Source organism: Stegodyphus dumicola, chromosome 2 (genome assembly GCF_044657685.1).
Source record: "Stegodyphus dumicola isolate Sdum_Otavi_A_Nest chromosome 2, ASM4465768v1".
NCBI classification, from domain to species: domain Eukaryota; kingdom Metazoa; phylum Arthropoda; class Arachnida; order Araneae; family Eresidae; genus Stegodyphus; species Stegodyphus dumicola.
The window spans coordinates 213,168,904-213,240,992 of NC_140769.1; the positions used below are offsets into that span (position 1 = coordinate 213,168,904).

The 72,089-nt window shown below is 36.2% G+C and overlaps 1 protein-coding gene across 1 annotated transcript; it reads left to right on the forward strand.

Moving 5' to 3' along the window:
- The first annotated feature begins 19,583 nt into the window (after positions 1–19,583).
- Positions 19,584–34,973, forward strand: LOC146998839 (uncharacterized). The gene is made up of 2 exons (XM_085811718.1): positions 19,584–24,006; positions 34,324–34,973. Exon 1 carries the CDS (start codon positions 20,593–20,595, stop codon positions 23,053–23,055), a length of 2,463 nt encoding a protein of 820 aa, XP_085667844.1. The 5' UTR covers positions 19,584–20,592; the 3' UTR covers positions 23,056–24,006; positions 34,324–34,973.
- Positions 34,974–72,089: the final 37,116 nt, after the last annotated feature.

A 72,089-nucleotide genomic window follows, 5' to 3' on the forward strand; every position in this document is an offset into this window, starting at 1 on the left:
ACCTTTCCCGGAGAGGCCGTAGAGATAGTTATTGGAGGCTTCTGGGGGAGGTTCAGGGTCCTTTTAATGGCAGGCTTGAGGAGATCGTCTATCTTTTTCCAGTCAGTTTTGGAGAACTGAGACGTCCTCATGTGAAACAGGAGCGACGGGAAGAAGAAGGTCTTAAGAGCATCAATCCGTTGCCAGGGTGCCAGCTTAGATTCAGAAATACACTTGGCCAGTGACAAGAAGTCGCGGAGTTGGGCACGTGCAGGCGGGAGGTTGAAGCCAATGGGCTTACCAAGAAACTTGAAGAATTCACCCTCTTTAAGTGCAGGAATTGGAACTTCAGAGATGTAGAAGGCAGTCGGAAGAACACGGGAGGAGCGAACAGCAGAGAAGTGGAAGGAGCGGCACTTCTTGGGGTTCAGCAAGAGATTGAGCCTGGAACATGCATCTTGGACCCGGAGGAGGTCATGCTGGAGTGCTTCAGGAGAAGGCGCCAACAGGAGGAGGTCATCAGCATAGGCCAGAATCTTTGGAACCGGAGACATCGATTCAACACAGCGAAGGACGGGGTCGATGACAAGGTTGAATAGGAGTCCGCTAAGTGGGCAGCCTTGGCGAACCCCAGCGTGGATGTCGACAGGACAGGACGTGCCATCACTTGACAAGAAGGAGGTGGTAGAGCCACTGTAGAAGGACCTGATGAGGGAAGAGAAGTCGTCACCAACACCGGAGTCAGAGAGAGCAGCATAGATGGCTGAGTGTGGCACGGATCCAAAGGCATTAGAAATGTCTAAGGATGCTAAGCACAATTCAGACCTGGATCGACGAGCTAATTGGAGTTGACTGTGGAGGATGAAATTGTGTTCAAAGACACCATCATGAGCAAGGAAACCTTTCTGGCAGGGGCTGAGAACGTCGTGTGTAGAAAGCCAGCTGGAGAAACGACGTGCCATGCAACCAGCAAAGAGCCTTGATATGCACGAGCTAAGGGCGATGGGTCGCCAGTTGTCAATAACGGAGGGGTCCCCATCCTTGAAGATAAGAAACGTGCGAGAGGACTTCCAAGAGGCCGGAATGCGTCGCAGCTTCAAGCAGATGTTAAAAATAGCACAAAGTGCCTTGCATTCGGGGTCGACATCTCTCCAGTGTCTGTAAGAAAGCCGATCAGGGCCAGGCGCGGAATTTTCACAAGCCATCAGCTTGGAACGCACTTCAGAAGGGGAGAACGGCGACATGTCAACAGGAGGACGATCAGAAGCATGCTGGCAGAAGATGGAAGTGTCTGCATCCCGTGGAGAGTACTTTTCAGAGAAGTGGGCAGCAAGATCTTCCGCAGGAATCGCACAGAAAGAGGAGTCACGTTGGGTGATGAGTCGGAGGGCTCTCCGACGATTCATCCGGTAGATCCTCTGTATGACACGGGGATTGGAGGCGTCCGGTGTGCGGCGAAACCCAGACTCTTCAGGAGGCACAGGTGGAGGGAGCTTGACAGTATCAGAGGCAGAGGAGATGATGGCATCAAGGCAGGTCTCGAATTCGGACCAGGTGTTATTGTCATCTGGAGCAGAGGAGAGGCGCTGGAGGGTCTCGCTGAACTGCAGCAGTGGGGAATCATCCGGAAGCAGGGTGTCAATGGAGGGAACAGTCGCGGAGTCACGAAGGCTACCGGAAGGAACGGAGAATCCATCATCAAGGAAGCTTGAATTGAGAAAGTCGTCCGCTGGAGCAGAGAGCGAGAGAGCCGGCGAGGAAAGTGCAGGAGAGACTGGAGAAGCAGAAGGAGATGATCTTCTGGCAGGAGAAGCAGGAGTACCAGGTGAAGAAGTAGGAGATGAGTGAGGACGCTCTGGAGAGACTGCAGCAGAAGGAACAGGAGGCGAGGGTGCGGCAGTCGAGGCAAGAGCATCATTCATAGGAACGGCGGGTACAGCAGGCGGAGGAGCAGGCACCGTGGAAGCAGCAGCAGGAGAAACCTGGGTAGGTTGCTGGCGTGGTCTTCTCGGTCTTTGAGGGACAGGAAGAGGGAGAGCAATATTATCAGAGGTAGCATTACGTTCAGCTCGCTGATGGAAGGCAGAGTGGTTGAAGAGACCTTTTCTGGAAGGACAGGAGAAGGGACACACTGAACATTTCCACCGGAACGAAGCACCAGACGAGAGGACAGTAGGAGAAGAACGGAAGCAGGAATGGGAAGACACCTTGTTCACCAAGAGCATGCAACAGTGACTGCACCATTTCATGCAGGAAGAGATGGGAAGCTGATGCTCCTGGAGAAGGTGGCGTGTGAGAGACTTCTTCATCCTTGACCAGGAGTTGGACCTAAATAGAAGGCTGCAGTTTACTTCCGTGCAGGAGAAGACGTCGTTGACAGGAAAGACGAGATGCAGCGTAGAGTCGACCCGACAAGTGGAATCAGGACCCTGAGGGCCGATGTAGGTGGTGTCAAGGCCAGGAGAACTGGGAGGAGGCGAAGTTCTGGGGGCGGCAGTCGGAGAATCAGAAGCAGGAAGCCGGAAATCACGAGGAGAGTCAGAGCTGGGAGAGGATCTGTGACGTCGGTACCAGTGGAAGCGCAGCTGTTTCTTGTTGATACAGGACATTCCACAGTCACCACAGATGATCAAGGCAGGCGGAGGAGGAGAAGGGGAAACGGAGGTGCTGGCATCCGGCAGACAGGAGGACACGGCAGTCGGATCACTGGCGCAAGATGAGGAACCTGGGGCAGACGTCACAGGGCAGACAGGAGGCAAGATGTCGCCGCTAGGTGCAGGGACAACTGTGCAATCAGGAGACATCGTGGAAGGAGATCCAGGAGGAGGCGGTCCAGAGCAGGTATGTTTGACAGCAGCACGCGAACGAGTGTGGTGGCACACTGGCGAGTCAGAGGAAACATCAAAGAGAGAAGAGGCAGGCGAGTCAGACGAAGATCCAGTGGGATGAAGATCCAAGGTGGGAGACTGTGAAGAGCGGGGTCCAGGAGGTGAGCCACAAGAGCGACGGTAAACTGAGTCAGGCGACCTTTCGTAGATCTTTGCTAGGAGTTGCCTGAGATTACCACCTCGTAGCAGTGGAGGACCGGAAGGCGTGGCAGCCGCAGCAACATGTCGGACAGGAGGTCTTGAGCTGGAACGCATAGCAGAAGCATGGTTTTCAACAGGCAGACAGGTGACAGAGCAGGGCTGAGGTGACGACACAGCAAGAGAGGAGCGCATATCCACAGCAGGTATCGTAGAAGCCGTAGGCAACATCCGAGGTAGGCCAGGAGTTGTTGGCGACGGGATTCTGGGCGGACGAACCGGAACTGGAATGTAGTCACTCGAGGAGCCGGCATCATTCGGTGGTCCAGGCATAGCTGAAAAAAAATGGAGAGAAACACAGCAGCACAAAAAGCAAGAACAAAGCACTTTTGGCAAGATCAAACATAAAACAGTCAGAGGGCAAGAGCAACTGTCGAAGCTTTGGGTGGATCTGGTAGGGAAAAAAAAAAAAAAAAAACATAACCAGGGTAGGCGGAGAAACTAGCGCGTGCAACTAGCCGATTTGGATGGAAATTGGTGTCGAGCTAAGGATTCACTCAGCCGAGTGGCCTGTCTGTTAAGACACCAATGGAGGTAAGTCCCTGGACCCACGACGAACTGGGGGTCGAGGCACCTATCGAGACTAAATACTCGAAAGGAAAAACCATTGACAGGAGAGCAAAGACGATGACCAGGACTTGGAAGATTACGCCCCACTAAAGGCCGTACCCAGCCGGGTGTCCTTTTCACATGGATGGGTAATCGGAAGCTTACTCGATCCCTAACCTGTGGCAGAACACAGGCTAAGGGCTCACGGCTACTCCGGGACACTAATCCGAGTAAGCATAAAAACCAACCAGTTAGATCGAAACTAACCTGGACATGGGAAAAATAAATAAAACGAAACAAACGATAGCGGAAGGAGCAAAGAGATAGGGATGAAATAAAGGAAAGACCACGCCCACCATAATAGTGAGTTTGTGCAAAGGAAAAAATAAGGGCTCAACGAAAGCATTTTAACACTAAATAGCGAAAAAATACTAAAGAAGAGCAAGAATAGACAGGAAAGAGGTAGAAAAAGTTAGACCCCACCCATCACATGGATTAACCGAAAACGGCTAGTTCGGTGATAGCGGGAAAAGACACCTGCACGCTCACAGGGAAAGGAAAGGTTCCTACTGACGCAAGTAAAGGTCACCAACCCATCAAGCATCAGTAGGAGAAAAAGAGACAAAATAAAGCAAAACTTACCAAAGATCCACCTTGGCTCCGCCCTCCGGACGAGGCAACTACTCTATCAGCATATCCACCGGTGAACCTATAAAAATAAATCAAACCGGCAAATTAAGCTGATAAGAACAGATGTTTTTTATTGAACAATATTTTTGGCCACTTTACAGAAGAATGATATTTGCGTGGCAGAAATATCATTTTACAATTCTATTATACATTAATTTTCTATTTACAATTATTTACAGAGCGAAGCAGATATGTACAACAACTATTTTCAGAACCAAGCACTTATGTACAACATACTAGGTTTTTCTTTCTACTTACATATTTCGGGGGTTTGTACTTTGTGAACACTTAATCGGATAGTTCAGTGAGTCCATGTTAAATTTACCAGTTCTCCTGTCTGACGTCCGTGAGATGCTCCACATAGATATCCCTTGATTTACTTATTGTTTCACTTACGATGAGCTTTCGCATAAGTGATGCGTACTTCCTGCTGCAGATCCTGCTGAGAACTTTATCGTTGTTTGGATCCCATGATCCTAGTGCTCCGATTACAATTGCTTCTACGCGCACATCGTTGTATGTAGATTTCAGTGCTTCGATTAGCGGACGGTACTTGTTCATCTTCTCTCGGCGAGCAGCATCAAATGAAGACCGACGGTTGTCAAAAGCAACTGTTATGTCTAGGATGAGGCATGCGTTGTCTCTTGTTAGGATGATGTCCGGGCGTAGCGGGAGTCCTCTGACTGGCCGGTTCTCGGAGAGGAGCTGCCACCTTCCACTGGCTGCCTTTTTAATCCTCTCTACCACTGCATTGTGCCTCGCTTGGTAGAGACGGCTGTATCTCATGCAGTGGCAGAGGACATGCGGGAGGGTCTCGAGCTCAAAGTTGCATCTTCTGCAGCCACGGGAGCCATTCACATTGCGACGAACACCGTTCAGGGGGACGAGGTTTAGCCTTGCACGATGTATAAATCGCCAGTCGGCGAATCGTGTAAATGCCCCGTTCCGGAAAAAGTGAGAGCTTGCTTTGGCAGCCGCTGCGCATTCCATCGCCTTGCCCTGGTTGGGATAAGTGATGAGTTTCTCTGCGCGGGATTTCTTGATGGCATTCCGCAGGGTGCGGAATACAAGGCGTCGCTTGCCGGCTGTTATGGTGGTACCGTCATGAGAGATCTCCACAGTGTGGTCGTCAGAAATTGTCCACGTGACTTTTAGGCGACGGGCTGCGCTTCTGGCCGCGGACCAAACTGATGAAATTGGGTTGGAGGTGCTCCTGGGAAAGTCTTCGTCACATCCCGAAAGGAAAGCTGCAATCTCAGAGAAGGAAGGAACCCTTTTCAGTCGTCCACTTACAAGTCGCGTAAGGTCCTCCCAAGCGAGCTGTTGTATCCCAGGGTCCAATGAAGTGAGCAACTTGAAAGCGCTGTCAATCCTTGCTATATCTGAGCTTTCGGCAGCCAGCGGGATACCAAAGCATGCAGATTCCTTCGCGCCGTAAAGATATTCATTTGCCGCCTCGGGAGGTAGGTTGAGAGTCCTCTTTAGTAGCGGGCGCACATGTGAGTCAATCTTTGCCCAGTCGGTTTTCTTCAACCGGGCCGTCCTCATATCAAAATCCATTGATGGAAACACAAAGGATTTGAGCGCGTCAATGCGCTGCCAGGGAGCAAGTGGCGAATTCAGGATCATCTCGCATTTCTGTAGGTAAGTATTGAGTGCCTCGATGTCCGGTGGTTGGTTGAATCCAATTGGTTTCCCCAAAAATTCCTCACCTTCACCCTCACGAAGACACCTGATGGCAGTGCCGTCGATCGAGAACTGAGAGTGGCGGACACCCGTTGGGCGAGCTCCGGAGATATGTAGGGAGAAGCATTTTCTGGGGTTGATGTAGAGGCCAAGCTTTCCAACCAGGTTGTGCGTCAGATTGAGTTGAGTTTGCAGCTCCGCAGGGGAGGGCGCGAGTAGCAGTAGGTCGTCGGCATACGCCAGTATGCGGTGTAGAGGACTTTGCCCTTGGACTGCGACAAGTATCGGGTTGATGGTCAAGTTGAACAACAGCCCACTTAGGGGGCAACCCTGACGTACTCCGATGTCAATTGGAATTGGATCCGTGGGGCCTTCCTCTGTGAAGACGCGTGTGGACGCATCCGTGTACAGCTCCTGTATCAGCTCGGTGAAATGATTCCCAACTCCAGAGGCTCGAAGCGCAGCAAAAATTGCATCGTGGGGCACGGATCCGAAGGCATTGGATAGGTCCAATGACGCCAGGCAGGTGTCAGATTGGCTGGTCCGTGCTAGCTGGATTCTCTGCTGAACAACGAAGTTATTTTCAAACACCCCGTCGAAGGGTAGAAATCCCTTCTGTGACGGGGAGAGGATGCAGTTGTCGATGAGCCAAGAAGTGAACCGTCGTGCCAGGCAACCACAGAACAGCTTGGCAATCGTAACACTCAGCGAGATAGGACGCCAGTTTTTGATGTTATGCGGGTCACCCCCTTTGGGTAACAGGATAGTACGAGAGTCTTTCCAAGCTGCAGGGACTTTCCTAGCTTTCAAGCAGATGTTGAAGATGGCTGCGAGTACTGTACAGTCCGGATCTACTACACTTTGATCTTAGCCAAAAGGCCGAGAAGCGATAACATGCGAAAACAGAAAATTTTTTATTAGAAACTTTTTCTAAAAATTTTAGTCCTGATTATAAGATTTAAATATAATATTTTTACAGTGAACGCTAACACATAAATTAAGACTTCAGTCGCTGCCTCAAAGAGCTCGTGCCCTTTTGGTTTGACCACTCAGGCATAGAGTTAACAAAGATTAGTTCCCCGGTTCGACCCGGTATCGATAAATTTGACATTTCGAATAGAGCAAGAAATTTGTCTCCATAGATGGCGCTACAACCGCAGACCTTAGCTTACATATCTTCAGACTCCAGATATAATAAACAGTAACGCGACATCCCAGCATATCGGATCACTTCCAAGATTTGTCAGCTATATGAGAACATTTATGTAATATCCACATCCAACTTTTTTTTAATAAAGAATAATTTTATACATATTTTTAATGCAAACACATTTTTACACATCCGTACACAGCGGGTGTAGTTAATTATTATTAGTTATCCTTATTAAAGGGGGAAAATACATAAATCACAAGAGGGGATCAAAAGATAAATAAATGCAACTGAACTACCAGAAAATAATTTGCGAAGCTATTCATACGTAACATTTATTAATATCATAAGCTAAAATCATTAAATATAATTTATAGAGGAGGGACGACCAACTCCACCCAAGGTTAACAAATAACGATCAGGCTTTCATTCATATCACGAAAATATCAACGCCAGAATTCAAAACCGACACTGTTTATAATAGCCATCACGTAGAAAGTACATAGTTACTATAATTGAAGTTTTAAAACATTTTCAAAATTCCTCTTTTATAGTCTGTCTTTCTGTTACTTCGGTAGGTGGAGCTATATAGCCACGCCTCTAATGAAGAGTCAGAAAATGGTGCAGAATAGTTCTTAAAAAATGCTGTTGAGTTATAAATTATAAATTACATATCTTCAGCGTCTTCATGAGAATTTTGACTGTGATTGTGATTGTTAACCACGTGAAAAAAATTCTTAAATGCATGAGATTTGATACTTCAATATTTCCTTTCTTTCTAAGAACTCTTTAAAAAAATGACCAGTTATGTTCAATGTAGTAATTTCAAATTCTATATAGAAATTTTAATTTTTTGTAAGATGGAATAAAGTTCCTTTCGCATAAAAACAGTAGAACAAAACCGAATTATAAAATCAAACCCTTGAATTCTGAAATAATACGTAAAAGATGTTTCAATTTTGATTATAAATTAAGGATTTTGATGCGTATTAAGCAAAATAATTTAGGTGACTTTTGTGATATATTTGATGTTTTATTTCGTATTTTTTAAAGATTTATTCATTCATGTTATATATTTTTGTTATTGCTGCTTGAAAAATTGCATTTACATTTTTATATTCTTGACATTTTACAGCGCGCGATAAAAAATTCTGTTTTATCATTTTAAGGCGTTCGAATGTTCTTTATTTTGAAATTTTACGCGGAGTTGAAACTTATTAATGGACATTAAACCGAGCGATGCCGCGTGTAAAGCTAGTTATAAATAATTTGACATCAGTAGAGTTATATTTGATGTACATAAGAGGTCAAGGCTATTGATGAGGCCACAGCCATCCCCAAAATATTCAAAAGGATACAAGCTAAAATGAAAGTAAGACTTCCTTCATCGTTCGTTCTATATGCATTGTGCTTCTCATTCCCTCATTTTGGCAATTTCTGATGCATGCCACATATTCGCAATTTATAGAAATGATAGAAAAATTATATATTCTTTTATGAACACTTCGAAAAAAATTCTAATTTGCAAACAACTCTATTGGAAGAATATCAAATTTGTGCCTGTGTTCAAGAGAAACTCTGAAAAAACTTGGTTCCACTCGTTGGATAGAGAGACATTAATCTGTTATATTTGTGGTTGAATTACTAAGATATTTGGTTCATGCGCTAGAAATAATACAGAATCGGCATGATAGGGAGTTATCTTCCGAAGCCGATACACTTTTGAATTTATTGAAATGCTATTTGTAATTGCATCATTTTTAATAGCAAATATATTCCCATATATGTTGGCATTAAGGAGTTTTCAGTTGAAATAAGAGATTTTGCTGCAGCAATTCAGTTATGTGATGACAGAGAACAAGAAATGAGTGGCAAATCAGAAAAAAAATTCAGTGCGGGTTACTCAAAGTCGATCATAGTTCTGAAGCAAATAAATGAAGAATAACCTGAATTTTATCTTATGCTACTGGGAGGTAAGCAAGCATGCTGTTTTGATATATTATGACTGTATCTAGCGAATTCTATTTCCGAATATCAATATTTAATCACTTCTTGGGAGATATGAACTTTCATTTAAAAAAATATTTTGTAAGGCTATTATTATTTTGCATTAATCAGACATTTCATATTTTGGACTCCCTTCCGTTATTTCTTCATTAGAATGCAAATTAGATTGAGTAGTTAAGTTGAGGTTTTTGGACTTTAAGACACAGCATGTTTCTGTCTTTGACTTCTAGCTATTTAAATTTAAATTTGCTGTTACTTTAAGTTATCTCGCCACAAGTGTCGGCTGAGTGTGTGAACATCAGGTGTGAATTGCGCTCCAATTAAGTCATAAAAAAGGGTTCTTTATTCCCTTCTCATGTCTCTGCTGTTAATTTTAGATTTCCGAGTAATTAATTCACTCTCAGTCTACCTAGAATTTAGTCGCCGTACAGCAAAGAAGATCAAACTCTATAGTTTTATTAACCGTTAACAAATAACCGTTAAATCTTTTAATATTTTTCTTCCCTAAAAGAAAAAATTCCCTTTCCAATCAGAATATGAAGGAAAACTCGATTTTATATATATATATATTTACCTAAAATGGTAAACATGTTAAAACTATTCTACTATTTACTATAAGATTTATTAATATTTATCTAGAAAAGAAAATTAATATAAACTGCACTACAAATTAATATTGGTATCTTCTCTCAAATTCAATATCTGATAGTTGATATGTATGTGAGATGATTTGAGAATGTCGCGCAGACATGACATACTGAAGCATGACGCAGTAACTTGAAGACAAAACATTTAATAAAAAGCCGTTCTGGCAAATTTAAAGAATATTCTTTTAATTATAATTAAACATTTTGCAACCATAAGTAATTTGGCACATTAACCGTGCCCATTCCTTAATTTTTACATTTTTTATATTCAATGCCTGAATATCTTCAGACCACAATCCTGTGTTGGCAGAATTCAGTCCTGTAACTATGGTATAACACACAAAAGAGCCCTTATCACTAAATGGGCAGGTTATGCCAAACCTCTAAGCAAGACCCAATACACATTCCTCACAATACACACAAAGAACGAGTTTAACCAGTAGTCCCAAACTCAAATTGTATGCATGCACGACTCAAAAATAGCTGGCGGGCCACATGCACGACCGAAAAGCACCCGAGAGGCAGATTTTTTTTTTTAACAAAACTTCAAATAATTAAGCAAATTTTAACTTAATATCTTAGTATTTCGAAGTGCACTTTGAACTGAAAAACTGAGAACTCTTCCTCTGAAGGAGCATACACTTTACTCCGGCCGCCAAGAAATCTCTAGAGCCTTCCATTTCTCAAAATCGCTGGAAGGCTTATACGGACAGACAAAAGTAAACGGAGGTTTTGTTTTGCACTTGCTAGGCCTTTCTTCCCGCAGTCTTTCACCTGCTAAGTCTTTCTGCTAGCTTAGGTGTGAAGGAAAGGTATAGAGAGAGAGGCCAATTTCATACTTCAGAAAAAAGTAAAATTTTGAAAGACCAGGAAGAAAAGATGGGACAAAATAAAACTAAATAAAGGGCTCAAAATTAATAAGAAAATAATTAAATAAACGTACAGATGAAAAAATTGAAAAGGACCTATAGAGAGAGAAAGGAAAAAGAAATTGAAAATTTTCTATCAAGGATTGTGCCCATGAGTGTAGTGAAAAGGGAAGGAACTGTGTTCACATACAGTAAATTGTGTCTCCCAGGGTAAGTGTGTTTGATAATGAGAGGAGTGATAATGATGATGAAAAAGATAAAAATGAACAGAGTTGAAAACAGATGCTTCGTTTGAAAGTTATAAAAATGTTATATCTGAACATTTGTTACTTATCAAAAGAGAAACGAGGCTGAAAATCCTAATCAGGAGTATGGCGCTACGGAGAGAATTTGTGTATTTGAGCTAGTTATAAGCGCTGGCAATAACAGAATTTGTGTATTTGAGCTAGTTATAAGCGCTGGCAATGACAAAGATAGAATGCAGTAAGCTACAAAGATAATGTTCCACAAACAAAAACAAAAGCATGCAGGTGACACCTCCAAAATATGCTCCTAGTTACAAAAATGTGGGTGCATGTAGAAGAGGAATAGAGAAATTTAGAACGGCAGATATAGTAGCAGGAAATTTAAATTAGATATAGTAACATTAAATTTAAATTAGAAACTAATAGACGGCAGATACGATAAGCAAGCAGATACACTCAATTACACATATGCACATGTTTACACAAATATATCAAATGCACAAAGGCACACATGTGCGTACATTTGTACATAATATTAAGAATACAAAAACTGTATCATGTAGTTGCACACAAGTACATTAGTAAATAAATTCAGTTTTACTCTAAGTGAGGAACATCAGCAGAATATATTAGATATCTTAAAGCCTACTGGAGGAGTAGAGCATCATGTTGCAGGTAAAAAGAACATGCAATCCATGATAATAAATAAATGGAATAAAAAGGAAAAATCTTATGGTCGTACAAGAGCATCTCAAACCATTCTTTGTGTTCGGATCTTCGTTTATCGCTTGATGTCCTGGACAGCTCCTGAAAGTTTGAGGATGCCAAAGCAGTTCCTCTTTAAACTCACAAAATAATAATAATAATAATTTAAACGTCAGTCTGGATTGGTTAATGCATGGGAAATCAACATTTCCTTCAAAAAAAGGCTGAGATTAAAGGAAGTAAGAAGAAGAGTTCATATAGGAAAGGAGGGGAACATAGAGAGAGAGAAATACCTGATGAGGAGTCCAGTGTCTGTGAGGTGAATACAGGTGCCAAAACATGAGACTGACACAAGTTTACCCAAATTTTTGCATTCTCACAAGACTTTTGTCCATACTTACTCATAAAAAGTGGGGATAAATAAGATCCCCCAAAACAGGGGTAGGATAATGTAAGAACGCAAGTACTCGTATAATAACAGTGCACTGAAGGAAAGTTTCGAAGGAGTAGGATAATGAATCAGATAGTTATAAAAGTGAAGAAAAAATGTGGAAATAATGAAACAGAGGGACCCAGAGTGGGAAGGCGAAGCAGGCAATGACAAGAGAAGTTCAGTAATAAAAATATTATAAAACAGAAAAGCTTAAACAAGATACTTACTTTTTCGGATTTTTTACCTGCCCTGAATGGAAGATATTCACGGTTCCTAGGAGAGGGATACTTCCCAGTTGTAAGGCACTTTTCAAGCAACTTCAATTCTTTTCTAATTATTAAAATGGGTGGTGGACTCATGGCCGTGTAAATACAGGAGAAGAAAAGAAAAGTAGGTAAATTGCAAATGCCCACCAAATGCTGAAAATGAGCAAAAAAAAAAGGGGGTAGACAGAAAGTGAGAGGCTGAGGGACGATGGTGGAAAACAGCCTAGCAGTAGTTTACAGTATGTTTATGAAATCGCAGTCCTTGATGAAGTCTTCTAGGAGTTTGAGAACAGTGAGGTGGAGGAATATAATGCAAGATAGACAGCAAGGAGATATTGAAAGTGCTAGAAGATGATTTTGAAGAGTGTTTCTGGGCAAAGAATAAAGTGAACAGTAAAGCAGGAGTTATTTAAGGGTATCAGGAACACTTGCAGCAGAAGCAAAGCGGGGGAGTCTATTAAACTTAATTAAAATTTCACTAGTTAAGATAGCACTTGTTTTAAGACGACGAAGACAGATGTCTGAATAAGCGAATGAATTTCATAGAGAAGTGAATGAAAAGAAGTGGAATAGGGAAGCCGCTGAAGAGCCAGTAGGCCAGATTGGTTACCAGTGAGAGTGGTTAGAAAAGAAAGCCTCAGGAAAGAAACAGGAAAATGTCACAAGTATGACAGAAATTCCAACTCCATAATGGTGTGTTTTTCTTGCTGTCTAAATATGTTGCTGAAAAGCCCAGAAGGCTACACTATACTTGCCAACCTATAACACTCAAAAATCAGGAGATTTTTCACAATGTTAAAAAGACTTTTTAAATGATGAAAATATAGTTTTTGATAATGAATTAACTTTAAATAGTAACTAATTCTTAAATGCAAGCAACACAGATACATAAAAAACATTTATATTACTTGCATCGTAAAAAAAAAAAAAAAAAAAAAAAACCACTTTAATCAGTTTTTGTACAAATGTTATAAACAGTGGCAGATTTTGCTTTCTTTAAGAAAGAAACTTCATAATTTTGTTCCTAGCAATTGCCACATAGGCCTGCTTTCGCTTAATAAAAGTTTTTCTGATTTGTCATCACTAATATTAGATCTAAATTTAATCCTCATTTTCCAACAACACTGAAAATCCTTTCACACTCTGCATTACTATGGGAAACTGTCAAGATGGCCAACATAATTCTAGACAGTTCACTATATCTTAAAATTCCATCAGCATCTTTCAGTTTTCTAATTAAACTCCACTGGGTGTCAGTCCTAGCTGATTTTATAACTTCATCCAAGTTTTCTAATTGTAAACTGCTGTTATGCAGCTGTTGGAACTGTTTCAATTTTTCCTTCCTTTTAGAACTCCTTTCAAGATAATAATAAATATCAACAATGTGTTCATCCGCATTTATTGGTAAAGAAGCAGCCCCTTTTTCAGCTGCTAAATTTAAGAGGTGACAGGTGCACCTCATAATCTGCAAATCTGAATTTTCCTTTCTCAAGATGCCTGCAACACCAGTCTTCAAGCCTACCAATACTGGTGCATTATCGGCACCAAGTGCTAAGCAATTATCCAGAGGAACCGCATTTTCTTTTAAAGTTTTAATAATTAGCTGTGCTATATTAAAACCTGTCAAATGTCCTTCTAAAGTGGGGACAGAAAGTAAACTGCACTCAATTTCTAAAGACTCTGGATTAAAAAAAGAAACAACAATTGGATATAGTTTTGAATCGGTATTATTGCTTCCGTAGAGAGGCAGAACGGAGCTGTTTTAATGCAATCAATAACTGAAGATTTATTTTTAAAATCCAGTTCTTTAACAATTGCACCTGTTTTAATTCTTGAGTATTTCTTATCGATTTCACTATCGGGAAACATTTTTCTAAATAAAACTGCAGCGTGATCCGATGCATTCAGTGGCAGGTTGTGCTCTAGTAAAAAGGCAGAGAACAGATATTCTGCATTGATAACTTTTTTATCCTTTGTTTCCGAAGAAAAATTTAATTTTTCGTTTTTTTCAAAACAACTCCTGTTGTCCTTGTGTTTTTGTGTACGCACATTTTTTAGAACATCCGCCCTTCCAAAAGCGAAATCGAAAAATCGCAACGAGAGGCGGTACACATCGCAAATTTATTACATTTCCTTGAGAAAATAATGGAAAGAAAGTCAACTGTGTATGATTTTTGAAACGTACACGAGTATTTCACCTTTCTCACAGACATAACAAAAGATGATAATTTCTAAAACTATTTCCTGAAGGCACGTGTACTCACACAACTCAGGACAAAATGAGAAGAAGTAACTAAAGAAGCTACCGAAGAAGTAATTAAAGAACATCCAAATAACAGCTTGCTTTGTCCTCATTGGCTAATATATGCCAGATGACATGCAGGTGGAGCACGATGCCCATTGGAGAACTGGAGAACGAAGTTTCCGGATACGTATATGCTCTCACTCACAAAGCAGAAGTTATCTAATTCGCAAGGTTTTGTTTTAGATATAATCTAGAGAAAATTCAATTGCTTTCAGTTGTCCAAATCCACTTTTTTTGGGGGGGGGGGTTCATATAACAAAGTAATTAAGCCAAGTTCCATAAAAATCGTGAGAAATTTTAAGAATAAGAAAAAGTCGGGAGAAATATATTGTAAATCGGGTTGGCGGGAGAGCGGTCGAAAATCGGGGGTCTCCCGCCTAAATCGGGAGAGTTGGCAACTCTGCTACACCATTGTGAGCTGGAGTGAGTAAGCCGTCGGTAAAGATGGTAATGAAGTCTTGTAGGTTATGGTAGTGCAGGGAAGTTAGCTAGTGTATCTATGGCAATGTGATTGAATGGCCAAATCAGGTAGAGAAGCTTTAGAAGGAAGGGAGGGGCATGTAGTATTGAGAGAGTGTAGGAGAGAATTCCCAGAGGGTGTTCATAGGAGAAGCTGGAGAATTTGCAAAGTAAGAAAAGTCCGGATCTTTAATTTTTCAGAATTCCATAATGTTGCCTGAAGGAGTTGGTGAAAGCAAACTATGGGATGTTCGTGAACCGAGATGTAGACTTTATGAAAAAGATGAAGGAGCTGATGTTCGGGTTCAAAAGGAGTAGAGGTTTAAGTTGGGATTCAATGTAAATTTCCAGAAGAGGAGGCAAAAAATGCTCTCCAAAAGCTCTCTTGATGGCCATTTTGTGGGTAATATCCAAGGGCTTTAGCCTATTAGTAGATAGGTTACAGAGCGAGGGAAGGTTATAAATAGAGATAGGACAGACAGCAGAGATATACAAAACGAACTACGAGGGTAGGTTAGGATCAGCAGAAGTGCCAGTGGTACAAAATAATGTTCATTGCAGATCTATTGGGTCTGAAGCCATACAGGTGGGGACTGTAAATGCAGAAATTTTCGAAAGCCAAAGGAGTCTACATTTTAACAAGTTCTTCAAACAGTTCGCGAAGACAGGAGCTTAGGCAGATGCAATGACAGGAAAAAGGGAAGGAGAGGTCTTTTCCTGGTTTAAGACTGGAAAGATCCAGGAGTGTTTCCAAGAAGGGGGAATTATGAGATGTTCCACAGGAAGTTGAAGGTGGAAAACAGAGAGCTGAGTTTCTTGACAGCAAAAAGTTTAAGGGATTTGTTTGGAATGTCATCTAGCCCTTCGGAAGAGTTTGCACGGAGGGTACGAATTGCAATGCATAGTTTCGATAGGGAGAAAAGGAGAATGAATGGCATGAAGTTTGTGAAGAAAGATGTAGGCCTCAATGACATGGAGAGAAAGCGAGGAGATAGGACTGATAGGGCGGTTAAACTCTCAAGAGGAAAAGGAGCAAACAGAATTGAGGTCTAAATTTCTTTAGTGAGATAGAATGCTAAGCAGGTTTACAGATAGGTGAGGAGAGAGATTAAAGATTTTCCAGATTTTAGAATTGGGGATTTGGGGGTCCAAAGAGAGGCTCGCATGTTACCATTTTTTCTTAGTAAGGATTTTGATTTGACGGTTGATTTTTGTGTTAACCCGACGATAAGCACTTAGGTCTTAAGAGTTTTCAGACCCATAAGCAATTCTTTTAAGATGAGATCTAACGACGCAGTTATTGAGAGGTAATATTTTTCTTGCAGACAGATGGGTTCATTTTGTGGGTACTCTGACTAAGGTCTCACAGTTAGAGAGGGAAGTACAGTTGGAAAATTCAGCTATTTTAGCAACAAATTCAGAATGGCAAAATAGCTTTCTCTTGACAGTCAGAAGGGGAAAAGGAAAATGAAGATAGATGGGAATTAAAAGTAGGGATGTGCATGCCAAGCAGGCGAGACTGGAAGAAATTAGAGAACTGACAAAATTCTAAGTGCCAGAATGATTGAAATATAAGTTGGAGGAGGATAGTTCATGAGAGTTAACATGGATTGAAGAGGGAATTTTTCAAATGAGGCTCCACTAGTGTTGCTGCCAGTGGAACCCTATAAGGCCCATATCACACGGCGTTTGTTTCACACGAACAACTGTTTCGAACAATTTTTCTGCCTGGTTTACTATAGAAAGATAGACGTGCGATTTTTTCCTTCCTTTCCAAAAAAATTGCAAGTTGTTCGTTTTCAACCAATCAGCTTTCGGCTTCGAATGCTATCAGCTTGTTTGTAATGGGGAACCAGTTTCCCCTGTGTTAACCCCAAAGCGATCATTGGTGATTGGCTGACGTGACAAAGCAGAAAAATTGTTCCAAACAGTTATTCTTCCGAAACAAACTGACGTGTGATAGCAGCCTAAGGGTGAATGGGCATTAAAATCACTTTGAATAACGGTGGGCATAGTAGAAATGGAACAAAAGAACTAACACAAATCTTCAGAAAGGGGATGCTGAGGGGGTTGTAGACCTTTACAAGGAAAAGGGACTCTCCTTTAAAGGTGATTTTTACGGCACTAGCTTCCGTACAAGAGTCATGCACAAAGTGGTCGTCTAGGGAGTCTGTGCTGCGAGAGGTCACGATGTACTAGGCTGGCGACTCTGCCTGCGTTGCATTCTCTGTCCCTTAGGTAGAAAAGAAAGTTGTTAAAGCTGAAAAATTTTCTCATTCCCTGCTTAGTTTCAAGAAAAATGGCATTCGCTTTTGTGAAAAAAATGGCTACTACGCACGGCCGCCGAGTCCATCGCAATTGAAGTGAATGGACATCGAAGATGATGGGTGCCATGAAGAAAGGGAGAATGATTGCTTGACAAACAGAGCACAGAAGAGGCTCAGCAAGGTGCGGTACGATGGAAATGGCTGGAAGATGAAGTTAAAGTGAGAAGAGGACGAATATGGGACGAAAACGGTTAAAAACCTGAAAACAGTGAATTCACGTAGTTAGATATAAAGGAGAAAACAGGGTAGGAAGGGAGCAAGGATGTGCCAAGCTACCAGTGATGGATGAGTAAAGGAATAAATAAAGGAGGAAAAGAAATTAACAACAATTAAAGTGTAAAGAAAAGAAATATACAAATAAATACAAGAGAAATTACATAAGATATGATGCATAAAAATATATAATATACATAAGTATGCATAAAATGTCTACAAGCAATAAAATAGAAAAGGGAAAAAAAAAAATCAAGATGAACAAGTATACGCGAGACTGCAGACCGAAGTTATGGTAGATTGCTACACGTTGACAACTATGTAATTCTCAAAATGCAGGAAAAAACATAAAGGTGTGATGAAAAGCTATTCTTATACTTACTCAATTCATGTTGGCTTCCTCTAGTTATTCCTGGACATTAATCCTGAATAGCATACTATTCCGCATAACAATCGTAATAAACGCGAATATGAACGGACCTCGTGGGATTTGGAACGTCTATAGATTCTTTGTCTATAGTCTGTATGTGCGAGGAAAAGTGTATGAAATATACCGGAATTTTCTACCCCTTTCACAACTCTTTGACCAATAGAACGACATGCACCTGTCTCTACTCGCGCGAATCAAAGATTAAAGGTTACGTTAATGCGGAGAAAGCTATTTCCGGAAGTATGATTCACAATCTGACGCTGCAGATAAGAAAGAAAAAGTTGTTTATTTAGTTGCGGCTTTGATGCGGGGGGGACAATAAAAACAAAAGTGCTTTAGAGAAAAAGTAAGCACCTATAAGAGCTTTTATAATTTTGTTTCAAATATAAGGACTTATAAGCACTTGTAAGGACCGCTAAGAACCCTGTTTATAGCATTATAGCTTGTTTATTTTTCTAATTCAAAATATTGCTTAATAAGTGGCCCAAATAGAACTTTACAATAATATGAGAGCGAAAATTAAAAAATTTTTATTTTAATGTTATTTTTTAAATATAATTTCAATATACTACCATTATTTTAATGAAATTAATCAATGTTACAATGTTTTAAAAAAATCCTCGAAAAATTCCAAGACCTCGGAATTTTAAATTTTCTACAAAAACTGGTCTTAAAATCGCCAAAATGTTGATAAGTCGAGAAATTTAGAACCGTTTAGTAACAGAATTCACATCACCAAAAAGCGAAAAGTTGTGTAAGAGCTCCTCATTGGAAAAAATGAAATAATTTCCAAATGCTTATGTTGCACTTCTTTCACTATGAAACTCAAGTATCCCATCATTTATATTAGAAACAGGAATGAATTATGAACCCCTTCAAAAGATAACCATATTTTGCCAGGGAATAGCCAAAAATATTCCTCCAAAATATTAATTCACAGTCAAAATAGCGGTCGTAAAAACAGACCGAAATTTCAGATGATTAAAATTAAGGATCTTCTGCCAATTTCGGCCGAAATTAAGGACTTTTAAGGACCGGACGAACCCTGGTAATCTTATTTTTACGGCACAGCTTCGTCTTTCAGACTTTTCATGTTATATTATACAAAAGATTCTACAATTTCACATATAATATTCACATAAAATTATTTATATATATACAAAATTTGTAATAATATTTTACATTTATAGTAGACCTACATATTTTAAGGATTTTGTTTACATATTACGTGCTCCGCCCTTAGGCACTGCACGAAAAGGAAGGGATGGCCCGTGGGGCTCTTTTTAAGAGAAAGTGGCTCACATCCACGTTGCACATGGGGAAAACCACGAAATAAATAAAATATAATATTATATAAATTATATTTATAAAGAATTTTCGCTGTAGACATGGACATTTAAATGCTTTTAAAGGGCATTTAAATAGCTGACACATTATGCTTTCCAGACGTTTTATTCTCACATACCAGCCACAGAATTTATTTTACTTTTTACTGTAAGAACAGCAACGGGTATATTATTCTTCCCTTGAACGGCAACAGCAGCTGCTTTCAACTTTGTTTATATTTAGCGGTGTGAAGAAGTTTTAAATTGATCTTATATTTATTTCTTTCAGCCCTTAGTAAAATAAGTGGTGCAAGTAAGAAAAAAGTTCGTCACTGTTCGGCGGAATATTTACAATGTGGTTTCATACCCGCTATACACGATGAACTGTGACCTTTTTATCTTTTATGCCAGCAATGCCTGATCAACGAATCAATGAAACGAGGTCGTCTTGAGGCACATTTGAAGGCGAAAAATAATGCTCATATTAATTTGAATTATTTTAAGACATCACAGAAAAATTTTGTATTAAAGAGTAGTATTAAAGTCCATATTTACTGCTCGTAATGCAGTTGTTAATCGTGCTCTTGAAGTTAATTATTATTAGAACTTTTCATAGTATAAAGGGCGCCGTTGCGCCAAAAGAATTCTGTGTTTTTAACATTATGTAACTGTGGTTCGCCATTGCTATGTATGTGTATTGCTGTGATATATTTTGGTGCTTTCATTAAATATATAAAAGATATCGTCATGAATATTTTGTATCCAAATCAAGATCAAATTTACCACTGATGCATATTCGTCAAAACAAAATTAGCGTTCGAACAAGAATCGTCAAGTTATCACTAGCCTTTCGAACTACGCATTAGATATCGTTATTCGCTTCGTAACATGTGGTGCTGTCGCCGGGAATTATCGTAATGGTGGGGTGAGTAAATAGTTTTGTTGAAAATTTGGTTGAATAGAATATTTTGTAATTGTTGAAGTAGTAGGGTTGTTTGATGTCGTTGATCTTGTTTGGTAAAAATTTACAACTTTAGGTTTCGCATTTACTGAATATTTGCAAGTAAGAAAATGTTGTGCTTTCTTAGAATTAGAATTTGTTGTTAATGCTTGAAGTGTGATTTGTTGTTGAAAATTACAGTTTGTTTTCTTAGAATTCTAGAATTAGAATTTATTGTTAAAGTATTTGAGGGGTAAAATTTGTTGCTAGAAACTGTGAAAATGGCTGAATTGTTAAAGCTTCGAACTAAGCGTGACACACATCGTGAACAAACATTAAAGTTAGTAGAAAAAATAAACATATATTTGAATGAATCAGATATTGATATAGATGTATGTGATTCATATTTAGAACAGTTGAATAGTAAAATTGAAATTATTAACATACTAAATAGTGACATTGATGAATTGTTGAAAGAAGAACAAGAAATTAAGGATGAAATTAACACAGTAGATGAATATAACGAAAAAATAATACCAGTTAAAGTAAAGTTGCAAAACAAAATTAAATCAATTGGAAAAGTTCCATATCAGTCAGGTGAACAAACAGTAAATCCAGAAAATGTTCACGTAGAAAATAAAACTTTGCATTTAGGAAACAGAACTAAACTTCCTAAACTTTCGCTTCCTCGATTCTATGGTGAGCCTTCAGAATATTTAGATTTTTGGAATCAGTTTGAGAATTCTGTGCATAATAATTTTAATTTAACTGAGGTTGACAAATTTTGCTATTTAAAGTCGTTATTAGGTGGTAAAGCCCTAGCTAGCATCAAAGGATTCTCAATTACTCCAGAGAATTATAAACAGGCTGTTAAATTAATTTCGGAAACATTTGGCCAAAGAGACATTTTAATAAATGCTCACTTGTCAAATCTGGCACCTGTAAAAAATGCTTCTAACATTCAGGCCCTTCGTAACCTTTATTTTGAAGCCCAAACTCAAATTAGATGTTTAGAGGAATTAAATGTCAAATCGGAAACATACACAACAATACTGACTAACATAATACTAAAAAATCTGCCAGGAGAATTGACTCTTGAATTTTCGAAGCAAAATATAAATAATTGTCATGATTTACAGGAATTGATGAAGTTTTTACACAATGCTATTAGTGCAAGAGAAAAGGCATTCCGTATTAATTCTAATAATGTATCTTCATATAATAATTTTCATTCTAACCAACACAAACAAAACAATTTTCGAAATCAGAAACGAAACTTCCCTCCGAGTCGCAATAATCAACACGCGTCAGTAACAGAATTTATGGCGAAAACTTCCGAAGTTTGTTTATTCTGCGGTCAAGGTCACTGTAAGACTGAATGTGAGAACATGACTGTGCAACAAAAAAGGGATAAATTAATTAAGGAAAGGAGATGTCTGTTATGTTGTAACACAAACTGTTTTGTCAAAAAATGTAATGCTAAACAGTGTTCATTCTGCTTTGGTAGACACGCCAAAGCTATTTGTTTTAAATTTGAAAATTCTAGCAAGTGTAAATCTAATTCAAAACCGGAAGAAGAAAAACCAAAGGAATTGGAAATTCAGCCTACTATTTCTAATTCAGTTGTAAATGATAGGAATGTGATTTTATTGCAGTGTGTTAGGACAGAAATTGTTGGTCGTAAATCGCCAGGTACAGTTATTGCAATGTTTGATAACGGTAGTGAGAAGAGTTTTATTAAAAGAAATGTATCTATGAAGTTGGGATTAAAATGTCTAGGGTCAGAAACATTAAAGATTTATTCATTTGGAGCAAAGGATCCTAGGTTGCAAACATGTCGCAGAGTTGAAGTGAGATTGCGAAATATTTTAGATGGAAATGAAGTCGTAATACAGGCGTTGGAAACAGATGAAATTTCGAGGGCGGCGATTAATTTGCCGAATGAGCGTACAAGAGCTGAAATGGAAGCCAAGGGATTAACTTTAACGTGGGGTTATAATCAAGCGTCAGATGATAATGAAATTTCCTTGTTAATAGGTATAGATTTTTATTGGAAATTGACAAAAGGTTTTGAAAGGTTAAATACGTCTTTGGTAGCTGTAAACACAGAACTTGGATGGTCCTTGCAGGGAAATTGTGGTGATATGAGTAAAACGACTGCTGTGAACTTAGTTTTAGGTGATCAAAGCACTGTATCAGCTGAACTCAGGCGTTTCTGGGAACTGGAAAGTTTAGGTATTGAAAACAAGGAAGCGGAGTGTTTGACTTTAGTGGAACAGGAGATACTTGATGAATTTAATAATTCTGTTGGGTTCGTAGATGGAAGGTATTGTGTAAAGTTGCCGTGGAAACCAGGTATGCAGGAGAAATTAGCAAATAATAGAGAAGTAGCTCGGAAACGTTTCGATGGTCTGGTTAGGAGATTTAAAAATGATACAGCTTTTTATGAGGATTATAAAAAGGTAATTGATGATTATCGTAGGGAAGGTATCATTGAGAATTCGTCGTCAGATACTGAAGTGTCATATTCTGAGCAGTCATTCTACTTACCCCACCACGCTGTCATTCGCGAGGACAAATCTACTAGTCGACTTCGAATCGTGTTTGATGGTTCTTCTCATGAAGGAGGACAACTTTCAATTAATGACTGTTTATTTAAAGGACTAAACTTGTATCCGAATCTATTTGAAATGATTTTAAAGTTTCGACAAAATACAATCACCTTCACAGCGGATATAAAGTAAGCGTATCTACAAATTTTGATCGATCCTAGTGACAGAAAATTTACTAGATTCTTCTGGATTGATGATATCGGTTCTAATTCATATCAAGAAATGAACTTTAGTAGAGTTTTATTTGGACTAAAACCAAGTCCATATTTATTAGCTGCAACTCTGAAATATCATTTTGATAAATGTAAACAAGAATTTCCTGATACTTGCAAATTACTGTCAGAATGGTTTTATGTCGACGATTTGATTGGAGGCGAAGAAGACTTGCAAGCGGCTTTGAAAATTACGACTGAAAGTGTAGAAATTCTCAAAAGATGTGGCATGATATTACGAAAATGGAAAACCAATTCCATGGAACTGCGTAAGCTGTGGAAAGATGCTGAGTTCGAAATCGATGAGGAAAAGAGCTCAAGTACAGGACTTGACTCACCATCCAAGGTGTTGGGTCTAGTTTGGGATCCAGATGCGGACAGTATATCTTTTAACGTGAAAGAATTATCAAAGTTTGTCAAGAACGGAACTGCTTCGAAAAGGTTTATTCTTCGAGTAGTGGGTTGTGTTTATGATCCTATCGGATTTCTTGGGCATTTCATCATAACGCTGAAGTGCATTCTACAGGAACTGTGGAGTCATGACATAGACTGGGATGATAAACTTCCATCGTCACTGGATCACAAGTGACAGTTGTGGTGCAGTGAAATCGAACACTTAGAAGATCTCCAGATTCCTAGATGTTATTTTTCAAATTTGAACTGTAAATTTATTTCATTTGAAATTCATTCTTTTTCAGATTCATCTCTTTTAGCCTATGGAACTGTATTGTATTTAAGAGCTATATCTGAATATGGGAGGATAAGTATCAGTTTTATTTGTTCTAAAAGTCGTGTAGCTCCTCTGAAAGGTCTTACATTACCAAGACTGGAATTAATGGGAGCTTTATTGTCCGCAAGATTAGTCCATCAAGTAAGTAAATGTCTTAAATTTAATACTTCTAGTTATTTTTGGACCGACTCGATGATTACATTATGTTGGATTAAGGGACAAGCTAGTAAATACAAAACTTTCGTAAAAAATAGAATAGAAGAAATTCAATCTTTATCAGATACCAATATTTGGGCTCATTGCCCTGGTAAGGATAACCCTGCAGATATCTTGTCCAGAGGAATTTCTGCAGCAAATTTAGCTACAAACCATCTTTGGTGGCACGGTCCACCGTGGCTAAGCCAATCACCTGAATACTGTCCTACTGAAAGAGACAACTTAAAATCTACAGACGTAGACTTAGAGCTAAAAAAAGAATTTGAAAGTACAGTGAAAAATAACTGTTTGGTAGAAAATTCGAAATTTATTTTAGATTTAAGGAAATATAGTTGTTTGTTAAAAGTACTAAGAGTAACTGCACTAGTTAAACGGTTTGTTAATAAACTTCAAAAACGACAAACGATTGCAGGTCCCCTCACAGCAGAAGAACTTCAAAATGCTGAAATAGACTGGATAAAACATGAGCAAAACATAGAGTTCAACTTAGAATTACAGAACCTTAAAAATGGTAAATCGATTCCTAAAAACTCTCCACTTTCAAATTTAGCCCCATTTCTCGACAGTTGTGGTGTTTTGCGCATAAAAGGAAGGTTAGAACAAGGAGCGTTTACAAAGGAGGAAGCTCATCCTATACTACTTCCTAAGCAGTCTAAATTTACAGAGTTAATTATTATTCGAGAACATAATAAAATTTTTCATGGTGGAGTTACATTGACGCTAGCCAAAATTAGGTCTAGATTTTGGATTCCACGAGATAGACAAATTTTAAAAAGAGTATTAGGTAACTGCCTAATTTGTCGAAAGTATAAGTTGAAACCAGCTAAACAAATAACTAGTCAACTACCTAAATGTAGAATTACTGAAAACCCTCCTTTTACTGTAACTGGCATAGATTTCACTGGCCCAGTTTTAATAAAATCAGGAAAGGATACGCCTCAAAAGGCTTACATAACATTATTTGCATGCAGTGTTACTAGAGCTGTGCACATAGAATTAATCACAAATATGTCAACAAAAAATTTTATTTTGTCATTAAGGAGATTTTTAGCTAGGAGAGGAAATTGTAAAGTTATCATTTCCGACAATGCTAAGAGCTTAAGAGCCACTAATGAAATTCTTAAAGAATTTGCAAAAATTATAATAGATTCAAAATTGAAAGATTTCATATCAATAAACGGCATAACTTGGCAATATATTGCGCCTCACGCGCCTTGGTGGGGTGGTTTTTATGAAAGGCTTATGAAAAGTATCAAAGATCCTTTGAGAAAGGTTCTCGGAAGGGCTCTTCTTAACTTTGAGGAAATGATGACTATTCTATCAGAAATTGAGTTAGTTTTAAATCATAGACCTCTTACTTATGTCCATAATGAAATAAAAGAGCCAGAAGCTCTTATACCTGCCCATTTCTTGTTTCCAGGGCAAGAAAATATTTCTTATCCTGTACATTTCGCCGACCTTTTCAGGAATGAACCATTGAACAGGCAGACTTTGACTAGGAGAAAACTGTATCAAACTAATCTTTTGAAACAAATTTGGAAAAAGTGGAAAGAGAATTATCTCCTCGAATTACGGTCTGCGCATACTTTTCTAAATCCATCTCCTGAAAGGAATCTTAAAATGGGTGAGGTTGTATTGCTGGAGGGGTCGACGAAATCAAAATTTTTATGGCCTATTGGAATTATAGAAGTTTATAAAGGTAGGGATGGGTATGTGCGTTCATGTTTGATTCGTACTTCTCAAGGACTTTATCGAAGACCCGTCCAATTAATCTATCCTTTTGAAGTTTAAAGTTATATATATATGTTTGTTTCGTGTATTGTATTTAATTTGCAATGTAGTTTTCAGTATTAATTTGTGCATATTGATTTTGATTATATCTAAATATATTATTCATATGTAAATTTAATGTGCTCTTAAAAGAGCACAGGTGGGGTGTGTTAGAACTTTTCATAGTATAGAGGGCGCCGTTGCGCCAAAAGAATTCTGTGTTTTTAACATTATGTAACTGTGGTTCGCCATTGCTATGTATGTGTATTGCTGTGATATATTTTGGTGCTTTCATTAAATATATAAAAGATATCATCATGAATATTTTGTATCCAAATCAAGATCAAATTTACCACTGATGCATATTCGTCAAAACAAAATTAGCGTTCGAACAAGAATCGTCAAGTTATCACTAGCCTTTCGAACTACGCATTAGATATCGTTATTCGCTTCGTAACAATTATCAAATTTCATTACTCATCGCTAAATCTGGGGAAATGCATACTAAAGGAAGAATTTAATAAAACCATCAAAATCATCATTTCTTAAAATGATTATGGGAAAAGATGACAAAGACGTTAAAAGCTATGCCACTAAGTAACAATACTGTTAGCAGAAGAATAGATGAAATGACTGAGTATACTGAAATCCAACTTGTTGGAAAGCTGAAAACAAGAAAATTTTACATGCAAATGGATGAATCAATATTGAGAGACAGTGAGGTCGTACTTATAACCTACATAAAATATACTGATAAGGGTGATTTTGCCGTAGAAATGTTGTTCTGTAAATCATTGGAAAGCACCACTAACTCCAAAGATATTTACAGTAAGCTAAAAAATTGCTTAAATGTAAAAAATAAACCAACAAAAATGTAATATCTTGAGCTGCAGATGGTGCTTCTAATAGGATTTGGAAGAAAAAGGTTTGCTCAAAACTGATGAAAGATGAGAATCCAGAATGTTTCTGGTGCATTATGTTATTCATAGGGAAAACATGGTAGCTAAAAACATTTGGCCTGTTCTTAGCGAAGTACTAAATTCAGTTATAAAGTGTATCTATGGTATTAAAGCTAGTGCCAAATGCGAACGTCTCTTCAAGTTACTTTGTGAAGAGCAAAATGAAAACTATATGAGACTTATTACTTCATATTGAAGTACGATGTCTGTCGAAGGCATTTCTGAGTTATTTAGCCAATATTTTTGAAAAATTAAATATATTAAATAAACAACTTAAAGGAGCAAATAAAATTCTTGTCGATGTAAAAGCGAAGATATTTGGTTTCATTACCTTTAATTATGTCAGGTATATCTTTACAACAAAAATTTTGAAAAGTTTCATTGGATCCAAAAATGTGAAGTGACTGATACCGCTATACATGTTACTGTCGATCATCTGGCAATTTTATGGGCAATTTTATGAGTTTATTTAAAAGAAAGATTGATTTGAAACAAATTCACTTCCCAACCTGGATGATGCAGCCAATGTTAGTCGATTTGGCTGATATTTCAAATATGCAGTATCAAGAAGAACTCGCAGAAATGCATAATGATAAGTCAATTAAAACTTTATCTCTACATATAATAAAAGGAAGTCTGTGTGTTATGTCTTTCATTCGTGCTGCGCGTAAGCTAATCGACCCAGGGCTCCGAAATTTAGTACATGGGTATCTAGACAAGGGCCAGTGCACCTTGAAGCGATTTTTTCAAAATTCAAATGAGGTCAAATCCATAATTCTCTCTTATTATATCAGAAACAATGGCACGCAGCCACTGATGCTGATATATCCACTGTTGCTATTGTTGCTGATATCAGCACTGTTGCCACTCGGAAAAATGAGGGCGATAATTCTCTGCAGTTTTTAAATTTAATACATTGGATATTCGACGTTTGTCGAGAGGTGCTTGGATACGACGTTTGTTTTCGGGTACGTTTAAAAGCCAGACGAAAGCTGGCCGAATATCGGCTCGTTTAATCTAAAAGGAGCAATGGCATGGTTTGTAAGCAATCCGAAATCAAATATCCAAATGCAACAAAATGTGCAAGACAACTATTGTTACCGTTTCCATCTTCCTACTTAGCTGAATGCGGATTTAGTGCCATAAATGATTTGCTGCTAAAAAAAAGAGAAAAAAAAAGGAGAGAGAGAGAGAAATCGGCTGGATATAATAAAATGGGGAGACTTGAGACCGATGCTAACTAAATTGGAACCTGACATAAAATTTCTTTGCAGAAAACATCAAGTACAAGGGATCTCCCCAAATTTAAATAATAAATAATTACTAATACTTAAAATAATACAGAAAAAACGTTCCTTAAAATTATTTTGTGCTTGAATTTCAATTCTCCATTATTTTGAAAGTTTACTTATTGGGTTTTCTCACAAAATTTCCTAGAAATTTCTTCCTAAAACCTATCATTCAAGTCCTTCTCCTATTTTCTTCTTTCTATGTATTTCTTTCTCCTGATGAGGAGGGACCTTTAGCTGCCCTCGAAATTGATTGAGTGTTTTATTATACCTACGCTAAATACAAGGTTGTTTTTTACGATTTTGACTGGTAGTTCGGTTCGAGGTTCGAATCCCGCGAACGGGCTGGCTGCAAGGTTGGTTTCGTGGTTTTCCCCATGTGTAACGTGTATACGAGCCAGTTTCCCTCAGAAAGTCCTCCACGAAGGCATCTCTCCCCTTAGGCAGATAGCCCTAGTGTGCTTTGCCATAATTAAATGCACAATACACTAACCGGAGCACACCGGAACCCTTAAATAAGAAGGTCATGGGACTTCTTTTATATACCTAAAGCAAAATTTCAGCAGAAAATTCTTTGAATTTTATTTAATAATACGCCAGTATTAAAAACTGGTTGTAACTGAATGTATGCCCGTCTATCTGTGGAAAACTAGCCCTTTGATGGTTAAGAATAGAAAAAACCACACCCCATGTCAAAGGGTTTTTTTTTTTTTTTTTTTTTCCTTCCCTTTCCCTCCAGGAAGTGCAATGAATTTATTAGAGCAGGTTTTTAGTTCCCGAAAATATTAGAAGTGGAACTTTTGGAAGGATGTAATTAAATGAGGGGGACGAAAATTGTCACTTGCAAAGAACCTTACTTTTGTTTGTCACTATTAGTTTACAACTCGGATTTCGGAGGGTAATTCGGCCCAAGGCCCAAGGTGTTTGTCTTCCGGAGTACCTTTGCAACTTAATGCAATTACCTCCACAACTTCGATAAGGAAACTGAGTTAAATAAGAAAAAGCATTGGTTAAAGGAAAAATGAACAAACCGTTAAGGGTTTACTGTGAAAGAAATGAATAAGGAGTCCACGTAAGGGACGAGAAATTCTTTCTGCTTTCAACTTGTGCTTGGGTATTTCCTCTCTTTCAATCTTGGAGCACAAGTTGAAAGCAGAAAGAATTTCTGAAATACCCTTATATGGGGTCAGGTCCTAAATTTAGAACCCCTGTTTTCACCATGGAGGTAGGAAAGGAGTTTTCACCATGTTTCACCATGGAGGCTTACTTCCTACCTCCATGGTTTTCACAGAGGGGGCTGAAAAGTAGGGAATAATCTTGCTTGTGGTCTTGGGGGTCGTTTAAACATCTAACTTCTCTACATTCAGTTTTATACAGAGGAAAATACAAATTGAATTCTTCGAATGAATGCAATTTTGTACAATGAAAATGTATTACTTAACGATAAACTGTAAGATAAATAACATCTTTTTTTAAAGCGATAGGTGTAGAAAGACAGATATTTGTTACACGAATGAATTTGTAGTAAATATTGAGTTTTTCATTTCGAATGCTATGTTCCATGTATGCGAAGTAGCTGAGTATCTGAGATAATAGTCATAACCGAATAGCTTTCAACCTTTTCACGGCTAAGGACTGTTTCTCAATTACATTGTGGTCGCTGCTTTTTGGTTAATTTTCTAATGACATATAAACAATAGTTGTTTTTATTTGAGACTTATGAATAAAATAACGCAAACTAGACTGCAGAAAATTCTTAAGAAGGAAGTTAAATAATACTGAAAAATACATTATTGATGCACTTTTGTGTTTTATATGTAGTAGTATTAACTACTACTATAATCCTTAAATGGAATCCTTAAATTATATATATCTATGTGTAGGTATATATAAATGGAACCAAATATAGAACAAGGTATAAAATATCTTTATTATACAATGTTCATTACCATACGTATATTTACGTAATATCAATATAAATAGTTAGTTAGGTTTCGTACATATATAATTTATTTTTATATTTTGTATTTGTTGTATTAGATTCAGTATTGTATACGTATCTGAAGTTTAATTTGTTCTCTTTTTGGGTTACGACTTTAAGTGAGAAAGAATTGTTAGGGCCTTCATAGGGATTACATTATTATACAATCAGTTAGGATCCTACTTTTCCTTTCTTTTAATCATTATGTATATTGAAATACTACTTGATAAGTATACTTAAAATATAGCAGTTTTTAAGCTACTTATTTATATATCTATTGTTTGGTCTGGTTTGTTTGATTATAGCAAAGCATTCGACGGTTATTTGCCTAAGGGTAAGGGTGCCTCGTGGAGAACTTTCTAAGCAAAACTGACTCTTATGCACGTTACACGTGGGAAAAACCTCGAAAACGCCAATACAGCCATCCCCGTCGATCCAGATTCGAACCCCGGATCGACCTGCCAGAGTTCAATGGTTTTACAGCTCAGCCGCTAGTGAGCCACACACACACACATCCACACATATACATTAAATAGTATTTGCATGTCGTTTATAAAGTATAATTGAGTGCAATTATATCATAAAGAGAAAATATTCTATGGAATTACTTCACTTCGTAGACTTTTTGCTAAGCTTCACCATATTTCTTAAAGAGAATCGCAACGCTGATTCCATTTCCTAGACCTTTATGTATCTTATTTTTTTCTACACTGCATTATATTTAGAAAATTATTTCACTTGGTTATAGCTGAAAATGCAGTTTTTTTATTGAAGAATTTAAGGGTAAGAAGAGAATTATGCCCTTTTCTAATTATTCTTGAAGCATTTAATTAAAAAAAAAGCGCACATTAATACGGATCACTGAACTAAAGTGCTCGATACAGGACAGATTAATTAGCTACTAAATTTTGATTTTCTTTGAGTAAAAATGAATTCATCTGCATTCTATAAGAAAGCAAATATTCAAGAAAATCCCCCCCCGATTCTCGCAGTCATAATATTTTTCTTAAGTATTCAGCTAATTCATATTCAAATATTCCAATCCATTACAATAAGTAATAAATTGATACAGTAAATAAATAATTAAAATCAATTAAATGGAATTTTAATTGATTTTAATTGCCATTTTCCCTCTGATAAACCCCTCTTTAGAGTTCAATAGCAGTCGATCAGCTTTTGTTTGGGGTTCATTTTGCTTTATGGTATGCTTACATTATATATGTATGTATTATGCATTGCTCATACTCATCAATTGCAGCTTTTAATATTTTTTGGAAAAAAATCAATATGAGAATCCAGAAAATGATTCTTAGCGACGCTAAAACTATTATTACTAGGCACTCTCATGCCACATTGTTTAAAAAAAAAATCGCATTGTTTAAAGGTAGATTCTATGCACATATTTTAGTCTAAAATTAAAAGCTGAAAGTCAAAATTAAGGGGGTTGCTCTTAGAAAGCCTCAATTAGAAGTAGTTATAGGAAATGTTAATCAATACTTATAATCTTACGGATTAAACACTTATTCCCTATTTGATCACGTGTATGGCAAACAGATATTCGTCATTCATAAAGAAAAGAAAGGTGAATCAAAATGAGTTATATTCTTGTTTTTTCAATTGCAAAAACATCTTAAGATACTATCGGATTTAATCTTTAAATTATTCCAGTAATAATCAGAACAATGGAGGCCATTATTCTTAATTATAATTTACTAATGCAAATCCTATTTTGGTTTCAAATGGCTTTCATTAATTACGTTAATGATATACTGATACTGAATGAGACCTAAAAACACTTTTTTTTTAAATATATCTCCCCTTATGATCCCGGACACAGCCGTTTACTTTTCCCTTCCGTAATTAACGTCAGTCTCCTGCTGTTGACCGCATTTGCCAAGCCACCGAAACGAAAGAGAGAGAGGTGTTGATTGAGGCGAATTCCGGAACGCATTCGGAGGGCAATTCGGAGAACGCTTTTTATCCCTGTCAGATTCTGCTTGACAGGATGAGGCAGAGTTTGTGAACTGTTGCATTCTTCTTTCTTTCTTTGCGGTAGCCACACTCTTTCGCTCAAAAATTTCTTCCCCCTTCGCCGGTCAGTCATTGCCGGCAGGACTTTGAAAAGCACTGCGTGTGTTCCATTGCACAGCCTCTTTCTGTGATTTCTCTCTCCCTCCAGCACTCCTTCGCCCCTCGAAGGTCACGATAATACCCACTTCCTCTCTAGTTCTTGAATTCAAGCGCATTTGCTTGGCTTCCTTACAACTTCTTTGAATAAAATACACTATATAACAATACAGTGTAAATAACAGTATATCGCATTATTATATATTGATATGATTATGGCTGAACTTCGTGTACATATGTAATATTCTAAACTTTTAAGTTGATAACTACCTGCCTACATAAAGCATTTTTACGACTTTGCGAAATAAAGCAGGATTAGACTATGTTTGTTTAACTCATTTATTAGCAGTTTACGCGTTACATTAATAATGACGAATGCTTTGAAAATATCAAAAATCAAACTTCCTACTGAGGTTGAATTGTTTCTGATAAAACTTGCTATGAAACAATAGTTCTTCAAATCAGTTCTGTATAGTTCCCGGTACAACAGAATAGTTTCAAACATTTTAAAGCTACAGCGTTATTAATCACGTATCTCGCGAATGATTTGACTTTATTATACAGCCATGTATTTATTATACTGATTTTTAATATTAATTTAAAATTAAGTTATTTTTACATGAGCTACCAAAAACGTTGCAGTGACTCACTGATAGCTAACTTGTTGTATATATTACCTATCATAGTCTGAACAGAAAAAGTGTCATTACACACATTTCAGGGAACTTCGATGGTATTCAGAGTTAATTAAACTTCGATAATTAAAAAAAAATAATAAATAACCAAAAAATAGCGCCACTGAAATCGGCGAAAGCTCTGAGCTGTTTGAGCTAGGACAGAAAAGAAATAAATTCGACAATAATTGAAGACAAATGTGAATGTGATTTGATGTTTAATATAAATCTGAATTTTAATCGCATTGTCATATTTTTGTTTGGGCTAGGTTCTGATTAATTGCAGGGCACAAGTATAAACCTAGTAGAAGCGAACGATTTTTTTTTTTTTTTACCAGATATTGACTCGTCTTCATGTTACACATTTACATTATAGAAAATTCCGAGTAGCGAGTTAAGTTAAGAAGTTACTTTGTATGAAAATCTGCTAATTTTTCAAAAGTAAGGAGTTTAAAGATATTATTTATTGCTTTAAACTCAGACAGACGGAAAGATAATACTTAGCATCTTAATTGATTATTAAGAGTTTTAAACAGTATGACAGTATTGTTTAGCTAATTTTTTTTTTTTTTTTTTTTTTTTTTTTTTTCTCCTTTGCGTGATTAAATTGCAAAATTCAAAAAATTTTACATTACTCTATTCATGCTCCTCTCACCTTCAGTAAGTTTCTAAAATAACCATTCTCGAAATGTTACTCTTCACTAATCATGTTGACATTAAAAAGAGAGAAGACATAAATGAAAAATAAATGGAAGGGTCTGTCTGTGTGTGTCTTTCGTTCGTGCTGCGCGTAAGCTAGACCCGGGGCTACGAAATTTGGTACATAGGTGCATCTAGACAAAAGCCAGTGCACCTCGAAGCGAATTTTTTTAAAACTCGAATCAGATTTTCTTTTACTTTATCTTTTTTGATGAAATCGCATGATTTTGAATAGTTTCATTCTTTGGCAAGTTTTTCATTCAATGCTTTGTATACTAGACTGCTGACTGTTGAAAATATGAGATAAAATATTACTAATTATACACGCATATCGCAATCTTTTTATTCTGACGCGCATGTGTTTCGCGAGGCACAACAGAAGGAATTTCCCTTCCCCTCCCTCTCTCTTTATTAGCTAATATTTGTATATTTTTAATTATCTCATCCACAGAGCACAATTTTGATTGGTTACAATTATATAAAAAGTTTTGCATGCTTTTTTTAGGAAACTAAATTCTTAACTTCCTATATACCATTTGAATTCTTAAGATTTGCAACAGAAAGTTGGTTAATTTTTTTATTAGGATAATTAATATTTGTGTTAAGAGATATTGCTTTTTACATTTATTACACAAGTATTGCATTATACACAAGTAGATTGCATTAGTACATTGCATTATACACAAGTAATTTTTGTATATATAATAAATTTTTATTTATTTATTTATTTATTTTCCCTGTAGGATATCTGTATCATGAAATTGGAAAAGGCATGGTAAAATTTCAAAAGTTAAAGCAACATTAGAAGCTGTTTTGAAATTAGTTTGTTTTCGGATGGTTAGTTTTCTAAGGCATAATGTAGCCATAAAACGGGAACAAGGGGAGAAGAAGTAGATGGTCAAATGCTGCAACACCTGTTTTACTGTGTCTGAAAAAAGATTTGCTTAACGGTTTTACTGGATTTCTAGAACAGATGTAATTAAAAACGGGAAGAAGAAAACAATAAAATTCAGAAGCTGAAATAGTACTGAACCTGCATTCGAAAATTATTTGTTTTCTAGAACATGAGTTATCATTAAACGGGAAGAAATGGCAACAAAATGTAAAAAATTGCAACATTTCTGAAAATGGACTAATGGACTATCTGTGTCCGGAAAGGTTTTACTTACCAATCTTGTCTTATTCCTGTGGGTGTAAAATGGGAAGGAAAAGTAACAAATTTGGGAAGGTTAAACATCTTTGCAGCATATGTTCAAAAATGTTTTAGCTGTCGATTTTGTTATTTTTTCTAGGATACGTGTAACGATGGAAAGAGAAAGAAAATAAATGTTGAAAAATTATTTTAGTTTTCTAAGACATGTGCAAAATATAATAAAGGCTGTAATCTGAACAACTTTTGAATGTGTGTTGGAAAATGATTTATTCTTCAGTTCTGTTAGTTTTTCAGCACATACTTAATCGTCAGAATGGAAGGAAAAAAACCATTACAAAATTTTGGAGGAAAACTTTTCTTTTCTTTTCTTTTTTTTTTTTTTTTTTTTTTTTTTTTTGTATATAATGTATTTATTATTAAACTTAAAAAATATTTTAATTGTTTTCCAGCAATACATACTTTAATTCGTGTAATTCATTTGTTTAGCATAAAGTGCATGTGTATATCCATTATGAAGTTATTTTTAAATTTTTTACTTTTCATACATTTTGATACCGCACCAAGAGAAATACTACGTTTTTAGTTTCATAGGTAGCACCGTTAAACATACGAAGTTAAAAAAAAAGTATAAAAATAATTTTGTTCTTTGATACGTATAATATTCTATTTTTTAATATTTTACTCACGCTTTAATACCTCATTACTACATTCGGCTACTACCTTAGGATGTCTACTAAATTACGTATAGATAGGTATACATATTTTGTACCTAAGGTAGTTTAGTTGTACAGTAAAATATACAATGTTGAAATACTAATGTATTCTTTCAATTATATATGTATTTCAATTAGTGTCTTCATATCGCAGTGTCTTGAAACGTTGCCGTTGTGAGTGCACAGTGTGTTCTGAATGAATACCATCATCTATGCTTCAAAATATTATACTGAAATGTCACATCAACGATTAACATCACTGGAGAGACGATTTCAGTGAGTGAGCAATAATTCCCTTTACATAAAAGAATTTTGCAAACATTATTTTTGATATACTCTTTGATTTCCTTTTTTAGTCTAGGAAGAGCGTATTCCACAAGTCAGTTTCTTTTACTGAAGTTATTAAGTGTGAACTAAACTTTTGTCTCCTGTGACGACCGTATAAATGATATTACAAACATTTGATGAGTGCTTTCATGATTTAAATTCTAAAAATTCTATTAAATTTTTATGTTATAAAGAATAATGTGGAAACAAATAGTAGAATCAATAAAACTAAGCAACTTTGTCTAAATTTATACTATGCAAGTTTATTAAAATTAATAGTTGCTTGGGAAGAAACAGGAAAGAAATCTCTTAGATATTCTTTACACATTCTTGTGATGTGTAATTCTATTTCTCTATTTTTCTCTTCTCGGCTACTATTGGCTTCGGAAAGTAAAATTGTAACCCTCAGCTTTTAGAAAGTATGAAGCTCCTGTAATGTTTAAAAAAAAAACTTCTTTCGATGTACAAAGTCGTTAAATTCCCCGAGCAGGCGAAGGGGGAGGTTGAGCCGAAAAGGAAAATTGTGGATTTTTCGCGGAAAATTCTACTCCGCTTAAGGAAACACGTGCAAGTAACTGGACACCTGTCAGCGTTGGCCTGAAAGATGAGTTTTCTTCTCTATGATACCCATACGCGCAATTGTCCCCCCAGCTAAACTCGTGTTAATGAACAGCACTTCTTTCTTCGATAAAACAATCGAACAACGATGAAATACAATTTATATGAATTCGATCATGGTTAAAATTAATTCTAATTTATAATTAAAACGAAAGAAAACGGTCTTTAGTTTTGCTTTACTATTTCAAGCGCGAAATAACCCAACAATGGTAAAATACAATTCACATTAATTTGAGACTGATCAACAGTAAACGGTTATTAAAACTTAAATTGAAAACAAAAAATCTTTCTCACATATTCATTTCAAACTGAGATGCAGCAGTACCTTGCATAGCCTGGCTAACCATTTCCGCAATTATCTCACACTATTTGAAATTGGACTAAATGAAAAACTAAATGTATGCAAAATAATCTGATGTGCACACCACATGACTTTCTTATACGGAATATTAAATTATACCTATTTTTTGCTGCATTTCATTTAAACTTGTTTCTTCAAATTTCATTAGAGATATAGTTAATTCAGTTTTCACTTCGCGGCAAGCCAAAAATACATAAAACCTCAAAATACCTTTGTCAAAAATTGAAAAATATAAAACACAAAATACAGTTAAAACAATTAAAATTAGAGTTTAACGTAACAACAAGCAAATCGGCCAGCAGGCAAGAAGGCAGATTTTTAGATGCACAAAACTCAAAGTTTACTTTTTGTCCCACTCGGCAAAAAGACATAGAAGGTGCAGAAGCTGACTTAATTCACTATTCTGCTACGCTTCAAATGTTAACAAAAATGGCAGCTATGGTAAGAAAATCAGGTTTAGCCACACTTAAACAACTTTTAAATTGTTGATAATTCTACAACCAGATTAACTCAAGGCGTAAAAACTTTAACCGGAAGATAAAAACTTAAACCGGATAACAACATACTTCAATAATTTTTAAAGCAAATAATGCATAATTTACCAACATATAAGAATAAAAAAAAAAAAAAACTGAGCTCACTGAGCAGAGTAACAGAATGGGAAACAAAACTTCGACGTTCTGAGGCTACCCGTTTTTGAGTTAGGCGAGATGGATTTAGTACATACGTGCGCACGTACGTACAGACATCACGAAAAAATCTCTTCTGAATCCATTTTAAACGCTTTGGGGAAAAAAAGTCCTTTATTTTGGCCTTACGTACAGATGTCATGCAAATACATCGTCAAACTGTATTCGATAGCGGTAAAAATGGATATTTTCGTTGAAAACTGATACCCGAAAGTTTTCGAGATTACAATACTTTCTTTACTTCGTACAAGAAAGTAAAAATAATAATACGTTCCTCCGAAAAAATCTTTCTTTCCCTTACGGTTTTTCAACAAATAAAATTTAAAAATTCAAATTTCTTTATTATGAATAATTTTTAAAATGCATATTTATTGTAATTTCATCGCATTGTCTAAAAATTTCAATATCGATGTCTGCAGGTGTTTCTTTGGCCTTTTCACTTCAGTCATTTCTCTGTAATAACGAACTATATCGTTTATCGTTCGGCAAAATGTAAAGCTATGTTCAGCTTTGGAATCCATTCCCATTATATACTCAAAGTTTCAAGCATTCTTTATACTATATTCGACTGTTGTCCAGAGAGAGCTGTTGGGAGTTCAAGAATGAAAGTCTTGAAAGTATAGGTATATATATATACATAAACAACGGAGAACCCCCCCCCCCAAAAAATGAAATATGCACCGTATCGTATATTTTAAAATCTTACAAAGAGTCTTGATGATAGAAAAAAAATCGATCACTTATGCATTAAAATTAATTTTGCCTACTATTTTATTAGAATTTATTTTATTTTATTATATTTTTTTATTTATTTTATTTTATTAGATTTAGTTTGTTTTGAGATTTTTAATTCGGACTACAGTGAATACGGACTAATCGAAGCCGGACTATGCGAGGTATTCCTGTAGATAGTTTTGGGTAGCTCTCCTTTTCTGTAATCTTATTCAGTAATCTTATCTACTCGGTCATTAGTTAGCACTGAAAATGTCAAGATAATCAAATTTTTGCCGTTTTGTATACACACTTATTAATTACTAATATTTGGTTCTCTTATCACATTATGATTAACTTCTAGTTAACCGACCCTGTTTTAATAAAGATGATTTTTTTTTTTTTTTTTTTTTTTTTTTTTTCCGTAACGATGGCAGAATTACTACCACAGAGCATCAGCGTAAAACTAAATTGTATACGGGAAATACGAAAAAGAAAAATGTACTGAATGACTGCAATAATAAAAAACAATGTTATGGTATTTCGGAGATTTTTTAGTCCAAAGGGGCTTTGTCCCTGAAGGACTATTGTTTTCGTTTTGCGATTTTGCGTCGGACGGATAAATGTCGGTTCACTTTTCAAACTGTTGCCACAAAATGTTAAGAGTCCTGCATTATATTTGAAGAAATTAAATAATGAAAAATCTGCATAAATGATTGTCTATTTCTCGCATTGTGATAAAACAATGGTACCTAGAGCCATCCAATTTTGAATGACGAAATCCTACTGCGAATATGGGCATCTGAAATCCCAAATTTGGAATTTGTTTTATTATAGATTTTATATTTTGTAAAACTTTAACGAATTTTTGATTTACAAACTCAATGCTTTAAAAGCGAGAAATGGCAACGTTATATAGAAAAAAAATACTTTTATCTCCAGCTCGCGAGACTGTGTATATCGGAAATTCTAAAGATATGCTTAATTTAACATTATTTTGCGATATTGCTCTTGAACTGAACTTTATGGTTTAAGTGCAAAGAACATGATATTTAATAAATAAAGGTAACACTCTAAACGTTAAAAAAACGCCCCTTTGGACGTAATTTAAAATCTGAAACATTTCAGATTTTTTTTTTTTTTTTTTTTTTTTTCAGTCGTAACATTTAATTGGGCGTAATCCGGATATAAGCCTTGTACAGTAAAAAAACAGAAAGTTGTAATAATTTTTTTTGGAAATATTGTTCTTTAGGACCATTTATTTAATGATGTTTAATCTTCTGTTATTTACACTTTTGTTTTTAGCCAAAAACAGCTTTTATTTCCGAAAAGCGATTTTGCGTTATTTCACATTTCATTCGAGTCTTGCCATACAGAAAAACAAACGGAAGCTATTATTCTTTCATATTTAATCTGTCCGTTATTAATTAGCTAACTAACTACTTAAAAGCAATAGATGCAGTTTTTTAAAACATTATTTTTTTACTTTTTAATCTAATTGATTTAAATAAGAATGCGTTAATTCGTGATATATAATTAAAAAACATTAAATATTTTTTATAGAATTACATTATATATTTTTTCACTTTTTGAATATACAGAAAATAAATAATTTTCCCAGCTTAGTCTCAATGCATATTCATTTAATATCCTATACCATGATTCGATATTCTACTTATTCATAAAGATAATCTCAACTGATTAACTATAAAAAGAGGCCCTTTCAGGGATCGTTAACATCCAAAGCTTACCACCCCCCCCCCAAATTGTCTGTAATTTTTTTTCTTTACTTTTTTCACAAAACAATAATTAAATTAAAAACTTTTCTAGATACTTTTTAAAACATACATAACAAGTCATAATAATAATGCAGGAGCATAAAATTCCAATTTATATTTTATTTTCTGTTTGAAATCCAAAAGACTGGTATCTGTAAGAAATTTCATGTTGGTAACACTTTAGCAACTAAATTTTATTCACTTTAGCAACTCAATTATTTTCACGCCTACTTATTCTAATAATTCTAAAATGCTGAATTAACTAATAAATAACTTAATTAAAATTAAAATAAACAAATTACCAAAACTTTTCAGGTCAGACCAGTAATAATGGTTCCAGCCCAGTTCCAGGTAAATAACGGTAATTTATTCCTATAGCGTCTTAATTTACATAAATCAAATGAATTTATTCTCCAGAATGAATTGCTTGAAAACTCAGACAAATCCTTAATACCATTTTTATATTAGTTACAACACGGGTTTTTAGGCTTTCCTTTGTTTTAACTGCCCTTGATTAAACGTGAAGCTAAGTAACCGGTGACTCTGTCCCCAATAAATTGAAAATTGATTGTACTGTTAAATTACCATTTTAAATTAAAAATTTAATTTGAATTTTTGTATTAAAATATGAAAATATAAATCTAAATAAAAATGCTCTTAATGAACTCACAATGGAATGCACAATATCTGTGATGAGGGATGGTTCTATAATAAAGATATAAAGTAAGATAAACTGGAATATATATACAGGAAAAATACTATGAATGTGTCATGCAGCTAGCTTGCTTGATACATTCATAGTTTTCTTTTATTAAAGTGAGCCCGGTAGAACTATCAGTGAACTACTAGAAAGTGAGTCCGGTAGAACTATCAGTGAACTATTAGAAAGTGAGCGCGGTAGAACTATCAGTGAACTATTAGAAAGTGAGCCCGGTAGAACTATCAGTGTTTAGTGACTTTAGCCATTTGCCCACCAGCCGGCTGTAGTGTGTTCAGAACTTTTACTAATATATACAACTTAAAAAGTTATCTATCTGAATTATAAGCTCCTTTGAGATTTTCTGAACTAGTTTCAGAGATTTGGATTCATTTCGATTCTAATCCCAAAACGCCAAGGTCTTACATACACATATGATATATATGCATACTTATACATTCACCTTTTGAAATATTAGTTACATCAAATGCAGTGTCGAGAATCTGGTTTATACAAGGGCAATCGAGGAATCTGCTTTAGACCTCTGCTTTAAAAAGGGCCGCCAAATCATTTTATTTTATCATTTTTAAATTATGTTAAATTTTTAATAAATGCTTAGTTCTAGATTTTTAAAATATGTAATTACAAGCAGGAATAGAATTTTAAATTTCGCATTTTAATTTATTTAAGACTTTTTTCAAAAACCAGGTACTATGCTGCGGTATCCTTTCTTTGATGAAACCTCGCTTTGTTAACTGTCATTTAATCTAATATTATTTACCGGGGCTTCGATTTACATACTTGCATAACAAATCTCTACTTCTGCATGGCACCCATATTTGAAACTCATGAGGTCATGTAAATATGAGTGAACGTCTTTTGATAACCTTATGCGTGATGATATAATTAATTATTAAATTGATGAACAATTTAATTACATTATTTCAATTTTTTAGTTTAATTAATTAAATCAGTAAGAATCCTTCAGGATCTTTTCCTTATCAAGCAGCGGGGGGGGGGTTAAGGTACACAGGACGCTAATTTTAAATGTATAAGCTTACACTTTACGAAACACATGATAAACTGAAACCATGAAAATAAGGATTATGGAAAGCTGAAGTGCATTTTTTGGTTAAAAAACTTAAATATATTAACGTTCTATGTTGTTTACAGTTTTGTTGCCGCTCTCAAAAACAAGACAAAAAATTTCATCTATTTTCTTCGTCAGTTTCCTTATTAGGAATTGACGTTTTCCACATGTAACGTGCCTCTAACGCTCCCATTTACTACAGAGATAGATACATCGCAAATCTTGCAATATCGTGGCAAAACGTATTCGATTTGGTTATTTAACAGAATGTTTAATATGATTCACATAGGTGATATGTACTTAGAAAAGAATTAACAACTGTATTAAAAAGAATTAACGAACGACAATTAAAAGATTATAAAATATACGAAATATTAATTTTGCGTTTCAAGCAAACTTTTGTAATATTTTTTAGTTCAACTAATATTTAAATAATTTTATTCCAGGATATACCACTCTACAAACGTAATGCATCGACGTTTTGAAACTAAGGTCGAAAAAAATCGTAAACTGAAAGAAATAACATTCTTTCTTCTTACCCTTCAAAAAAATGTACAATCCTTGTTAGTCTATACCAGACATGGACAAACCGCCGCTCATTGATTCCTTTGCATTATAACAAGCCGTACTTTTATTTTTGAAACAGAAATCTCCCTTTGTAACAATCAATAATTTTATTCTTTAAATTACGTTACAGGCATGAGAGTTTTAAACAATTTCAAGACAAGCTAATCGACTCAAATGAGGAACAAAAGGGAATTAATTCGGTTCCTGCGATTCTCTGACGTCGTAATAAACAAATTATAAAAATTTAGCAAATTTTTACAGAAAATTTCCTCAGCAAAACACAACTTGAGAATAAATACTAACAACTTATTCTCTTTCCTTTATGTCTATAAATTTTCTTATCGACATATGATTTATTATAGTTTTATTATAGCGTAGCCTTAAAGAAAATTACCGGAAACTATCTTAATCCTGAATTGTAGACACTTATCAGTAAGCCGGACACTTTTTTGTTAAACTTTTGTTCATATTCAACGAACTAAGGACTGACTCGAGGAAAGCATACGAACTTTTTTTTGGGGGGAGGGGGAGGAACCTATATACCAAAATATAAAGCTTTACCAAATTTTGGCTAATAAATTTATTGATTGAACCGAAGTCATGCGGCCTGGCCGTGACCTTCCAGTGGGTCACGGCGTGGCATACAAGCACACAAAGTTTTCATTTAACTGACATCGTAAATCTATCCTTATGCACTAGCTATCACGCAAATAAACATAATCCACATGTTTCTTAATGTTTAGTCATAGCCTGAGATACGATGATTAATGCCCCCCCCCCCATTTAGCTTTCTTTCAGGTCTGTCAGAGTGTTGTTTATATGTGCCGCAAACGTAATTTTGGCTGTGGCCAGCGCTAGCTTCCAACTCGAATTGTATTGTTATGACTGATGAAATGTTTGCTTGAACTTTCCTATTTTCTCAAACATTGCCCAAATTTATGCTATTTTATTGTGCCATTATTATTATGCCAAATTTATGCTATTTTATTGTGCCATTATTATTATGCCACATTTATGCTATTTTATTGTGCCATTATTATTATGCCAAATTTATGCTATTTTATTGTGCCATTATTATTATGCCCAAATTATACAAATTTATGCTATTTATTACAAATTTATGCTCCACTGTCCAGATTTATGCTATATCGAAATCTATAAGCACTGTATTAAAACAAATGCATAACTGAAATGCTACTTATTTTAAAATAGAACTCATGAGGATGAAAATATCCCTGAATGCCGTAACTTACAGAAAAATCAGAACGCATTGACAATTTGAAAGAAAAGCAATATTGTAATAAAATAATTCTGAAATACTGAAGAATGAAAAGAAGAAAAATTTTTAAGTGTTTGCTCAAAGATAAAAAGGTGAGAGACTAGAAAACATTTTATATCAGAAATTCAAAAATTAAAATTTTAAAACAGCGAAACTATTAAAAAAACACAAGCTAGTTGAACATTTTAGATAATTTATAATCATATAAAATATCAAAGTAATAGCGCATAAAAAAGAACCTTTTTCCTGAATCCCCTCTTTTGAAAAATTAAATAATTCTCTTTACATACTGTGAGTAGAGCTGTTTTGTGAAACTCAAGACAAATCTCGCGTATTGTATTTATTTAAATGTAATGCATGTAAAATAATTGTGAATATAAGTTAGAAAATTTGTTTTATTATATCGAATCGGAAGAGAAATACGCGAGTGTTAAATTTTTAACTAGGGCAAAAAGCAGTGTTAAATTTTTAACTAGGTCAAAAAGCAGTCTTAGATTAGATAGCAATTTGAATGAAACTATCAATTTTTACAAACAATCAAACATGAATTCCTCTTCTTTAGCAGAAGGAAAAAAGTACTGCCGTGGATGTTTAAAATTACACCAATTACCTAAAGTTGCTTTTTTGCATAACTTCAACAAGCTGTTATCATAGTTATCTTAGAAATAGTGGTAGAATTTTCCCACTTAATACTCAAATGAAGGGAAGAAAAAATTAAAAAAAAAAAAAAAAAAAAACTGAAAGCTTTCGTATTACGTTTTCGCGTTTTTTTAACTTCCCCCCCCGTTTTTATTTGTCATGTTCTTCGCACTTAAACCATAAAATTCCATTCAACATTAATATCACAAAATATTTAAACAGAGCACAGCTTTATAATTTCCGATACACAGTCTCACGCGCTGGAAATAAAAACTTTTTCCTCCCCTCGTACAGTATTACCATTGCTCGCTTTGAAATCGTTGAGTTTGTTGATCAAAAATTCGTTTACAAAATTTTACAAAATATGTAAATGATAGTAAAACGTTTGGGCTTCCAGATGTCCATGTTCGCGTGGAGGTGTGCGTTATTCGGAATTGTCTCTAGGTATTGTTGTTTTTGCCAAGTGCGAGAAACTTACTTTTCATTATTTAATTTCTTTAAATATAGTCTTTGCGGTCAGTGTCATGATTTACAGAATACGTCTCATCATTCTTATAATTTGATGCCATTTTAAAGAGTTTACTGGAATAATATGTTTTACAACTGTTTTTTGTTTTATCTTTTTTTTATATAAGTGTTCCTCTCGACAGGTTAGAGAATAATATGGCCGAAGATTAGTTTTATGACTAATTTTCAAGATAAAACCGTTTGAATGACAGGGTCGCGTCGATAGGTTAACAGAGTATAACATCTTATGGTAATTTTTATGTTCGTTCTTGTAAGGATGTAGTCCTATGTCCTTTCTCATGACGCTTTCTGTGAAATCACATATTTCCGACACCAATTTTCACGTCCGCCGGCCGGTAGCCGGGATTGGAGTTGTTCGCCCCTACATTCCAGCACAAAATGAAATTATTCTTTTAGATTTGAATCACAAATACGCATTTAAAAATAAGATTTAAAGCTGGGACACCATGACAAGGCCGGTAGCCGGTCTTGGCGTTGCTTGCCAAGTAAGTCGCCAAGAGTCGGTTATGGCAATAAATCGAAAACGAAATTATTCTCTTAGATTTGAATCATAAATGCACACTGAAAAATAAGATTTACAGCTGGGACACCAGGAGAAGACCGGCAGCCGGGCTTGGCATTGTTTGCCCCAGATTCGAGCTTAAGTCACCAAGAGTCGGTTATGGCAATAAATCGAAAACGAAATTATTTTCTTAGATTTGAATCATAAATGTACATTGAAAAATAAGATCTAAAGCTGGAACATTATGCCAAGACATAAAAATGTGTTTAAATTGTATAAGGGTTCTAATACCTTGCTTTTGAGTATATTTTTTTTTTTCGAAAATTGTTCTTAAAGAAAAATAGTATTTCTGTGAACTTCATTTGGCTGACTTACTTAATATAAAATTCATTCTGTTAATATCAGATACATTTTTAATTTGACGAAAAAGAAATTTTCTGTTCTGAAATTTTGTCATTTGATAATGAAATTGGGCATGAATATGCTGAAAGAGACAAACTTCCACTATTTAGAGTTTTGGTAAAAACATGTGTATTATATGTGCTATGCATAACTTGAAACCAAAGAGTTAAACTGTAGTAATTTCCACTATCTGTACACTGCTAATAATTAATTCCTGAAATATGAACATATATTACATCCATTTGACGAATCAGGAAAAGTATTACTACAAATACAGACTTTTTTAACAATTTCCGATTTCTGATCAATTTGCTTCTTTGCTAAATTTAATTTGTTTCTATTACTGGAGCTACACTGTGCGCAATAATTTGCATTTTAATGAAAATTTAATCACATAAACATTTTCTGAAAAATAATAAGTACATAATATCTCATTTTACGAATTTATATATATATATATATATAAGGTCACCCTAAATCACTACACATTTATGACATTTTTTAAATGCTTATACATAACTTAGTTTTTTAAAATAACCTCAGATTTCCGTTTTCACATTTACAAATTAAGTAATATTTCTGAGTTGTTGATAATGGGTTATAAAATCATGAAATATAAACATGTGAACATATAAGATTATAAAAATTGTTTCATACTCGTACAACATAAAATTACTTTAGCAAAAATACAAAATTGTTAACATTGTTTGGTTGAATTTTTTCATGAATATTCTGTTTCTGGAAATTGATCTTAAATTTAGTTGTTATCACGTTTTAAATTATTAGATTACTATTTATATACCATAAATCAATAACTTACATATTAATCCTATATGCTGAAGAAGAGTTTTATCTTCCGTGTGAAAAGCAACCCCTGTATAACTAACAGAACTCCGAGATAAGAGCGACCGTTGACTAACGCGAACCAGCTTACTGTTCAAAAAGAGTAGTTTACACTTCTGATCCAACAGCCAATTACACTTCAGAGATAACAGTGGAGGGCTATTTCACATTTCAACACACATGTTCTGCGAAGAAAGGGACCCCGCCCACACAATTTCAGTATTTTTGTCTGACTTCCATAGGTCTTTCAGCCGCCGTCATTATTGCCTGCGGGCATCTAGAATTCTAGCCCTCTTTCCCACGCCTTTAATGCAAATGCGTCAGCAACGCTGAAGCTTTTGAGAATTTCTTGAATACATTCATACTGTTGAGATGCGAAATTATTTACGTCCTGTGAATAATATATCCTACTATTATTGTCCTGTGAAATGGGTCACTTCAGAATTGCTCATTACATGAAGTCCGTTGCCTTTATCGTACAAATCAGTAATTAGTAAATACTGAAGAGTGAAAATTATCAATATTCGAATAGTTTTTAGAAACATCGTTCTTAAGTATAATTAATAAATAGGTAAAAAAAATTCGATTATTCTTCATCAGGTGTTATATGAAATGAATTTATTAAAATAAAACCCAAAACATTTATGGTTTGGAGATTTATCTAAATTTAATCATCAACTGAGCGAGATTAAAATGATTCCATTCCAAATATCAAGTTTCCAGGATATGTTTATCTGAAGATAACTATTTATTCACTCGCATGGTTCTAAAAAAAGCACGAAACCTCAGTTTATTGTAAATTTGTATTTCGTATCGCAGGAGGATTGAACGGCTAACAGCAGTCATAGAGAAACAAATGTATTTTATAGGTATTTGTATTTTTTACTTTTGTCTAAAGGCATTAGGAAGGGAAGTACGAATATCCTAAAAAGGTAATCAGTAAATGACAGAAAACAATGTTAAAAATAGATTTAATTAGTAAGAAATCGGTTTTCCATGCATGGTTCAATTACTATTAAAACGCAAGTAATGAATAGTCAATAATCAAGCAAGAAAATTACCGGAAATGTTGCATTTAAAAGTGCAGATTTCTTGTTTATATTTTCAATCATTAAAAGAGTCTAGTAATGAAAACTGATCATTCTCTTTCCATATTCTCTTTCCCGCAGAAGATGTAAATGTGCAACTCAAGAGTTTTAGAACAGCAGGACGACTGGAATGCTTAATATTTACAGTTATTTACACAGTACTCTCTATACACTGCTTGAAATGCAAATTCATGAAATGATATGTTCATGTACGAACAGTGGAGCATAGTATGCCGTGGTAGGACAGCGTGTACAAAGATAATATGGGCGCAAAAAACAGTTCACTGTATGTGAAATCAAATGTTTTTAGCAGTCAAAAGTTATTGTTTTTGTTGTTGTGACTAGTCTAGCTCGTCAATGTGACAAGGCGGTGAGATTGCGTGATATCGTGGCAAGGTGGTGAGATGAAGGTGGCAAGACACTTGGGCACCATACAAGTCAGTACGACTTTGCTCTGTTCCGGCCACAACTTTGAAAGAGAGCTACCCGGGGGAGGGACGGATCCGAGAATCTCCCACCCCTCTTCCCTTTCACCAACTTCTTGAGAGGACTTTCGGCTCGTCGCATATTTTGAATGCCCCCATGCCGCACAGACACTATACATTTACAAACATCCACGCCTTCTTCGGGATTCGAGCCCAGGCCTTTCGGTTAGGTAGTCAGGATAACTAAACCACTATCCCGGTGAGATGGCGTCGAATGTTGATCCATCTAGTCATGTGCTAATTAATAGGTTATTAATTGAGGTTAAGATTCAGTTTTTGTCAGAAGTTTAATTATACAATTCTTATAATTGTTAAAATGGTGGTGATAAATATAAAAAATTTTTACTAGAATTTTTCATTAAAATTACTAGTATGCATTCATCAAATGTCTAAAATTTAGAATTTAGATGTTTGAATGGCAAGAACTTTAAAATTGCTTCTTGGGTACCGCTTTGCTCAGTCTTGATTTAATAGTTTCTATGATAAAATCTTACCTTCTTGTACAGAAAGCTTCATATTTCCATATCACTGAAAAGGAACTTCACGAAAAGCAAGAACAAACCGGCAAACGCAAAGCAATATCAATAAACTGAAAGTGTTATGCCGCCAATTTTTAATTATTGTAAGCATAATAATCATCGCTTACTCAGCAATTTCGCCATCGATCAACAGTTAGACAAAACAAAAATGGAAACTTCCAGTGATGCAATTATAAACAAGAATGCAGATGGTTTTCATAACAATCATTAAGATGCCTATTGAAACGGACAAACACTTAGTTATTAACGACCACAATAGCATATGTTTGTAATTCAAAAGCAGCATATCCATGGATTCCAACTCTCACTTTCAAATGTCGCTAGATGCACCTGCAAAAGTAGCCAAAAAATTGCTAAATTCAGAAGGAATTTCGCTAAAAGTAGTAGCTGAAATTAAAAAAAAAAAAAAAAAGTATAATTCATATTCCATTATAGGTTTTGTTACTTGTCATTTTTTAAACTGAATCTTCATAAAAATATAAACAATGCCTCAATTTTTCTGCGGAGCATCAAAAAGAGTTTTCACGGACCACCGGTTGGAGACCGCTGATTTAAAACACTTCTGTAATTGAAGGTATATAACTACGACCAATGATTGCGAAAATAAAATCCGAGTAAGGACTTTAAACCAGGTAAGGTGCGGGTATATTATATATATATATATGTACGCGTTGCGCTGCTGGTGGCAATAAAAAAGGGAGGTGCACAACTAGATGTAGTAGCAGTCCATGTACAAAATTTCGAAGTTTTTTACGGCCAACCGTTTTGACTTACGGCGAGGACTTTTGAGAGAACTTTCGACTCGACACTAGTTTAAATGTCTCTAAACTACAAAGGTACCACATATTTAAAAAACATAAGTGACTTCTGTGAAATTGGAATCAGCAGAAAGCTATAACAGCCGACTTCCATACCAGCAAGGCGGCTCTTGAAGACTAATTAATTTTAATGGCACGGGCTCTGCAAAATATTAAGTCTTTTTCATTTTTATTATATTTACTGTATTTTTATTGGTTCAATTTTGTAACTAACTTATTATCAAGATTCGAACTGCAACTGCCTTGAAAATACAAACGAATTGTTCGAACCCCGCTGTAACAAACTTTAAACCGGTTCGAAAACCTGGTTCGCTATATCCGTTCTGATAAGAATAAAATGGGTCGTCTCAAAAAATAAAAAAAATTCTTTGATGAATCACAAAGAACGAATCATTAACATTATCATCATTTTTCAATAGCAATCAATGTTAATAGCAACTTTAAATTTTTTAAAGTTAATAAGTTTTAATAGCAACTTTAAATTTAATTTAAAAAAAACATATTAAAAGTTAATTATAATTATTGTTACGTGCAATTACTAAATTTCTTTTTCATTGTTCTTCGGTTTGACAATACGTTGATATGATTTATATAATAATTTTATCGTAAAAGTTGTTTTAGACCCATTCATCAAATTACATGTTTCCATCTAAAATATGCATTTACAATTATGAATAAGCATCAGCCTTAAACAAAATAATGTCTGATAATTCAGTCAGAGAATGCGAATAGAATCGAAGAATCGATTCAAGCTGTTTATCTCAAGGGATCAGTGGTTCTTTGGCTTAGGTATACTGTGCACACTTTAAAGGTGTAGAAGTTGTATTAGCACTGCTGGACTGGAAATCGATTTGTGTACCTTGGTTTTCCAAGAATTATGTGATTAAGAGGTAAACCTGCCTCCCATACAAAGAACGGGCATACAAAGCGCACACATGCTCTTTTCTTCCCTTGGCGTTTTGTTTTCAGAGAACGATGGAGGTGAAGATAAAAGAACAATAAGCTAAAAGAGACTTTTTATCCCTGAAGCTAAAGGTGTTTTTCGTTATTCTAATACCCTAAAGAGGATGAATTTAAGGATTAGTAATTTTCCGGTTGAAATCTGAAGGAATTATGGAAAACAGTTTGAAAAAAATGCAATAAGTTTTTAGTTTAGGATATTCACAAAGTTCGTTATATCCAGCTTTTATACATTTGGAAATTCGTTGTAGCCGTATAAAATGACATTCAGTTTATAGGGAACTGGATGGCTTGGCGCTGACTGAACACATTCTCAAAACAGCTTTAACAGTTTTATTCAAAAGGCAGTGCTTTCATAGCCCTACGATTGCAATTAACAAACTTCAGGAAATAATGCCTCACATTAAACATTGGTGTGTTAAATGGAGCATCGCTATTAACGCTGATCAAGTATCAGCTTCTAATCATAAGTAGAAAATGTTCCAGAACTCAAATAGATGCCAAATGTAAATTATTTGATACCGAAATCCCCATGGTTAATAAAGCCAAGTACTTAGGAGTGATTTTTAATAGAAAACTTACATTGGCTAACCATGTAAATAGTATTCGAAACAAAGTTATGGGATGTATGAAATGTAATTCATGCCACTTTTAGGCAAATACTCAAGTTTAGATTTAAAAAGAAAACGACATATTTGCATCGCTATTATTCGCCCTTTGCTCTGCTATGCCTCTCCTGTATGAGCACCTCCTGCTTTTGTCATAATTTTGAAACTGTAAAACAACTTCGTTTAATTTCATGCTTTTCAAAATTAAAGTGTTGAGTTTTGAAAATTTTTCATATTAAACTTCCACATTAAGTTTGCTGTAATTGATTACTTTAAAAAAATTTCAAAACTGATACGCTTCCCAACATTACATTACATTCAAAAGGAATCTGACTACTGCATACTGACCTCGCATTCAATTTCCTGTTATTCTAAGTAAGTTCATTTTAAGATTAAAATAAAAAGTAATGAAAAACGAAAAAAATAATATTACAAACTGATATGTGCAACAGAACCTGGATTAATTCAAAAGGTCATCCACCTCTTAGCAGAATAAGCTTTCTTATTCATTTTCAAGACGTAACGGAACTTTTAGCAAATCGGGCGATTTAAAAATAATATATGTACTTTTAAGAACATTGCTAAGTTTATATCTTTAGCAAAAATAACAAACATTATTCCTGTATACTATGTCGTTATTATAAATAATAAATGATTTGCAGAATCACACATTATTTATCTCAGCTAAAAACCCTTTTAAGTGGGATTAAACTCAATGAGGTAACAAAATGAGGCTTAAAATAATGCCTAAAAATTTTGTAAGAATTTATTAGCCTTTTAAAATGATTGCTATTTTCCATTTTATGTGAGATAGTACTGGGGCCTTCACTGTCGTTTTGTTCTTTTCCATTTCATTTCCAGCTCGAAATAGTGCCTTTTCATCTGCTGCCTATCTCCACGGATTCTTTCTTTCTGTTTTCGTCTTCTGGAAAGTCACTTGATGATAGAGCGAACAATATTTTCGTCAATTAAAACGGTTTATACGAGATGACCCTTACTACTTTGACATGATTTAGCTTTTGCTTTCTAATATTTATTAAATATTTCTTTTAGACAAATTCTTTTCAGCAGAAATGAATTTTAGGCATGTTCAAAAGATGTGTATCTGAATCCAGTATCGTTTTTGTTGTATAATGTCCATTTTTTTTTAATTTCACATATTTCTAAAGAAAATCAAAATGCAGCAAATGTACAATTAAGTTACTGTTCATACTTTGTTAAAAGTACAGTGAGCCCTCTTTAAACGCGAATATCCCGGTTTTAGAAGAATTTGAAGCTTTGTGGATGTCTGAGAAAGTTGATGTTCACTGCCGAAATTTTTTTATGTTCTCAAAAATACGGATTTCTTAAGGAAGCCGATCTCTTAGAGAGGTCGGCAGTTGAGGATTCACTATAACTATTTTCTACTAGATAAATGAAATTAATTTATCATCTAATATCAATAAAAAACGGCTCCTTATTATAAGACAGGTTTAACAGCTATATAATTTAAATTTTGCTGCCCAGACGGGAAACGGTTAGAGACTGAAACGCCACCAGGGCTGATCATTGACCTAAACTGTTTCAAGAAAAGTCTAACAGTGTAATATAACCCTGGCAGATGTTTTCCAGTTTAACAGGCCAGCCTTGCCTAGGTAGGGCAGAGGTCTAGACGGCATTCATTGAAATTCAGAGGAAAAAAAAAAAACATTGGCAAACAAGGCCCATTTAAAATACATAGTTACACATACAGTAAAGCTACCAGTTGGGTTTCATTTATATATTTATTATTATTCCGCCTGCTTCACCCCTCAATGGGCACTACAGGTCAGTCATGTTATTCTGATCGTTGCTACAGCAATCTATTTTGGTTGTTTATTTTTTCAACCTTATTATAGATAAACAGATTTAACAATAGTTATTACTTTTGTTGGGTGCTCCAACTTACAATTTTTTGGGAATGTTAGTATAAAATTAGCAAAAACGGTTAGTTAGCTTAGAGATATTTACATATATACATGAGTTGAGGCTTGCTGCCTTTACATTTCGTCAAGTGCTTAGACCTGGTTACCTGCTATGATTATGTTTCTCTTAAAATAGACATATTCTATGATAGTTCTGACGCCCCGCTGTCCGTAGTAATCCTGAAGAAGATCTTTGAGGCTATGTGATCCCTGAAGCTGAGGAAAGAAGGCTCTGATGGGAGAAGTGAGTGGACAGTCGTGGATGTAATGTGAAACGTCTGCTGAAGATGCTGAAGCACCGCAGGCGCATTTCACGTTTTGATGGCAGAACCTGCTGAGGTACGCGGGAAATCTTCCGTGATTTGTGAAAGCTTGTTGTAGATAGAAATCTGTTTTCAGCCTTTTGGTGGAAACCACGGGAAAGATGGAGTGTGTCGACCGGTGTTTTTTCTGAGTCGTCCCAGCGAGCTTGACAGATGGACATGAAAGCGCAGAAGATCTTGTGTTTGGCAGCGACTATGGAAAGTGGTATCTCTGAGTCGATGAAGGGGTGACTTGTGGCTTCTTTCGCTAAAGAGTCGGCCCTTTCGTACCTTGGGTACCTTAATGACTACGTACCCAGTATAGAGACACTTGCCTGGAGACAGGGTAATAAGCCCTTCTTTTAATGAAGAGATGTGGATGGCTTGTGTCCCGTTCTTGTTCAGTGCCTGTAGGACGCTCAGTCCGTGTAGAAGCTGATGGATGGAAAAATGGTCTTGCCTGCCCAGAGAGCTGCCTTCTTTAAAGCGAAGGACTCAGCCTGGATAACCGAGGCGTGGTCACTAAGTCTGAACCGTGCTGAGTGAATTTCTGTATTGTTGTAGAAAGCGACATAGGCTGCACCTACTTGCCTGTCCTTTCGGTGGATGTTTAAGCCATTTTATATCTTTCATGAGAGATTGGTGGACGGGAGTGTAGTGGGAATGTGGCTCTAAGGAGCGCTGGTCTATGAATGAGGTGTCATCGAGCTGGGAGGTGTCCTTAAAATGAATTAACCTATAAGTATCACACTCAAATCCTGCTTTGAGATCTAAGGAGAGAAACCCTGCAAGGATTTGAAGAGCTGCTGTGGATGTGGTAGTGAAACACTTAGTGATCTTGAGAAGGGTGATGCGTTGAATTTGGAGTAGCTTCTGACGAACCCTAACCGTGCCAGTCATCCAGATGGGGGAGCCGTAAAGGATCATTCTTTCAATACCCCCCTGATATAGTTCTTTCAAAAGTTTCCTTTTTAGATTCCATTTATCTGTGACAATGCGATTTAAGCTATTAATAATATTGCAGGTTTTATCTCGTAACATCGTTAAGTGCGGTACCCAGGTGAGTTTTCTATCAAGTAAGAATCCTAGGTACTTCTATCAAGTAAGAATCCTAGGAAGTACTAGGTAAAGTAACTTCATGTTTTAGTGCACGGCCCTGCCATTTAATACGAGGTGGGCTATTTACAAGTTTATTACCGTTTGGAAAGGTGATCATTTTTGTCTTATCGATGCTGAATTTAAGCTTGTTAAATTATCGATGCTGAATTATCGATACTTAATTTAAGCTTGTTAACTGTATACCAGTTGGGTTATACAGTTCTTTTATTATCACAATCGCATACAGACATATAATTATTGATTTTACGTTGCCAGTGTAGATAACGTTACTACAGCTTGCAAAGGTGGTACTAAGAAAATTTCAAAATGCGGGTATATGCTTATATTTCTTATACATCAAAATTAGAGCACAGTTGTTGTAACATACTCTCTTCGATATTACACTAACAGAAATAATGTGTTGACTACAAAAAAAAAAAAAGAGAGAGAGAGAGAGAGAACTATGCAAACAAAAATATCATAAAGATGCTTGAATACATACATGTTATATTATTCTGTTACGAATTTCGTATTTAAAAAGCTAATGTTAGTTCAATTATAAATTAAATGGTTTTATTTCTCGCGCAGTGCAGCGCGTAACGAATATTAAGAGAAAGCTAAGCCAGAAAATAGTAAACACAAGAGCGCGTGCATTAAATAAATAAATATCTCTTTTTGATTTCGAGAAAGTACTGGAAAATTCTAGCGCGTGATTTTTAAAATCTTATAAAAGGAGGAAAACATCTCAGTTCGTAGGAGTTGCTTAGTTTGTTGTTGTTTAGAAAACTGCTCTTGTTGATTGTAGCGAATTCGCGGATTAGCTTTCTTTAGCTGTTTTGAATTACGTTCTATTGGACATTTGAGTAGTTAAAAGATAACTACTGTGAGATATTGTAATACTGCATGATAATTTGAGAAAATTTAAGCATATTTGTTGTGATAATAATAAATTTTTGTTCATTTTTCATCGGACTTGTGCATTCATTTCATAACGAACCCGTACGCACGTAACAATTTTTGGTGTCAGGAGTGGGGTTTGAATGCCAATAACAATAGCGATGGAAGAACAATTCAGGCAAATGATAACTGCATTTGCTGCTTTCCAAGAAAAGATGGAAGGAGCTGTCAACTCCGTTAAGGAAGAAATGAAATTGGGCCAAGATTCCGTTAAAGGAGAGATGAGATCCGTTAAAAAGGGAATGGAAGCCGTTTGCAAAAAGTTGGAAGCTGGTCAAGTAACTTTTAAAGAAGACGTAAAAGCTGTACAAGAAAAGATTGAAGCAAGTCAAGACGAAATGAAAAAAGAAATAAGCTGCATAATAGAAAGTAAATTTGAGGCTATGGAAGACAGAATAGGAGCTATCGAAAATAAAGTCGGGAAAATTGAAGAAAAGGTTTCTTCTGTCAGAGATGAAATAGAAGATAGAGTGTCAGCTGTGGAGCTACGAGTCAAAGGAAGAGTTTCGGCCTTCCAACAACAACTTGAAAGAGTTCCTGCCGTCCAAGGACATATTGAACAACAAATCGAAGACAGAGTTTCTGCCGTTCAAGGACATATTGAACAACAAATCGAAGACAGAATTTCTACTGTCGTCGCCAAAGAAGTTGACACTTTAAAGAAATTCGTAGCGACGGCAGGGAGCACTTCGGATGGTTTAAAATTTCCACCCATGCCTGCTCGTCCCTCTCTGAAGCTATCGACATATGATGGGAAGACCTCCTGGCAGGTGTATAAAACACAATTTTCTATAGTGGCGGATGCGAATGGATGGGATTCCCAAACTAAGGCCTGTCATCTCGCCGCTTCTCTGAGAGCAGACGCACCGGATATCCTGCAAACTCTTCCCGAAAACCAAAGACTTGACTTCGAAGCTCTATCCGGCGCATTGGAGCTGCGCTTTGGCGAGAAATGTTTAAAAGACTACAGCAGGCTTCAATTAAAATCTCGTCAACAGAAGCCCACCGAATCACTCCAGGAACTCGCCACGGATGTTGAAAGGCTGTCCCACCTCGCCTTTACGGAGTGCCCGTGAGAAACGAGGGAAATCCTGTCGCTGCAATATTTCATCGATGGCATCCGGGACCCTGAAATACGGAAAGCGCAGCGAATGGCGGATGTTAAAGATTTGAAAAGCGCTTTAGTGTAGGCTATGAAATTGGAGGCAGCCCAGCAAGCCACTCGTCGAGACCGCCACCCAGTCAATTATATGTCACCCAGTCAGGCGGCAGTAATGGACGTTTCATAATAGGACATATTAATGGAGTTCCCTGCAATATGACTATAGATACAGAAGCCAATGTTACCATCATCCGAAAAGATTTGGCTCAGCAACTGGAAAGCAAACTTATCTGGACGCCGCCCTGCGTTACCCTACAGACTGTCCGGTGAGAAGATCGACATCGATGGAAAAGTAAATGTTAACATCACGTTTGGAAGTGCCGCTTACCATCACACGGCATATGTAGCAGAGATCACTGATTCTTGCATGCTCGGATTGGACTTTCTAAGGAAATACAATTTTTCCTTGGACTTTAAAAACTAGCGAATTGCATTCTACATCTGAGGACATAGCGTTGTGTGGAGTTAATGATGAAAAAGTTAAATCAGTCCATAAAATCATAGCACAAGACACTATCACAATACCGGCAAGAACAGAAATTTTACTTCCTGGTTCCATAGCCGAAAACAGAAATTTCCGCTACGGCATCATAGAATATCCCAATAACTGTAATAGAACAAAACGAGTACTAGTAGCCTCAACACTCGTCGACCTATCCAGAACGGTTATCCCGGTGAGAGTCGCCAATGTAACTGAGAAGGGGAGAATTATTAAGAAAGGTGAAGTGGTTGCAACATGTACTCCAGTAACCACCGTTGAAAGAAAGAGTAACATCCAAGAATTCGTGTCCTCAGAAAGTATTACAACAGAGTTACTTCAGAATACGCAATTAAACGATGAAGAGAAGAATTCTGCCGATCGCGTCATCAAAGATCTTCAAGTTGTTTTCTCCCGCTCGTCTTCTGACGTGGGTCGAACTAGTTTGACACAACATAGAATAGATACCGGCGATCATCCCCGATCAAGCAACATCCAAGACGTCTACCGTTTGCTAAACAGGAAGAGGTGCGAACACTGTTGAAGGATATGGAAGAAGGCGATGTCATCGAGCCTTCAGTAAGTCCATGGACATCTCCCATCGTCCTAGTCAGAAAAAAAGACGGCTCAAAAAGATTTTGCGTTGACTATCGCCGGTTGAATGAGGTTACGAAGAAAGACAGTTACCCTCTTCCTAGAATTGACGACATTCTAGACACTCTTTCTGGAAGCAAGTGGTTCTCAACACTTGATTTAAAGAGTGGGTATTGGCAGGTAGAAATACAGCCTGAAGACCGAGAAAAGGCGGCATTTACTACGGGACAAGGGCTTTGGCAATTGAAGGTGATGCCCTTTGGACTGTGTAATGCGCCGGCAACAATCGAACGTCTTATGGAGACTGTTTTGAAAGGCCTTTCCTACGAAGCCTGCCTGATATACCTGGATGACATCATCATCGTCGGAAAGAGTTTTGAAGAACATTTAGAAAATCTTAGGAAGGTGCTTCAGAAACTGAAAGAAGCCAATCTGAAGCTGAGTCCCGCTAAATGCAAATTGTTCCGAAAGGAAGTGACTTACCTGGGACATGTTATCTCTGCAGAAGGTGTGCGCACGGATCCTGAAAAGGTATCAGCGGTTAAATCCTGGAAACGTCCCGAAAATGTCCATCAGCTGAGAAGCTTCCTAGGGCTTTGCACCTACTATAGGAGATTCGTGAAGGACTTTTCTTCCATCGCAAGACCCCTTCACAAGCTGACAGAAAGCAACCAAAAGTTCTTGTGGACAAAAGAATGCGAGGATGCATTTAACAACTTAAAGGAGGTTTTAACATCTGCTCCAATCCTGACGTACCCTCAGCTCGACCGACCATTTATTCTCGATACCGACGCGAGCAATGAAAGTGTCGGTGCTGTTTTGTCCCAAGAAATAGACGGCCAAGAACGTGTAGTGGCGTACTGGAGCAAGTGCCTGTCTAAACCGGAGAGGAATTATTGTGTCGCCAGGAAAGTGTTGCTCGCCATAGTCAAAGCTGTAGAACAGTTCCATCATTATCTATACGGCAGAAAATTCCTGCTCCGCACCAATCATGCATCATTGACCTGGCTTTTAAATTTCAAGAATCCTGAGGGTCAAATAGCCAGGTGGATACAGAGACTCCAAGAATATGACATCACTATCCGTCATCGTAAGGGATCATCACACGGAAACGCCGACGCCCTGTCTAGAAGACCTTGCCAAGAAAGCTGCCGATATTGTTCCAGGGTGGAAGCGAAATACGAGCTGCTGACTCCGGTCGCAAGACAAATTACAACATCAACATCGGCTGATCGAGAACCGTGGAGTGATGATGAAGTCAGGAAAGACCAGCTGGAAGACCGCGACATTAAACCCATAATTGATTTAATGGAGTCATCAAACAGAAAACCTACCCGGCAGGACATTTCTATCTGTAGTCCTACAACCAAACAATATTGGGCACTCTGGGATTCACTTCACATTCGAAATGGGGTCTTATACCGGAAATTCGAATCGGATGATGGGAAGACGTTCCGATGGCAACTGATACTTCCAAGATCCCGCATTCCTGATGTCCTTAAAGAACTACATAACAGCCCTACAGGAGGTCACTTTGGAATTATGAAGACCTTACAGAGAGTTCGTGAGCGCTTTTACTGGAATAATGCAAAAGATGACGTGCAAAAGTGGTGCCGATCTTGCGATGCCTGTGCAGGTCGGAAAGGACCGAGGAAACGCAGCCGAGGCAAGCTGCAACGTTACAACGTAGGGGCGCCTTTTGAACGTATCGCCTTTGACATCTTGGGACATCTGCCACGAACTGCTGGATGGCAACAAATATATACTCGTTGTCATTGATTACTTCACCAAGTGGCTTGAAGCGTACCCTGTTCCTGATCAAGAGGCTGTCACAGTAGCTGAGGTAATGATACAGCACTGGATTTCAAGGTTCGGAGTGCCTCTTCAGTTATATTCCGATCAGGGAAGGAATTTTACGTCGGCAGTAATCAAAGAACTCTGTAAACTACTCGGCATTGACAAAACCCAAACGACGCCATTACATCCCCAGTCGGACGGCATGGTAGAGAGGTTCAATCGAACCATCCTTAATAACCTCTCATTACTGGTTTCCAGAAACCAACAGGACTGGGACAAGAAATTACCACTGTTTTTACTGGCTTACCGTAGTGCTGTCCACGAGAGTACCGGCTATTCTCCATCACAGATGCTCTTCGGTCGTGACCTTCGTCTGCCTTGTGATCTATCGTTTGGCCGCCCTCCGGATGCTCCTTCATCGTCTGAGGAATATATTCAAGATCTCCAGGCCCGGTTTGAAGTGATGCACATTTTTGCACGAGAGCGAGTCAACTTGGCGACGGAGAAGATGAAGACTCGATACGACACAAGAGCTACTGAACATCAATTCCACGAAGGAGACAAGGTGTGGTTGTGGAATCCGACTCGACGGGAAGGACTTTGTCCGAAATTACAGTCACCTTGGGATGGTCTGTACACGGTCCTAAACAGGCTGAATGACGTCGTGGTTCGGATCCGTAAGTCTTCGAACTCTAAACCTAAAGTCGTTCATTACGACAGGTTAGCTCATTAGTATGACCATAGTACGTAATGTAAATAATTGTAAATAGTATAAGACCATGGTACTTTTTGTTTTTAAATGTGTATTTGATTTGATTTGTATTTAGTATTTGATTTGCATTTAGTATTTGATTTGCATTTAGTATTTGATTTGTATTTGATAGCATTTGATTTGTTTTATTTAATGCATTTATGCCACAGTTGTAAGTTTAGCTTCCTGTCCAGGGATTGTACTGCCCGGGACGTACAGTCCTTGGGAAGGGGGCAGTGTTACGAATTTGGTATTTAAAAAGCCAATGTTAGTTCAATTATAAATTAAATGGTTTTATTTCTCGCGCAGTGCAGCGCGTGACGAATATTAAACGAAAGCTAAGCCGGAAAATTGAAAATACAAAAGCGCGTGCATTAAATAAATAAATATATCTTTTTGATTTCGAGAAAGTACTGGAAAATTCTAGCGCGTGATTTTTAAAATCTTATAAAAGGAGGAAAACATCTCAGTTCGTAGGAGTTGCTTAGTTTGTTGTTGTTTAGAAAACTGCTCTTGTTGATTGTAGCGAATTCGCGGATTAGCTTTCTTTAGCTGTTTTGAATTACGTTCTATTGGACATTTGAGTAGTTAAAAGATAACTACTGTGAGATATTGTAATACTGCATGATAATTTGAGAAAATTTAAGCATTTTTGTTGTGATAATAATAAATTTTTGTTCATTTTTCATCGGACTTGTGCATTCATTTCATAACGAACCCGTAGGCACGTAACAATTCATTGTTCCATTGCTGAAACGAAGTCAATAATTATTTACTATGGCTAGCCAGCCACTACTACTAGTAGAGCTACTAGTAGAGCATACTGGGAAGTACAACAGTTACTAACACTTTAGAATTTCCTTTTCATGGGGGCAGCCTTGAGAAGTTTATCTGCCCACTGTGGTTAATAATAAACTCATAGGGTGGTAGGTTACAGTCGGCTGTGCTATTACACTTGATGAGGTAGTGATCAGTGTCACCTAACCTCTCCGCAGTGGTCAAGTTCCGAAGTGCCCAGCTCAAAACTTTTCAGCTATTTCGGGAAAGGACCATGGCCTGTGAAGTACTACGTGAACAAACTATTGGGCACTTTGGAAATCAAGGCTGACTTTCGGAAAGATCGACTTCGCTGATTTCTTCTTGTTGACCAGTGGTCACAGTGAGCTTGCCACTGTTTCATCAGCTTCTGTATTGTTATCTTTTTCAAGTAGGAAACTGGTGTCTTTACCATTTATTATATCTTTTGTGTAAATATGTTATTACTGGCATTGGGTGATTAGCATTTACCTTATGAATTACGCATCAGCTCAGCAGTTTTCTCTCAGTTTTAGTAGTATAAATTCAATCATTAATTAAGATAATTTGTCTAAGTTATTAGCAGAATTTAATTAGTAACTTTCAATTTAATTATTAGCGATTAGGCCACCTTACCCCTATCGATGCCAATTTGCTTCTTTTATCCGCTTCTTCATTTCCTGCTACCCCTATATGAGCGGAGATCCACATCAACCGAGGACGATTATCTGAGTCAAAGCACGATATTCCTCATAATGTGGACTTGGCCTTTTTTGCTCTTTTCACCTCTAAAGCCCGTTCAGACTGGATTTTACATAAGCTAACGGAGACATCTCCAAACCCAGTTTTGCGCCATAGGGCAGCGAGTTCAAAAATCTGAACTGCAGGTACAGAGGAGCTAGTCGACAGATGGAACTGACTCCGATAGCTCAACCCCATTGTGAATGTCTTCTAAAGAACCGTTCAGACTGGTTTATCTGAGCTAACTGAGACAGCTGACTAAAGAAGTTATTACACATGGCTATAGTCCCTGCTAGAATTGACTTTTCTGAGAAACGAGATTCTGGTAGCACTGGTTTAGACGGGAGTATTCCTAGTAAAAAGAGCTCCCTACTGAAACAATGTTTAGGCAATGTTGCGGATTTTTTCAAACCTACCGAAAATGTCTCAATGGACCTCAATCTCGGGTAGACAACCAATCAGACGAAAGTTCTGCTTCTGAAGCCCCACGTGATCCCAATCTGAGCGATAATCGATTAGTGTTTGACGTTCAACTCTTTGTAGTAAGTGAAAATGGTAACCTAACTACGTGGGTTTCCTGGAATTGTGCGGGTTCTGAGAATTGTCCCTTTCGATGTAGCCGAAACATAATGTGATTGGGACTTTAACCGACCCATCTCCAAAACCAGTTTTTCTCCATAGAGCAGAGTTGAAAAATCTGAACTGCACGCACAGCGGCGCTAGTCAACACATGGAACTGACTCCGTTAGTTCAGATAAAACCCAATCTGAACGGCCGTTAGTAGCTTCCAGGTACGATGCTCAGTCAGTGAAGATTGACGCGTTGTCCAATTTGCTAATGCTGGCATACTGCAATACCAAAAATGTCGCTGTCCGCTCAGTCTGAAACACTAAATAGTAACCAATAAAACGTCTTACCCAAGAATGGATGACTTTACCTTCTTTTAAGACTCAAAAAGCACTTCCGTGACCTTATTCTGTTTTCAAGCCATCAGTATACATTGAAATGCTGTTCCATTTTGGAGCACCGTATTTCATACTGATAGCAATCCAGTAGATCTGTATTTGCAGGGTGACGTACAAACTGTGTAACGTCATAAATATGCTAGTAAGTAGCACCAGTGATGCATTAATAACTTTACTCACAACACCATCACAAGAAGACATAGATACAAAATTCAATCAGCATACATTTAGAAAACATTAACAGATACCCGAGTTTGTGTACCGATCACAGACGCTGGCCATGACAGCACTCGTCACCAAAGGACGAATAGTATCTCCAGATCTTCGCTCGCTGTGAGGAGCTTCCCATCTAAGAATATCTTAAGTTCGTGATAAAAATTGTGCCACGTAGAATCCGGATTTTTCTGAGTCTTAAAAAGAAGTTGCCAAAACATGTCAGCACTTAAATCTTTTAAGTAATAATTTTTTAGTATGTTGGTAATCTCTAGCCTGGTCTTAAAACAATTACATTATTTACCTCAATCGGTAGGACACCAATGAGATATGCCACCCATTGATCCGTGAGAAAAAGCAGAACTTTAGTTTGACTCTCAAAAAGTTCTAGGAATGAACTCATATCATCAGTTTTGAAATTAAACTTGGGCATAAGTTTCTGAAAATTTTGATTAAATACTATTTCACCTCTAGGTTTAGCAGATTTAGTGTTGTTCTGTTTTGCATTATTAATTATTTTACATCTATCATTTTCATATCTTCTATAGCTATTTCCCCAACTACTATCGCGACAAGGAATAGACACTTTTCTTTTAGCTTTTCCCGAAAACGCCATTTTCACAAAAGTAATTGCTGAAAAAAATAAGAAGTCAAGAAACAGTTATTCACAAATAATACACACAAAAATATATCAGAGATATAAAAACTTAATTTTCTTCTTTCTTACAAAATTAGGCAAATGAAAATAAAAAATTAAAAGAAACATTAATCATTTTGAATTTATTTCCATTAGAATATAAAAAGAATAAATATCCTTTAGAAACATTTTCGTATAAAAAAATAACGCTAATTTTTTTTCATTCAATACGGCCAGACAGAGAAAGAAACAGACTGGCGCCAGTAAGTACAAACACCGCTCTTTAACTTTCGCTTACATAAACAGCCATACTACATGATTTTATGGGAACAGGTTGAAATCAGAACACTATAAAACCTTTTCTTACTGCTAAAAGCTTTAAAATTTAAAATGATATGATAAAATTTAACATTCTACGTATCAGAAAATCCACATCATATTAAAACACAGCACTGGTATGCCTTCATGAGAAATCAAAAGTAATAAGTTCTCAAAAATTTTCAACAACTTATTTCTTTCAGACACATTTAACATCCAATTTTCTTCTACTGATATCTTAGAACTGAGAATTTCAATATTGCACTAATGTGCTCTCATACATACACAGAAATATACAGTTCAGATTATGCTGCACCGGGTTTTTGCCATTATATTGCGAAAGAAAAATATTTCATTAGATATATTAATGCAACACTTTGATTGTTTTAAAACTCTTATACACTGATGTGCTACTTTTGGAACTGATTTCCCGCATTCGTAAACAATATATAACCAAATTATATTTTTCATGCCTGGAAAAAATTACTGTGGAGAACAAACAACACATACCTTACGTCTCTTGTCTTATTTATACCTCTGATCTCGGTGGAACCTCCAATTTCTTTTAGTCTGTGACATCGTGAATGTGCCAGTAATAAGGAAGGTAGCACCAGTTGATGCATCAATCACTTTATTCACAACACCATCACAACGAGACACACATACAAAATTCAATCAGCATATTTTCATTCAATAAACATTAACAGATACCCGAGTTAGTGACACGATCAGAAGACTGGACGAATAATATGTCCGCACCTTCGTTCGCTGGCAGAGCTTTCCAGCTCTCTCTGCGACTTCATGTCGAAACCACTGCTGTTCTACTCGCGCAGGCGCAGTACTATGCAACGTCGTTGCCATCCATAGTTCATTATAGCTGAAACACTAAATAATAACCATTAAAACGTTGTAGAGGCATTAGAGATTTTTTGGAAACAGGAATGATGAAAAATTAACAATCCCTTCGCCGGTAATCGAACCACGGACCTCTGGAATACCGGCGCAGTGTGCAAACCACTACACCACGAAGGCTCGTTAAGAAGGCGGGAGAAATACCTTATAACGTCTTGTCCAAGAATGGCCGACTTTACCTTCTTTTATGACACGGAACTCATTTCCGGTACTTCTTTCTGTGTTCGAGGCACTAGTATGCACTGAAATGCTGCTCCATTTTGGAGCAGTGTATTTCATGCTGATAGCATCCGTTAGGTCTGTAACTTCAGGGTGGCGAAAAACTGTTTTTGTAGAGTTCGTGAACTTTACTCTCTCTGCAAAGTTCGTCCTCAAATTTATATTAAAAAAGAGCCAGTGTTATGTTTGCCTCTTTTTCTGCTACTAGATCATGGACCGGTAGATCCGCCAAGGGCTAACTGGTTGGTGACGCTGAAGGACCCAGATTTATATCCTAGAGAAGTTACGGCGATTTGTAAATTTAGCGTCTGTGTGGCATGGGACCGAGTGGAAAGTCTTCTATCTTCCTATCTCTATTTTCTATCTAGTTTTCTATCTCTATACGGTGTTATATTTCTATATTCTGTCTCTATAGGGCGAGCCAAAGGACTTCTCTAGAGGTTGATGAGGTGGGAGGGGTGGGAGACCCTCGGACCCGTCCCTCTGAGATGCTGTCCTTCGAAACTGGGGCGGAAATGAGTAAAGTCGGACCGTGACTTGAATGGTGTCCAGGGCTCTTACCAAAGATAGACGCAATCTTGTACTCCTTGCCACGATAGAACTCACGGACTTATTCGGATTAGGTCAGTCAAGTGAATTAGTCACAACAAGAAAAATACTATAACTTTTTATTCGCAATCAGTTTTATATAAACTTAATTGTTTTCTATATACCTTTCATTGTATATAACGAAAATATGTCCATGCACATTCAACAAATATACAACGAATACAAAGAAAATAATTAAAAAAATTAAAATTGGAAACATTATTAATAATTTTTCTATTATTATACATAATATTATTAATGAATGATGATTTTATATAATATTATAATTTATATAATATTATATATAGAGAGAATCTAAACATGCAAGCATTGAATTTTACGACTCGTATAATTACGAATATACAATTCATATAGTTACAATTTTTTTTATTATTTATCTTTGTTTATTTATTATTTATTATATTTATTTATTATTTATTTATTTTATTATTAAATATGTAGCAATTTGTAAATGCTTAAAAGTAGTAATAACACGATGCATTTATCACTACATTCCATCATGGGCAAAAAAGGGATGTTTTATATGCTTGCAAATATATGTATGTTTCTTACTACGTATACTTAAGTTATAATTTAGTTAAGTTACTGTGTATACTTAAGTTACTTATATCTAAGTTTTCTAAAGACGGCAATGCCGATTTCGTGGTATTAAGAAAGCCGATTCGTTGCATTAAAAAAGCAGCCACAGAAGCAGTTTCTTTTGTTATTGGAAAACTTTGTTTCTCACTTCTTCCGTTTAGGAAGCTCTAAGAAACGGGTATAAATTTCAGTGGCTACTTCCTTTAGTAGGAAAGCGAAACAAAAAAAGCATCCTTTGTTTTCTATCAGACGGTTAGGTTAGGTTATTTGAATATGGCAAAGCTACGAGGGCTATCTGCCTAAGAGGAGCTATGCCTTCATAAAGGACATTCTGAGGGAAACTGGCTTGTGTTTACGTTACATATGGGAAAAAACAGGAAAGCCAACCGTGCAGCCTGCCCGTTCGCCTCGGTTCGAATCCCAAAGCAGGTCGAACTATCAGTATTCAGCAGTCTTAACCCCTCTGCCGCTGATAGTGTCACTCGGCCACTATTGGATGAATTGACCTGAAGTCATAAATTCTCCTTTGTTAGTTTTTTGTAATTTGCTGCTGTCTGGAGCATTCTAGATCGTTTTCTTAGCAACATGCCAGAAATGTGTAACAAAATAGTACAAAAAGTAGAATAATTCATTCACTTAAAGACAGAATCTGATTCTTCAAATGTTGCACTTACTATATTAAAACCAGTTTATGTACACACGCGCAGTATTAATAATAATAATAAATCCTGTGTAAATGCAAAACACATTCTTCATTACAAAGAACATTCTTTCACATATACCGTCATCAATAATTAAGAAGTTTTCTTTGTATTATCTGATAAAATTCAATCACCTCGGGTCTCAGCTATAAAAGGTTATGTGTTACTTAAGTAGAACTCTTAAGCCTAATATTTTTTTTTTTTTTTTTTTTTTTTTTAAAGTTTTAAAAATTTGGGCTTTAGCTTTATAATTTCTAAAATAACGTTAAAAGGGCAAATAATGCCGAGCTCCCACATTTTTGAATAATGCTGGCTTTGATGAAAGGCTGGATTGATTGTTAACAAACAGGTTCATAATGCGTTATGTGCATAACTTGCTAAAGCGCATAACAGATTGTAAGGTATTTTTTTTTTTTTAATTAACGAGTTATTTTTATGTTCAAAATCTATATTGCCACTTCCGTTTTCCTGCCAGAACACAAATTTTATTTAACTCGTGTGTATTTAAGAAAGGGTTTGAGATTGCTTTAGCCAGAGCCTGTTCCGCCTGCTGAAGGTCATGTTGCTTGTTGGAATTCTCGACAGCATTCCTGTCTACAGCGTTGCTTTAAACTTTCAAATAGGGCTGTCATCCCGGTGTAGGTTTGAGTCAACGTGCACGGTAAATATTTCTGCATAGCCTTTGGCTAATTAAAAACTTAGATTTAGTTTAAAAATGAATTCCTTACTTTTGAGTTTATGCTATAAATGTTGGCTGGTTTTGTATACACCAGGAATGCCTTCTATTCAGGTATTTGAGTTCTTAATAAAATGGTCTTTTACACCATTCTTATGTTTTGTTAACTTAACTAGACATAGCGATAAGTCGATTAGTTCTATTTACAGACATAACTTCGTGTATGTTACCAAAAACAGTGAGATTCTACAAGACTTTAATTCCCTCCCCCCTTTTTTTGTTACAAAAATTATGAACCGTCACCTCTTTTTCCTCTTTTGTTAGGTAAAAAGAATTTAAGAAGGGTGAAATCTGGGATACCGATTGTGGCATGAGCTTATGGCATCAGATGATCTTGAACAAACCTTTTTTTTTTTTTTTTTTTCCCTCGGGCGAAATCTATTTTGTACAAGATTTTCCTTTTATCAAGATATATATTGGTAATAAACAAAAACACATAAGTACATAAAACTACGTAGAAAAAAAATCATAATCAGGAAAAATATAGAATTAGAAGGGAAGGCTAAAAAGCCAGTGGTTTTATATAAAACTATACTCTGATTTTTATATTAAATCTTTGTCAGTCTAAGGTTCTTGAGGAAATAATTGGCAAATGAATAAATAAATAATTACGCTAACGATAGTAAGACAAGATAACAGGTAAACATACAAAAAAAAAAAAAAAAAAAAAATCATGCTAATGTATCAGGATTTATTTACTTAGCTAATAAGTAGGAATTTCTCAATAATTTACCAGTAATAAACATAAGCTTTTTTTATAACATGAATAAATGTTGTTAAAGCTTAAGACATGTATTTATATCAGAAACAAAGTTATCTGAATGCATAAAAGGTATGTATGTTAAAGTTCCCCGGTCTTTCTTAAGAAGATAAGTAGGGATTTGTTCAATCCCAAATTATCTTCATCCCACCTCATCTAATTTTTTTCGTAAGTAAAATAAAATTGTAATTAACTGATGTGGCTAATAAAAATGGCGGTCAGAAGTCATCATTTAAAAATCCGTAATTTTTTAATAAAACCTCCTTTAATTTCACTAAAATTAAGTGCGCAGCAGATTAAAATTAAATGCTTGCATTTCTTGTTCGTTTCATTTAACTAACAAACCGCTATAGTAGCGTGGCAACCAACGGCTGAGTATTAAAATAGGTGAAAACTCATAGTTTCTTCTTGAGTCTTGGGAACAGAAAAATTTGGCTATATCGATGCTGCAAGGCCGACGCCAGAGTAAATGCAACCGGTGGGGATGCATTGGGCGGCAATAGTTCTAGAATTTAGAAGGGCACCGAACAGCAAAATTTAGGGATGACAAAATTTTTAGAATTTAGAGAGACACCGACCAGCAGAATTTGTTACCAGCATAGATGGTATCAGGCCGTAAAATGACTAGCGTCTTCCATGCAGTGCTGTTCTCTTCGTCTATAGCAGGGGTTCTCAACCGGTGGTAAGCGTACCACTGGTGGTACGCAAGAGATAAATAGGTGGAACGCAAAGAAGCAAAGTATTTTTAAAACTTAAATTCAAAAATTAAAACTCCAACATCCTGATTGAGTTTTTTCTCTAACACTCGCAAATTTATGCGATCTGAGCTTTGTTGAAGAGTGTTGGTGGTAGTAGTACTTTCTAGTGGTGGTAGTACTAAAGGTTTTCAATTTTTGTTTAGATGGTAGGCGTTATTCAAAAGGTTGAGAACCGCTAAAAATTAGAAAAATTCGCACGAATTTTTTTGTTTCGAAAGACAGTACTTAAAGTAAATTGAATACGTGTGATTCTCTTGATCTTTGTTGATTCAAAGTTGCACAAGTTAAATCTAAACCTTTATCTAATGGATGGGTAAAGATCTTTTTATCTCGAGATTAGCTGTTAATTTACCCGATATCTTTTAAAACAACTGCTAATTTTGTGTTTCTCTACTTTCTGTAATTTTTGATTTACCTCTTGTTCATCAATGACTTTTTCAGCTGTACTTATGAGAACACTTCTATTGCAATTGCTAAACCTGCAATATCGACGCTTGTTTCCACTTTTATATATATGTTTCAATCTAAAAAACCTGCTATCATACCTGGGGAGGCTGGTTCGCTATAACCGGTGGTTCGTTATGGATTATTATATCTAACGACGCGTGAGGCTTGGAAACGTTTTCGAAGAAACGGGCTTCTCCTACCATTGCAGAGTTTGTAGCCGAAACACGTTTCGCTGGAACCGGTGTCCCGACTAATTACTTGGGACTGTTTGAAATTGAACTGAAAATATTTCGTTTGAAGTTTTGTCCCTTATACGAATTCTCCAGAGATATGGTTTACTCATACATAAGTCAACCAATTAGATATCGCTAAAATTAAAATTCTGGAAAATGTTATTTTCGACGCATTACAGAAGTGATACCGGCTTTATATCAATATTTTAGTGAGAAAAAATGGATTATTTTCCAAAAACATGTAAAAACTGAAAGACAAATAAAAGGCATTATTAGCGTTGTCACACATATTTAAAAAGTGAATAATAAATCTAATTTTAAAAAAAAATCATGTTCAGTCTTAATTACAATTATTATTTACGCACAGCTATTAAATATGTCGGTTGTTTTCTTTTTCCCAGTTTCACTGTAATAAATTTACACGACAATACTTAATAAATTTGCACGGTAATACTTAATAAATTAACACAGCAAATTACTTAGCATAAATATCACTATTTCGATTCTTCCGTCGAGTTACCCATTTATAAGAGTGAATAATTAGTTTATCCCTGATGTAAAAAGCTTACATTTTACTTAACTTCTATGTAAAAATGTAATCTAATTTTCGGCTGGCATGATGCGGATTTCAGAGAAATTTTATTCCTGGTTACAAAACAAAGATTTAATAACGCTTATAAAGAATATCCTATGTCTGTTGGAAAACTCTTATTCGAAAAAGATCTCATGCAGAGCATTTATAATCAAACAAAACAAACTGATAAGGGTGAAAATTTCATTTTCTATAAGACGCACCAATTGTATAGTCCGAATTTCATATGATTCACTACTTTCTATTTCCCTGAATAACAAAATTTCACAGTTTCCATAATTATAGAATGAGCTCTCAATAGAGCTATCTCTCGTATCTGAAACAAAGAATCTGAAGGAAATCACGGAACCATTAACATTTTTTGGTTCAATGGTCGTATACAATTAAGATATGTTTATTGTATACACGTTCTCCTGATATTGGTTGGTGCAGGTAACGCCCGGATATCGCGCTAAGCGCGATGTATCCGGCTCAGTAACAATTGCCAAAAGGCCGATGACGTAGAGTAGTCTGAGCAAGTGGCAGAAAAGTCAAAGGTGAGAAGAGGGGGGGGGGGCTGACTTTGCATCACAAAGCCACAAAGAGCCAAGCAAGATAGAAAGCGAACGATGGAGAAGCAAAGCAGTGAATCTAACAACTAATACTGTGAAGCCAAAGAATTTGTAATCCCTACAAATTTGTACATTTCTTTAGTTAGAACCATACCTTCTGCCGGATTCGAACCCGAGCCTTTCGATACCGCAGTAGTTCCCCTAAACACTATACCGTCTGAGCGGCTTCTAAGTCAATATAAAACAAGCTTATTAATGTAAATCACAATTGTTTAGCTTAATTGTTGATTTCTGGCGTCGTAAATGCGACGATGAATATGAGAAAATTTTTCGAGATGCATTAATGTACCTTATAAGTGCATTTGTGACTACAGCAGGCGTACTACAAAAGACAACTGAGAGTTACCCAGAATTCCTGAGAATAGTTTATTTTTTGACAAGACGCGATAAACTGCCCAGTGCCTTGGTTAGAATATTCTTTGAGGGGTCCTCAGTGCCCCTTTCTTTATTCTTTGCGGAGAAATGTCATGAAGAATTACAGCATGAGTTTGAGGCCCCTTAAAACATAGAGTCATAGACCTCTATGCTTTGTAGGTCTAGACTGTAACCAGGTCTTCATGTTCGATTTCTTAAATCAAAGGTGAGCATAAATGAGTGAATAATTACAGAACTTTATAATTTTGATATAATTTAAAAGATTATGTAACCAAAGCCTGAGGCTAATAGAATAAATAAAGGAACGCAAAGACATTTACTGAATTTAATCACCTCTCATACCACTTTTTGAAGTTAAAAATAAAACTAAACATGAAATTACTTTGATTTGTGTGCGTGTATTAGAACAAATGCACAAATTATTTTGCCTTATTTTTTTAAACACATAGATGGATTGTTTCAAGAACTTTTCTTCGATCTAACCAAGGAAATTACAAATTAGAAAACGGGTGTTAATACATTATGATTTATTAAATATCAATTTAAGTATTGCATGCGGCCTTCATAAAAATGACGAAAATGTGAAATGTAAACGGCCAACGGTTATGAAAATAAAAGCCTCATAAGGACTTTCCAATGTTTGAAATAGACCTTTGCAGAGAGCAAGGCTTGCTATTTCTATGAAGTAACACAGCAACAAGGAAACGGTTTTGGGTGCCAAACAATTTTTCAACGGTAGAAAAACAATACATTTGCACGGGAAGATTTTTAATAGGAATAATAAAGAAAATAATATTAACATAATTTTTAAGCAGCGCAGTTTAGGGGCTT

What these genes read in the sequence shown, in the direction of transcription:
- LOC146998839 (XM_085811718.1), top strand. Translation starts at nt 20,593, where the DNA reads ATGGCTGAATTGTTAAAGCTTCGAACTAAGCGTGACACACATCGTGAA.